The sequence below is a fragment of the Phragmites australis genome, chromosome 10 (assembly GCF_958298935.1).
Source record: "Phragmites australis chromosome 10, lpPhrAust1.1, whole genome shotgun sequence".
NCBI classification, from domain to species: domain Eukaryota; kingdom Viridiplantae; phylum Streptophyta; class Magnoliopsida; order Poales; family Poaceae; genus Phragmites; species Phragmites australis.
Window position 1 is genome coordinate 21,496,040 of NC_084930.1, and position 72,089 is coordinate 21,568,128.

The 72,089-nt window shown below is 44.2% G+C and overlaps 1 protein-coding gene across 1 annotated transcript; it reads left to right on the plus strand.

Annotated features, from left to right (window-relative positions):
• The first annotated feature begins 12,249 nt into the window (after positions 1 to 12,249).
• Positions 12,250 to 13,676, plus strand: LOC133931370 (uncharacterized). The gene is made up of 2 exons (XM_062378236.1): positions 12,250 to 13,088; positions 13,173 to 13,676. The coding sequence occupies exons 1-2, from the start codon at positions 12,302 to 12,304 to the stop codon at positions 13,493 to 13,495; spliced, it is 1,110 nt and encodes a 369-aa protein (XP_062234220.1). The 5' UTR covers positions 12,250 to 12,301; the 3' UTR covers positions 13,496 to 13,676.
• Positions 13,677 to 72,089: the final 58,413 nt, after the last annotated feature.

Consider the following 72,089-nt stretch of genomic DNA (forward strand, 5'->3'; position numbering starts at 1 on the left):
GCTCGTGAGCCTAAATGAGGCGAGCTCGAGACTGGCTCAAAGCTTGCGAGCCTCTTATCTTATTTAATAATTTAACAATTTATACATTTGATTAGGAATAGAAAAGAAAATTTATTAACAATTTATACACTTGATTAGAAGTAGAGAAGAAAATTTATAAATTTTATCTATTAGAGAGCCTACTCGAGTCGAGCTCAACCTGAGCTGAGCTTTAGTCGAGCCGAGCTTACCTCTATGCTCAGTCGGTAACTCAGGCTTGCTCGAGCTCGGCTCGTGTTTATATCGAGCTCAAGTTTTCCATGTCAGGCTCGTTCGAGCTCGACTCATTGACAGCCCTAGAAATTTATTACTTTTTCATACGGAGCCAGATGTAAATAAACTTTATATAAAAATTATAACTTTTGATAAGATCTACAAATAGGACTGAAAATAAAGTTCGAGGCTTGTGAGCCAGCTCGGGCTCAAAAAAGCTCGGCTCAACTCGGTTTGGCTAGGTGGCCAAATGAGCCGAGCCCTAGCCGCTTGCCTAGCTCAATGGCAGACGAGCCTAGCCCAAGCTCGTTGCCTCGGTTGCTAGCCCAGCCCACAAAGCCCAACGTACTTTTATGTGCAAGACTCTACCCACCACCCGTTGCTACTGTCCGACCCCTGCCTCTCTGGCTTCCATTGAGGCATTGCTGGCCTACTGCCCTCACCTCTCCACCTCCGGCTACGGCACTGCCACCCACCCCGCCTCTCTGCGAATCCACTAGCTGTGGCCATGCCTCATTGGGAATCAGGATCCCACATGAGCTGGACCATGTCGCTTGAGGCTTGCTGCGGCGGTTCATAGATGAGATCGACAAAGTCCTCCAAGGCAAGCAGGGCGGCTGGGTCAGAGAGCATAGGGATAGCAGTAGAGAGGTTGGGGAGGAGGGCACAGTTGAGGGAGAGGCATTGGAGCGGGACGGGAATAGTGAGGCTGGATTCAATGAGGCGCTTCAAGTGAGTAGGTCGGCAACGGTGCGGAGGCCAGGTTCGACACCGTGATGGGTTCGTGTCGTCGCAGTTGTGGTGTCGCTGCTTCACGCTTGGCTTGGGCAGTGGATTTTGGCAACTTGCGTTAGGCATGAGGACCAGCATTAGACCCTGGCTCGTGAGCCAGCCAAGCTGGCTCAATCCTCCGCCCAGTCGAGCCGAGCCTGATTTTCAGCTCAAGAAGTTGACTGAGTCAAAGCCTAGCTCATCTCGCTCACAGCTGTGCTCATTCAAACAAACCCTATGCTCAACTCATTTTCACTCATATCTATAACTTTATAGTTGACAATATATTTATTTGAAGGCATCTATATATCCAAATAAACATCCAAAGGTTTGAGCAGGAAAGTCAAAAGAATAAATTACCCCATAGCTGTCAACTAAAACTATGAAGTGAGATAATAAGGAAGCTTCGTGCGAGGGCGTGAGGTTGGGAGTTCAAATCTCACCAACTGTGCGTGCATATAATTTTCTATATTCACGGGTTCGACTTTCTCAAAAACCGTGGGTGTTTGTCGAGAGAAAAAAATTGATTTTTTTGGATCAAAAACATCAAATTTGATACCAACTATCACTATCAATTTGTAATACAAACCAGCAATAATATCAGTTCTAAAAATAACAGTGATACTATCGAGTATCATTACCAATTTTAAAACTGACACTAATACTTAGTTTAAAATCAGAAGTGATAATCTTTTCAATAGTCGAGCCCATTATTACCCAAGCAGGAGGTACTCAGCAACTACAGCTCAAGCTCAGAGATGTCATCGCGTCATTCCAGAGATAGGCATGACAGGCCCTACCACCACCGCAGGTCAATCAAACCTGTAGCTGATTTGTACCATACCAATTGCTGAAGAATCCTATACCCAACCGACGACTTCGAGCTGACATCGCAGTCGTGCTACAGTTCAGAAGATTCGAAATTTCCTTTGATTTCCTGTATTTTGTAGCCCGGCTCCCGAATGCATAGAAGGCACTGGCCTTCGACTGACAGTGGAGAAATTGCAGGATGCGTGTCTTAAATCTGACAGTATTGTATCTCTAATTTATTGCACATATTTCAATCTGACAGTGGAGAAATTGCAGGATGCGTGTCTTAAATCTTTTTGGGTGTAGAAAAAAGTGGATCCATGCATGTCTGCCAGAACAGTAGTGACACTCTAGCTTCACTCTTCCATGAACAACCGGTAAAGAATAAAGAGCAGAGGCTAGAGAGACTCAGGGGATGATAGCTACTGCTCGCTACATTTCTTTAGCTTTGCCTCAGACTGTAAGCTTTAGGTGCCAAGAATTTTTTGCCTTTTGTGGCTGTTTGTGTTTGCTTTCCTTGGATCTGGCCGGCATATTTATTCATGCCTTGCATGTAGGTTAGCAATTGTACTGCTAGCTGCTGCACGGGTATCTCTGTTTTTTTTTTTACCTCTGCTCTGCTCTTTCTTGGCTTCTTTTGCAGCCTAAGGATGAGTGTTATGATGATGGCAGCTGGACAGACCGTAAAAACCTACGACCAGAGTTTGCCTTTTGATGCGTGATTGTGTTATCTCGAGTGGTACCCTTGTCAAGAAAGCTGATGTTGTTGCTGTCTCCTAGCTGGTTTTGAATCATCATTTGATTGGTATTTGTGTCAAAAAAAACTGTCCATGTGGACCATTTTTTTCTGAAGCTAACGCATAGGATCAGATTTCTGTAGTACTTGGCATCGTAGGCAAGAAGATTTAGCCTTGCTTAATCTTACCAAACCGTGGCTTTGTCCCCAAACCGCACGTTAGGACCACGTTCTTGTGCTTTTACGTACAGCCTGGTCTCAACTCTGAAAGATACTTGGATTGATGTTACGATTGGAATCAATCCACAAAGGGAAAAGCTAAGTTTCCTTTGTTCTAAGATTGTCTATGTGATTTGACCAAGTAATATGAAGTGTAGTAACCGTTATAATATAGGCCCATGTATTAGCTATATATGTGGATACTTAACCTAAACAGACCCTTGCGGCACAATGCTCATCAGGCAAATTAGTGGTAGAAGTTTAGTCTCATATTGCTCATCCATTGTAATAGGGGTTTCTCAAAACAACAATGTGTTCTGGGATATGCTTTTTTCCCAGTAACAACGATTTGTTCTTGTTTGTATCTAAGTGGAATCGCCCACACTCTGCATATGATAGTTTTACTCCATTCCTCATCTTTTAGCAAGTTAAATTGGTGTAATACAAGCTTACTTTGCTACGATATCTTGACTAGGAAAGATCCACGTTTCAATCCTTCGCTATGTCATCTGTCCTCTTCTCAACCTCCAACTCTAAAACCATAAATCTGAAACACAGCCCTCAATTCCTGAAACTGGTGCGTGAAAAACCAACTTGAAATGTGCTTAGATTTTTTTTATGAGTGATTGATATTGGTATTTATTTAGTTTGACGATCTTCGGTTTTATATGAGTGTGCAGTGACTAGGAGATGAGCGAAAGTATCTTTGTAGAAGGTAACATTCCAGCTTTCGGGGATGACGAAGATGATCCACTACTTCCTATTATCACACTTGCTCCCGAGCTGGTTCCTTCCTCTTCTACATCAGCAGAGGATTCTACAACCTCTATTTCCACTTCAACTGCTTTTGAGCCTGCATCAGCAGTGTTTGAGGAGGAGATCATCTCACAGCTCGAAGCTCCTCAACACATTCAGCGGTGACACCCTGCACAGATGATGATCGGTGACATCAATGAAAGGGTAATGAGGTCTAAATCTGCTCATTATGTTTATTTCATTGATTCTGCATTTGTTGCTTCCTTTGAGCCCCATGATGTCAGACATGCTTTATCTGATTTGAGTTGAGACAATGCCATACATGAAGAGCTAGAAACTTTGAGAGAAACAAAGTTTGGGTCCTTGTAGAGCCACCCCAAATGTTCACACCATAGGCAACAAATGGGTTTTCAAAAATAAACATAGGGAGGATGGGTCTGTAATAAGAAATAAGGCTAGATTGGTAGCTCAGGGTTTCACTTAGGTAGAGGGGATAGACTTTGGAGAGACCTTTGCACCAGTAGCTAGGCTAGAAGCCATTAGGATCCTCCTTGCATTTACAACATCCCGAGGTTTCAAGTTGTATCAAATGGATTTCAAGAGTGCTTTCTAAATGGTTTCATTGAGGAAAAGATCTATGTCAAGCAACCCTCAGGCTTTGAGCATCCTGAATACCCTCATATAGTATAAAATCTTTAGAAAGCTTTGTATGGGCTTAAGCAGACACTTAGGGCTTGACATGATAGGCTTAGGTCTTTCTTGCTAGGGCATAGGTATGTGATGGGTAAGCTAATAAAACTTTGTTCACTCTCAGGCATGGTAATAATTTATTACTTGTTCAGATTTACGTGGATGATATCATTTTTAGTGGCTCTTCTCATGCACTTATGGCCAAGTTTGCAGAAACAATGAGCAGGACGTTCGAGATGTCAATTATGGGTGAGCTCAACTTCTTCCTTGGACTTCAAATCAAGCAGTGCAAGCAAGCCACCTTTGTCCACCAGGCGAAGTACACCAAGGATCTACTGAAGAAGTTTGACATGAGCGATGCAAAGCCATTGACGACACCGATGGCTACCTCGATTGTGCTTGATCCAAATGAAGATGGCAAGAAGGTGGACCAGCGGGAGTACAGGAGCATGATCGGCTCCCTCCTGTACCTGACGGCGATAAGACCCAACATCCACTTCGTCATATGATTATGTGCTCACTTCCAGGCTTCACCTAGGATGTCTCACCACTAAGCGATGAAACACATTCTGAGGTATCTCAAGCACACTCTTGAGTATGGCCTTTAGTTTTCTGCATCCTCTTTGCTTTCTCTTCGTGGCTTTTCGGATGCGGATTTTGCTGGTTGTAGAATTGACAAGAAGAGTACCTTTGGTACTTGTCATTTCTTTGGTACTTCTCTTGTTTTTTGGTTTTCTCGCAAGTAGTCTAGTGTTGCATAGTCTACTGCTGAAGCTGAATATGCAGCTGCTACTAGCTGTTACGGTTCTACTTCCTGAGAGACCACAATGAGATATGAGACATTGAATTAAGCTACATAGATACCTAACACCAAGTATCCAATATTTTTACCAAACCTTTAGATGCAACAAGGTTTGCTTTTTAGAGAGGGGAGCTTGGTGTGTGCCATCTCTATGGCATTGTGTGAAGGGGAGTTATCTTTGTACATAGTATATCTTACTTTTATTGCATTTGCATTAGCATTTTGTAAGATAATCATGTTAACAAGCTTCACTTATATGTTCTTTGCACTTTCTTGTACTAGTTGTGAATTTGTACTAAGTGTAGTGGATGTATAACAATTTGTACAAGCTTCGGCTCTTATTAAAACATGGCATAAAATCTGTTGACCAAGCTTGTCTTTTCTAAGAATGAACTTGAAATGTGAACATAATCTATTGTCACCCTTGAGTATTTGCTTTAGCTTAATTAGTGCTTAAATTAGGGCTAGTTTTGTAAAAAGCTTGTGCTAGACCGTTTTGTTCAGTTAAGTGAGTTGGGGATCTTTCACCTTTGTCTATGTAAATATTTAGCCCATGATTAACCCTTGGGAGAGCATGTGCTCTTTTATGTTGTAAAGGCACAACTTGTTTTGGCTCTGTGAAAAATTGTATATCTTGAATCCTATGTTGAGTTAATAAAATGAATGATCAAGTTTTGAGCTAAAATTGAATCCAATACGGGGCTTAAGGCTTCATATGGTTTGCTAAAGAAGTGAACCCATGGTTGCTTAAAGGTCACTTGAGGATAGTTAAATGAGAAAGTTAACTTGTGCTTTTTAATCTGCTACGAATGTTCTTTTTTCTTGTTGTCAAACTAAGTCTAGGATTGATATGTGGGTGTTTGCATAGCCTGTCAGGTTAAACTTGGTTGCTTAGTTTGAACTTGATATAGCACTAGTTTCTCTAATCTTTGCACTAATCATGAAACTGTGGATGCTTTTGTGGTAACATATTTTGGATAATAGTACAACATGATCAAAACTTGCTTCACTCCCGATGCTTGTGACATGAACTCACTTCGAGATTTTGTGCGCCTTTGAGTTATAGTGCTTTGACATTTCTTGTCCTTGCAAGTGCTTTTTGTGATCTACATGTGAAGCTCTGTAGGCTTACATTTTATTTGCATATCTTCGGCATTGTCTTATATCCTTGATGTTTGTATTTCCAAAGGGGGAGAAAACATGCCCAAAGATTATTATACACAAATATTCAACAAAGAGGGAGAAAATTGCATTTATCAAGAAATGAAAGGGGAAAATAGAAAATGTGCAATCATCATGTGTTTTTGGGTTTTTGAGTTTTTCTTGCTCTGTTGAGGTTTTTGGCTCATCTTTGCTTCTCTTAGGGTTTTTGCAATCTTTATTATTCCAAGTGATATATTTTTCTCTTTCTCGAGTTTTTGTTCACTTGGATGAGCTTATCTTATTTTAATTTCTTCAAACCAAAATCTTTGTGCTTTGAGGGTTGTCAATGCACTCATCAAGGGGGAGATTGAGAAACCAACTTGAAATGTGTCTTGGTTTACTTGTGATGAGTGATTGACATGGGTATTTACTTGGTTTGATGATTTATGATTTTGCATGAGCGTTGATGTGATTTGAATTGATTTGGGATTTCATTAAGCGTATTGATTATGGACTAACTGGAATTGGAGTTGGATATATGTGCTTGCTTATGTTATGGTGTTCAGGTGATGGATGCAACTTGGCAATCGACGATAGTATGATCGGGGCCAAGTGGAGTGTTATGTGCCGGATGATCAAGGAGGTCGGGCGGAGTCAAGGGTGAGCTTAGCTAAACACGTGGAGGTCAAGCAAAGCATGGAAGGTAGATAGAGATAGTGTGTTGACAAAGTCAAGCGAAGAGGATGCTAGTGCAAGTGACAAGGCAGCCCAAGGGATCGGGAGCATGAGAGACTTGCCGGTGGTCGGAATCGCAAGATGGAGTACACTTGTCGATATCAAAGCGCTTGCTTAAGGTGTAAGCAAATGAGAAGTCACACCTTGAGAAACAAACTAGGGTTTCATGGTTTGGTCTTAAAACAGTGGAAGGGCTGGAGGAGTACGTGGCACCATCACGAAGCTTGCGTCGAGGTGAAGCTAAGTCGTAAAGATGCCATGGTCATCCGATGAATCGAGAAGAAAATATACTAAAATACCCTCAGTAGTAGGTAGGAGTATACTACAAGATAGGGGTATTTTGGGAAAAAGCTAGGAAATGTAGGAGTCAAGTTTCCTAGGCTTATAAATAGAGGGGTAGGGCTATGGGACAAGTTGAACCAGCCATTTTGAGTCTATTGTGCCATCCATATAAGAGTCTTGTGCTAGAATTTTAGATGAGAGGAAGATAAGTGCTTAGCTTATGTATTAGGTGAGAGCTTTATGAGAAAAAATCTTTATAATCTATCTAAAATAGGGCTGACCTCTGTTGTAATAAAGCTTATTTTTCTTCATATTATTGTGCTCACCTCCTTGTAGTTTCCCTCTATTGGTTCCCTTGCAAGTTTGAAGTTTTTCAGTTTTTCAGTTTCCAAACTTGATTTTCCTTTTGATTTTTGGGCTGAAATTTCAGCACCTTGTAAGGTCATTCTTCTTGTTGGTAGAAGTATAAAATTCACATACACACGCTAATATGATAGAGTCTAAATTCTCTTACCTCTAGACAATCAACTTAGAGAGTTTCGTTGCTCGGTGTTCATCTTTTCTTGTTTTTTTTTCAAGTTGTGATCTTTTGAGTCCTAAGACACATGTATTGATCTTAAATGAAACCTATGGTTCATATATCATCTGTGAAGTCACATTGTCTCGATTTTCTCTTGTTAAAACTTCTCTCTATTTTTGTTTCTACTTAAGTTTTAAGATACGTTGGGTGATCCAAATAGTAGAAGACCATCGATTTCACAAGAAATTTGTTGACACTACTGGAAAAATCATTTTTACAGACGGTTTGAAAACCCTGTACGGGATAGTTTTTCGAACCGTCTATGAAAAAGAGTCTATACAAATCAGATTTGTACAGACGAGTTTTGAATCGTCTGTACAAAACTTTTGTATAGACGGCTCGGAGTCATGAGTCGTCTATGATATAGTAATAGTACAGATGGCTCTAAACAAGAGCTATCTATACTATGTAATATCACAGATGGCTCGAAGTTTTGAGCTGTCTGTGATATAGTAATAGTACAGATAGCTCGTAATTGGAGCCGTATGCACTGTGGGACAGTACAGATGATTCCAATTTTGAGCCGTTTGTACAATATAACGGAGGCCATTATAAAAGGCATTTGTACAGACGGTTGTATTCCTAAAACCATCTATACTATCATATATATAGTATAGAATCCATATATTACTCAATGGAACTGACATATCAACAACAAAATATACATATCAGTATGTCATACACACAGTAGATCATTTGCATTCAAACTCCATACACTTTGTAAATCGAACATCTTCGTTCAATATCACAAAGTCAATATTACAAAGCCTCCCAATATTACAAAGTCACAAAGTTTTCAAGATCATAAAATTCACCAGTCTCCTTTATGATCTCCGCAAGTATGAAATGATGAGCCGTTTTTGAATATACATTAGATTGTCCTTCACGATATTACCTATAGAAAATTTATACGTCTGTAGAAGAAAATTTAAGTAGTCAGGCACAATGATGAAAAATACATTTTAATATACTATAATTACAATAATAGGCGGATCCATCTGCTGTGGCTGCATCTTGCTGCCTCATAGCCCGTACTCACTCCTCGACCCATTGTTCCATCCTTCTAAAAGCATATCCATCTGTTCTTTCATCCTTGCTTCGACCTCGACAACAATCTCCATTCTCATCCATTCACGCTCGGCTGCTTCGTGCTCAACTTTGTTTCTCCTTCGGCTCCTATATGAATAGCGTGGTTAGGGAATCTCAACTTCCATGGAACGGAAACACCTATACCACGTGTGTGACCCGAGTGCTCTTTATTCCCCAGAGCCAAGGTTATTATGTCTTTTTCTTTAGATAGCTGGATTGATTCTTGAGTGGATTCTTTCGAACGTTGCAGGATCCTTTGAGCCACTTGCTCAGTTACTTGCTTCCTGAAGGTGATGGAACCATTAGCTGAGCGTACAGCCCTTCCTCAAAACCAAATTCGAACCCACCTCTCTGGGATCTGTGAAAATGGTGTGGCGGTTCTCCCGAGCTGCCTGCTCATCCTTGTTGTCCCAGTCTAACTCCTTGCATGCGTACCCACCAATGCCAAGTCTGTGGAGGTGCGTGTTGCGTGATTGACATGCCTTGTTAACCTGAGTCTGCTGTTGAAATTCCTTAGACTGGCACCTCATCACAAACTCTTCCTATTGATCCGCCAAGTACCCATAAGCAATATTATTGGGTACGAGATCCTGCTTCACATATGTGTTATACAGCTCGCTCTTGAAGGTCTTCCATGCCTTGCCCTCTTGGCTATTGTTTGTCTTTCCACATCCTCCAAGGAGCATCCTTCAGGGAAGTCAAATTGGGCTTTAATTGTTTCCCACTAGAAGTTTTTCTCGCTCTGCGGCACAACCTTCCAGTTTGGGTAGGTTATCCTGACCCTTGTCCATCCAAGTGAGGTGCATGCTCTACGGAATGCCGCCTGAGCTTATTGAGGTTGTGTTGGCACACCTACCTCATTGACATGAGTTATGGTGTAGTGACCTGTGGGCATTTGGTTTTTGCCTCAGCCACCTTGCTTTCACTTTTGCACCTGAGTTTCTTCTGTTTGCTCTTGAGAAGTGGCCTCCGCATCTTGTTGAGCAGTAACCCCCTCTTGTTGTTGAGGAGAAGAGACCGGAAGTAGTTCAAGTTCATCTCCAGATAGCATCTTCAAAACAGGAAAAGTCACATGCTTATTAGGAACTTGTTATAATAGTAGAAGATTCACAAAAATAGAGGAAAGAAAATGAATCAAGATATGTGTTTTAACTAGGTCCATATCTTTTGTAATGTTCCACTTGCAACATATCAGGCTTAACTAGGTCACTTCTAGCAGTTGTATCATGGATAGGTCTAACTGAGGCTAAGTCACATCTCTCTCTCTCTCTAGTCTTCAAAAGCTGTATCATGAAAAGAGGGATTCTAACAGTTGTATCATGAAAAGAGGGATTATGGATTTTTCCATTATAATTAAGATGGCCTATATTCTATAGATGCATTCAATCTTCATTCATTTAGATCTTAAAAAAAAGGAAGCTAAGGTATATTTCTTATCTATCATTCTAAATCTTTGTGCTGATTAACAATTTAACATTACAATAATGATTCCAATTCACATTTATTGTTTGAGACTTTGAGCCTATGAGGCTACCATGCAACATTAGTTGACTTGATCATATATCTCCGGAATTCTATACACATGATATGGAAATACATAACTGTAAAACAATAGTGACAACAATAGACATCATGTGTACCTCAAGGAGCTGATAGTAAGCATAAACATGTATGAAATTTCTCTAAGATTATGTATAAGAATTGGCCCCAAGACATTAGGTATCCTGCCTGCTAATTGTTCTGTTGAACTCATCATCAATTGGGCTATTATTTAAGTTCTCAACTAGCAAATAGAGCTGGACATAGATCAAAAGATTAATGGACAGTGATGCTGTGATCAACAAAGGGCACAAACATGAAGAAACTTAGATAACTCAAACTGGGAGTAGCTAAAGGAACTGAATCCGTATCAACATCATACGAAAAAGAAATTAACAAGTCTTCTCTGAACCACAGTAGCTCTGCACCATAATCAAACAACAGGTAGTGCTTCGGTACTCTAACTACAGATGTGCATCAGTGAGCATGAACATATCAGATTATATCACCAACACAAAAGTACAAGGCTACCGAACATAGGCTTAAATGCTATCGTACTTAGATAAAAGGCCCAACAGGAACCGTCTGTACTAAAAACATCCCACCACTTTTGGAGGGGTCTTGTTATTACCACAGATGGTTCTTGTTTAGAGCCGTCTGTGATAATCTTTGCACAGACGGCTCTACAGAACCATCTGTATAGGGGCGTCCTACTAAATCATTTCTGTAGTAGTGTAAGACGCTTATTCACTCATTCTAGTCACCAATCTCGTTCATACCGTGCGTAAAGCAAAGATGCAAACTTTTAAAGATAGGATATGTAAATGTCTTCTGTATTCATAATGGTCCAATAATTGATCCATATACACGGTGCCTAAATATAAGATCCCCAGGGGCGACTAATCATAATTATCACTATTTAATTACTTTCTGTTTCGATCTTCGATCATATCGCGCATGCATGTTGAGCTTTCTGCTGGTTGATTTCTTAATGTTTTGAGCATATCTCAATGATGGGATCCTCCACTGTCAACATATAGGCTAAATTCAACCGCGTCACGGACACGGCATTGACGAAATCTTCTTCATCTAGCGCCATTTTTTATGACGGTCGATAATGATTGTACTATATGATTCATATAATCGCTTTCCGCGTCATTGTTGGACGCACATATTAATCTTACTTAGATATACAGATAAAACCAATTGCCAGCTTCAGCAAGATGGCGATGTGTGATTATATTTATGTCATTCTCGATCGATCGCGTCATACAATGCTTGCACTTCCAAGTTCCAACAGAGTACGGTGTTGTCAACTTATATATATGCCGCAGTTTTAGTTTCAACGGGCGATGGGTCAATGAATTACAAGTGAATTATTTGCTCTCTGGAAAACATTTCAAAAAAACAAGAAATTATATTGATTATTCATTTTAAACTTTGAATCTATTTAACTTCCACGGGAGGACACCAAGCTCTCTAACCTTTTTGGCATGAGCTGTGCGTGCATGCATGAGTTGAAGCCATGGATGGGTAGGAGATATCCAAAGTTCCAAGCACGCGAAGGAAACTGCAAATCGTGGCTGACCATCGCAGGCGCTGCTGCCTCCAACGCATTGATCACGTACGCCATTTCGAAGGAACGCTAGTAGTACAAGCAGTAGATGTCAGACGTCACCCTCTCTCCTTCCTCCTCGTCGCCATTGAAAGCGAAAGCGGAACAATTAAATTCCACAGCCTTCTTTGCATGCGCATCCCTTTGTTACCGTTTGGTGGGCGTAGGTCTGTCTGCTCTGCCAACTCTCTCTCTCTCTCTCTCTCTCTCTCTCTCTCTCTCTCTCTCTCTCTCTCTCTCTCTCTCTCTCTCTCTCTCTCTCATGTGGTCCGGCAAGTATTTATGCAGGTTTCCGCAGCGGTAGCTGCACCGCAGCCTGTCGTTCTGCTGCGTGCCTGCATTGCTGCTCGTCCAAAGCTAACGAATTTTTCTGTCACTGCGTACGAAAGCTGCCACTCTCTCTGCGCCCCTCCCTTCCATTCTCTCTCTACTGTGACACGACCTTTGTTTCTTGATATATTGCGACTAGTCTGCTGTGTTGCTGGCACATACACACGCACATGTACAAGAGCTGATCAAGCCGTCATGGCAAGAGCCTTCCATGCAGCGTCACCGGCAGCCGCGGCCTCGCCGCTCCAGTCCAAGGACACCGCCACTGGCAGGACCAGCGGCCTCGCCAACCTTCAATGGCTGCTCAGGAAGCGCGCCAACAAGGTGCAACAAGGCCGGCCGCTCGGGCAAGAGCCCGAGGACGACGACGATGACGAGGGTGCCTCCATGTTTGCCGGCGCCACGCCCTACGTCGCAGCCGCGGGTGGCGCTGCAGACGCGGGCCCGACGCGCAGGAAGCGCGGCGAGGTGCTCTCGCGGCTCCGGTCCGCGATCCTGGCCGTGCTGGCGCGCGCGCGGCGGGGGCGCCAGCCGCTGGGGTCGTGCGCCACCGTCACGGGCACCATCTTCGGCCGTCGCCGCGGGCAAGTGCTCGTGGCGCTGCAGACCGACCCGCGCACCCCGCCGGCGCTGATGGTGGAGCTCGCCGCGTACTCCACCGGCGCGCTCGTCCGGGAGATGGCCTCGGGCCTCGTCCGCCTCGCGCTCGAGTGCGAGAAGGCACCGCTGCTGCAAACAGGTGATCAGTCGATCAACGCTTGCTTACGATGCCTTTGTTCTGTCCTCACTCACAAACCTTTCACCATTGACGAACGATCTGCAGGTGATCATAGGCGGCCGCGGGCGGCGCTGGTGGAGGAGGCGACGTGGCGCGCGTACTGCAACGGGCGCAAGTGCGGTTACGCGGTGCGGCGGGAGTGCGGCGCGGAGGAGTGGCGCGTGCTGCGCGCCGTGGAGCCCGTCTCCGTCGGTGCGGGCGTGCTCCCAGACAGCACGGCCGTTGCGGGCGCCGGCGAGGGCGACCTAATGTACATGAGGGCCAAGTTCGAGAGGGTGGTGGGGTCCAGGGACTCGGAGGCATTCTACATGGTGAACCCCGACGGGAACGGCGGGCCCGAGCTCAGCATCTACCTCCTCAGGGTCTAGGAGAGGAAACAGTCACAGTCTACCTAGCAAGTGATCGTTGCTGCTATGTTTGCATGCATGCAAGCTGGTGCTTCTTGTTATGATGAATATGGGTTGGGTGCATGTATGTGTATTGTTGGTTGTTTTAGCTAAGTTGTTATGTGCAATTTGTGGTTAATTTTAACATGTCCCAGTTCTCTCACATTACTCATCTATCAGTTATGTTAGTTTTGTGTCGGCGTGGCTTGTAATGAATCATCAAGATGTATGTGATTTATATACTAAATCTAGTATATACCGTACGCATTTTGCTATAGTGTCTTGTTGGAAATTCTTTTGTCGGTAATTTATTATTGTTTATTTGTTTTCGTATGTCCGAATCATACTAAAACTGCCCTCGACCATAACAAAAACTTTTAAAGAAGAACAATTACCGTCAGCCACCCGCTAATGACTCTCGAGAAAGATGAGGAGTTTTGTAGGGTGTATTTGGTTATCTGTAAGGGTTCTTTTAAGTTGCAGCGTATATCTTGGATGAGTAAAATCAGGTTGAATGAATACAGTGACTCTGAAAAGAAGAATATTTGCTTGTTTGCATGGGTGGATACAATGACTCTGTACTTATGGATACTATGATCATGTGAAAGTGTATGATTGCCTACATGAGTGGATGTAATGACACCGCACTTGAGACTAACGGGTGGACTCATTGTAGCACTATAGCAAATTCAATGCATCCACCGGTCAGGCTTTAGAGAAAAGCTTGATTTAGGTGTATCCATCGGACCATGCTCTAACGGTATAATTGCATCCACGGATACAACAAGGAACTGTGCATAGAGACAACCAAATGACCTTCTCTGCAGGAATATACACCCGTAGTGTATCTTTTCTTTTTTATTTAGCCCAAATGGTGTCCTTAATATGACCCCCCTTTATTTTTCTAATTTTAATATAAATTTTTCTTTTTTAATTACCTTCTGAAACAATTGTTATTCGGGTTCTAGAGCATATTGAAGCTTGCCCACCTCGCTAAAATAAGTTACTTTCTGATGGGGAAAAGAGTCACGCACTCATGATGTGTAAACTGTCATTATGGTTTGCTTGCCAATCATATTTATCACAAGGAAAACTTCTCCAATCATTTATTAGAGTGTGGTGACTACATAAATTCCATTTACAATATTACCACTTCCATTTTTCTCTATTGCAGGTGGTCTTAACTGTATTTCATCAATTTTTTCTTAACTAGTTGTCTTGCCAATATATTTGGTAATTGCCACCCTAAACGGCTAACGTGGCAAGTATAGTATATAGATATAACTGTTGCACGTATTGAAAAAATTGATGGGCAAGCGAAAAAGAGTTCAAAGAATTATGCAACTCAGGACCTTCTCCTTTTGCTTTCTTACCCATTTATTCACTTTATTTGATAAAAGCTAATCATTACTCGGTTCTGTTTAGTAGTGCTACTGAATTGCCATAATAAAGCTACTTGGATAGGCATATCGATGTGTTGCACGCCCTCTTTTCTATAAATCTATAGCACACTAAGGATGGTGTTCATCCACCAGACTCCTCCTGGACTGAAATAATATTTCATCATGGAACGTACCACTACTCGTTAACTTTAATTATTTGTTTTCCATTATTAATTGTACTTTTTATCTAAATATTAGACACTAATTTATGACACCAATCTTTTGCAACAAAGGGCAGAACGATTGGTTTTAAAAGTCACACCATAAAATATACAATACAAATGTACACTGCAACTACTACAGAAAACATCATCATTACTTATTCAAAAATTATATTACTGCCGGTTTTTGAGCCAGTAATGATTAATCGCCGGTGATAATCATGAATTATCACTATTGGTTACAGAACCGATAGTTATTAAGAGGCGATGATAATCCATGATTATCACTGCTGGATACAAAACCAGCAGTGATTGTAATGAACCAGCAGTGACACAAACTAACATTGCAGGTTCTTGAGCTTATTATGGCGATTTATAGTGGGAACTGGCAGTCATATTCAATTCAAGGTGAAAAAATTAAAATTTAAACAGGTAGAAAATAATTTAATCGATCTTTATATTACTAATCTATAATTAAGTCACTAAATCTATCTTTGTAAAAAAAAAAGACATGTATGTGGCGCATAAGAAAACACTAAACCCCTAAAAACCCTAAACATGTATGTCGCGTCTACCGATTGGCCATGACGACAAAGAAGTAGTAGTCATTATCCTCATCGTTGTCGTTATTGCCATCGTTGTCCTCATCCTCACCGTCGTCGCCCACCTCCTCCTTCTCCTCTTCTTACTCCTCCTCATCCAAGCTCGACCAGGGCCTCTTCGCCTTCGGTTCGTCGATGAAGTAGTCCCACACGGCATCATCCTCGGAGGGGGACCCCAACGATTCACCGAAGTCTGAGGTCTGCGACTCATTCGAGCTCTCCGGTGGGGCCTCCGTCTCATTGTCGGATGATGGTGGGGGCATGGGTAGCCTGGTCGAAGAAGGTGGTGGCAGAGGCGGAGGTGGAGTGGATGGAGCGGGAGAACAATTGCACGGATCCATTGCGGTGGCGGTGGAGGGGACAGGGTGAGAGCGTGAGCCAAAACGATCGAGTGAGAGTGAGAACGATCGAGGGGAGTGTGAAATATTTAAGGGCGCTGGAGAGAAGCCGAGCAGACGGGCGCAGGAATTCGTACGGTTTTTGGGATATCATTACCGATTATTAAAGACACGTCTTTTGATGAGCTAATATCACTATCGGTTTGTGTTAGTGATAATCACTATCACTGAATCAACAGTGAAAGAAGTGGAGGGATGAACCTTTATGTATCAGTGCTACCTCAAAATGGGTTATTATAGATGAATTAAAAACCTTATCACAGATGGTTATAGATTCTGTCTCTATAAATGTGTATGTGATATCGACTTTTTTACAGATAGTTAGAACTGTCTTTAATAGAGATACTCATAGATGGATTTTTTTTGGAAAAATGTCTATGTGCAGAAAGGATCACAAATAGGTTTTTGTTGAAACCCGTTTGTATAAAGTGTCATAGACGGAGTTTTTTTTTAAAAAAAATGTCTGTGTGACCCTTTCACCTTATAAGCAATTTTGCTTTTTGGTTGTCCTTATGGTATGGCATACACACTTCATGATTTACAAATTAAACAATATCACATACATTATTTAGACTTCATGATTCACAAATTAAACAACATCAAAAACATTATTTATATATCACACATTAACACATTGTTCAGAATATTGATCACATATTGTTTAGAAACATTAATCACACATTATTTAGAACTTCAGTACAGACATCTACATATAAAAATGTTAAGAACGTTATACAGATGCACATCACATATGGTTCAGAACACATAAACCTAGCTAGCTATACACAATCCTTAGCTTTATATCATTGGTGATGATGTCTTCCAAAAAGATAAAATGATAGGCATCATTGGCAATGTCGTCTTCTAAAAGGATGATATACTTGATATCATTGGCGATGCTATCTTCCAGAAGGACAAAATGATCAACATTATTTGTTGACGCCTTCTTCGAAAAAGTTGAAATGATTGACATCATCTACACCTCTCGTGTTTCAGCACAATGCCAACCCAAGCATCATTTTTAATGAGCATCTCGTTGTCATCCAGATCAGGCTCCATCCTGACTAACTTAGTCATATGCCAGAACCAGACTACATTGCTGCAAAACTGCTAGCCATGGGTAAATAAGAAATGCGCATTCAAACCATCCTTGCAGTTCATAAAAATATCTTTATTGTGATGAACAATAATAGAGAAATTTTCATCTGCAACAACAAAATGAAGAACACGATTCACAGCGAAAACATAGTTCATGGGTGGGCCCTTCACAGTAGCGAAGAACATGAAGTCTACCTGACCGAAATTGATGCCAAGCATATACATTGTGGAAGCAAACATAGGGACAACCCTATCCTGCCACCACCTGATAGAAGTGAACGGAGCCATTACAGATTTGCAAGGGAAACAAGGCATTACCCTCTGTTATATAGATCGAAGCAAACCCCAAAAAACTATAGCAAAACTGCAATGAGAACCCCACGATACTCACCTCAGTATAGCGAAGGGCATTCGATGCCCGGATCTCGCTCCTTCGACGTAGAAATATCCATAGTTGTGCGTGTGTGGAAGATGAACACTTAGATGGCAATGAGTAGAGTGAGAAAGATGAAAGCTCCTCGTTGCTTTATATTAAGGAGAGATGAGTGGATTTTGTGTGTGAGACATCAAAGAGTCAGGGGAGACAAGCGGGTTGTATGTATAGGAAGCCAAAAAAGCCATGGGAAATGTGCAGTTAAATTTAAAATATTTTCTAAGTCATAAAATTCATCTGTGTCTATCATACAGACACAAACGGATCTTAAAAAAATCGTCTGTGACAATTTCTGCACGTCATCTGTGTCTATATGATAGTAACAGACGGATTTATAAAAACCTTCTGTGAGTTCTGGCACACCCAGATAGTGATTTTGTTATAAACACGTCTGTCTTAGCAATCGTCTAAGGGTATTTTGTCAGGTCTAAAAAATCATATATAACATTTCGTCTGCTTTTACTGATTCTATGATAGTGATAGATCATGAAATGGACAGCAAACAATTCATAGTAGGACAATCAAAAGTTTGATTTTACTGTTGCATGTGAATATAAGAGTCCAACTTAAAACGCATAAATTTCAACTTGCACTATTTTTAATATTATGTATGGTTGTGGTCAATTTGGTCCATTATATATCAATTTTTTGTTCAAATCTCACTAACTTACTTGCAACTTGTGTTTATTTATAAATTTTTCCTTCCCAATAATAGTGCAAACCAACTAATAGCTTTCTTTAAAAAGCAACTAATTTCTTTTGAAAGAATTGAGGAATATGAAAGTATTTTCTGCACAATAATCCATACCTATAACAATTATTCCGACATTTATAAATGCCCAATGATATGCATGAATTAGTTTCTTATAAAAAAAGAAAAATTCAGACACATCAAAATGGTGATTTTAACGTATCCTGATCCTACTTGTTTTTTTTTTTGTTCCCCGTCATTAGGGTTTAAGAGAATCACAGCGGTCTAGCTTTTCCCCTTTTTGTCCATTATATTTTCTTTTCTCTTTTGTGCTTTTTTGGATCTTTATTCTCTCTTGTTAGTTGGGTCAAGGCAAGAACTGAACAACAACGGGCAAGTGGACCAATTCCAAGTCCTGGGGGTGGGTGGGAGCAATGCATGGCCCATGCACGATGGCTTTTCTTGCAACAAATTTCCATCCAGGTTGTTGGGCCACAGTGTGTTTGTAATTAAGTCACGCAAACCATCTCTCTCTCTCTCTCTCTCTCTCTCTCTCTCTCTCTCTCTCTCTCTCTCTCTCTCTCTCGGTTAATAAGTTTTAAAGCACATTGGAAAAGAGATGTAGCAGACGACTAGCGTTATCCCATGGCCAGCCTTTTGGCACTCATGTGATGCCCGGGGTCATCGATCACTAAGTGCTTGAAATTTGCAACAAATCAGTAACTTTTGAATATCTAAGATCACTTTAAAATTAATTGGAAAATCGAATAAACTTCTTGACTTCACCGCTCAGTCCCACCAAACTCAACGCGCGCCGCCCTTGCATCGCAACCTTGGCATCGAGTCCCCAAGCTTGGTGCACGGCCTGGTTTGACCCATCGACGACGACCCCTCATTGTTGGCTATGTTTATACTGAACTGCTATATTCACCAACGAACTAGAGCGTAAATAGTCATTATAGAATTTAAGGCAACTAGCAGGGAGTCCCACACAATTACGCAGCTAGTATCAATAATTCAATTATATATGTACCGTTTTTATCATCATAGCTTTGTCATCAATTTGTGCTTTTATCTTCTTTCTGTCACTACTATGCATGTTCGTTGCTAGACATAATTCCAACATGGACCTATATCATAACAATGTTTTTATCTGGCCGAGCACTATTGTCATCTTTGTTCACTATTTTATGTAGATTATCCTCTGATATATAAACACTTATCCTCCGATATGTAGACACTTATTCTCATTCTCTTCTTTGTTTCCACTCGAATAACTTTTATTTAGGCTAGGATTTCACGTTCCATCATCCGTACGGTCTATGGACTGTGTCTTTTCTTGTCGCCTTCCTAACACCTTGACCTACACGGTCAAGGCTCAGTGTAGCAGAGTCCATATCCTCATATATTGTCACTCCTGTGTCCTACTATTTAGATCTAACAATGGCTTTGTTAGTGTTCCTCATCGTTGCTAGATGTTGTGGTTCCATCATCAGCAATCTATAAGCTACATCTTGCCATCATGATCATCATCACCAACTCCTATCTGCCCAAGGCTTAAGGTTCCATGTTGCTATATCAAGTTCATCATCAAGTTTGCCATCATTAATTGTTACATGTGATCATTAGTCAAGTATAAGACACTTCCCGATATTCCCAACAGTATGGCTAAGCATTTCTACCCATAAAAGACATATAACCATAAACCACTTTGGCTTCAAGGAATGACAAGAGAATATCTAGGTAAACCCTAACATAGGTGACTACCTATCAAGTTGACACTTGATGCAATTCTCTATCTCTACTAATATAAAGCAACAGTTTCGTCCTACCACCTCCCATCTAATCTAATAAAAAACCAGATAAAAATCAGAAAAACCGTGAAATAGAAAACCGTTGTAAAACCATCGCCCCACCTCCCCAAACTGAACTGCCCACCACGACGCTGTCTCCTCCGCCTCCGCGCTGCGCTGCTCCGCCATCCCCTCATCGCCGGCCAGCAGCAGGAGCAGCATCCGCCGCCGCGCTGCTCAGACGTCCCTTCTCTCCTCGCCTCCTAGCACCTCCTTGGCATCTCCTCCATGGCTCCGCCTCCGCGTCGGCCCGTCGCTCGCTCTGTCGTCCCCTTGCCGCCGGTCAGCAGCAGGAGCAGCCGCCGCTGGGTCCCTGCTCCGCCTCTACACCTCTACGACCACCAAGCTGACCCATGACTCACCGCCCAGCGGCTCGCTCCGCCTCCACCAGCGGCAGCGGCGCCGGCGGGGACGCGTGTTGGAGAAAGACAATAATGTCGATTGGGACGTCGGCACATACGCTGGTGAGATCAAAACAACCGAGTTCATCTATGCAGGTTGCTTTCTCTCTCACATTGAATTGAGTTTGTTTAGAGGGAGTGGTTCCTGCCTGCACGATTTGACTTGTCAGTTAATTTAAGTACGTAATGATTACTCAATACAAAGTGGTAAACTTTTGAAAATCCATGTACAATCCAAGGTTGACAGGCTCGTCGTCGGGCCATCGTGTGTGCCGTCGAGGATGATGTGCTTGCTGCCGTGGCCGCCGTATCTGCCACCAGCACTAACGCCAACGACAAGGACTCGCACACCGGCGAGGTCACCTAAATAGTCTGTAAAAATTATGATTGGTTCTGTGAAAACTCTGGATTTCATCATGGTAATTTGAGGGCCAAACATGCTGGAGAAATTATGTTATCTCGGCCTCGTAGTTTAACTGAGCCGTTTGCTGCTGACAGGCTTCGGGATTTATGTGTAGCCTCTTTGATCACTCTAATAATCTGAAAATAGAATTTTACAGTGCACTCTCAAGGAACTCATGTGGTTTCCATAAATATTTGAAGCTAAACACCTTCTAGCTAATACGGCATAAATATTTTAAGTCAGCTCTACCAGTCTGTTTTTACGCACCTTGTACTGACGAGCGATACTAATTTTCTGAGGGCCTTCCTGTAGCTTGTTTTGCATAATTCTACAGGACACATCTGGTGATGTCTTTTGCATCTCACAAAATCTGCAATGCTTAACACTTTCTAGGCCACACGCGATGATTTTCTGAAGCCGGCCGGGTTTGTTTTGCATTGTTCTGAACTCAGAAACAGCTACACGAAGTATTTGAAGTGTCTCCATGGCATTCTTCTTCTGAAATTTTTATGTAGCACTGCTGGACTAATCTAATATGCCTCTAAAGCATCTGCACTTCACGGGATGGTCTCCTGTTTGTTCACCTGCTGAATATGGGCATGTTAGCCTTGTTGCTTGCCTCCAACCTAAGCTACCTGCTGCCTGTTCTTCTTCTCTGTTGTTGCACGTCAGTTCTTTTTCTTTGCTGGGTAAAACAGAAGCCCATCTTCTTCATTTGTTGCTGCACATCAGTGCACATCAGGCCTACACTACACTATTGCAGACCTCCTTCTGTCTTTGCTTGGAATTTGTCGTTGTTTGGTTTGGATGTTAATTGTATTTTTCCATAAGAATTTCATAGCTGGAGTTATGTTTTGTACACCTGATTGCAGATTCATCAAGGAAAGTACTGGCAGTAAATTCATGTTGAACATCATTTGCAGACAAACATATTATCTGATTAAGTAGGACGCCTTTCATCAACCCCATGTGTTCATAATAAGAACACCAAAAGTTCTAATGCTCGAGTCTTTTTTAAAGTCAAATATCCTCTTCTTTTTTTAGGTTGGCTTTTCTTTTTCTTTTCTTTTTTTGCAGACTGGGCTCTTAAACTTTCTTTCTTTAGGTTTCAGTTGAATTTGGAGATTGAACATTGCTGCTGCAGAGTTCTTATCCTTAATATTTGGGCACTCTATGCCACATCTTTTGCATGCAGACAACAATGAGGTAACATATGCGAGCGACATATTATATTAGATGCTTCAATATCTGTCCCGTGCTTCTATTTCTAATTTTATATTTTTTCCCCATATTTTGTATGATTTAAAGTTCCTTAATGCCATAGCAGTTCTTCTCCTACCTGTCAATGTGGACAGGAGCTTATTTGCAATGTTTCAGCTGCATTGCTACTAACTAGGCCTCATGTCCAGGGTTGCCATAAGCCAGGAATTAGTAGGTAAAATAGCCAAGAAATTAGGATGTAAATGAAATGCTGTTCATTGGCCAGCATCTAATGTTGTAGCTTCACCGACTACCTCTGGTTCTCTTTTAGTAATTCTTTCACTGTGCAGCGCATGCCTTTGATTTTATAGATAAAATATTTGCATCAATAACTGCATGGAGAACATGGTTTTTGTTTAAGTTTTTTTAGATGAATAGATGAATGCATTTTTCAACAATTGGTTCAACGCATAGATGTTTCTAGCACCTGTCCTGAATCTTTTTCAACAATTGCGTGCAACTACTGATGCCAATTGGGCCTTCAGATAGGTGCTCAACTACAGGCTTCTCTATTTTTTGGACTCTCCACTGTCTTGGATGAGATAAAAGCAAATTTGTTTTTTCTTTAAGTTCCTTTTGTGCCTTGCTCTATCCAACCTTACGAGTTGTGTGTGCTGGCTCAGCCTAGCCACAATTAATTGAGAGAATAGATCAAGTTACATTGAAATTCTAATTTGTGTATGTTTGATTGAATCGAACTTTATAAGCCAATTTTACTTTGGTTGTTTATACTTAGAACAAATTATTGAAATTAGTTCGTTCTCATGCATGAATCTTAATCGGTTTTTTTACTAAAATATACTAATTAATATGAATGTTTAAGACCCAATATCTAGCTGCACAATTGCATGGACCACCTTGCTGTAATATAAAAAGCACGAGTTAAGCAGATCAAATCCGAAGGATCTCAACCATTCATCACCTTAAATTAAATGGCTTATGTCGATAGTTAAACCAAATCGCTAACATATACATACACTGTTACTTGTCAATATGCTAAAGGAATGAATCTGGCACATTAAAGTTTGATCTACTGTGAGAAATAAAATAAATAATATTAGATATATTTTGGAACCGTTGCAACGCACGGACACCTTACTAGTTTGTAAAATAAAACAGTTTAAATTATAGGAGCAATATGATCAATGAGTACATTTGTCTTTTACCCAATGTTACTCAGTGTTATCAAAATCTTGATCTTGAAATTCCTTGAATGATTCCAAAGCGTTATTAACTAATCACGAATTCTACCGACAAACAAAAGCAACATCGAATAAACACTTGATGAACTCCAAATTGCAAACATAAAAGAAAGAGAACGATGGACTGAGATTTTTGTTGAGCTAGTCAAGGACAATGAAATTGACTAGTCTTCTTATGAGGAAAGATAAAGCGATAGGATATAGGGTGTCGGTGTAAAGAATAGTGGGGTCTCTCGCAGGAAGACCCACGCCGGTAAGATATCAGCAGGTACCGCATGTCATATTTTGTCCAGATCTGTGGTTTTCGCGCATGACCAATCAGCAACCACGCAGCCAGCTAGCGACCACGCAACCCGAAACTTCGACCGGGCTCCGCGACCAGTCCCCAGGTCGCAGGAGCAAACCCCGCGACCAGTCTCCTCTAGTCGCGAGGCAGGTAAGTTTCCAAACAGTCTAATCACAATAAATGCTTTTTCACTTGAGTAGTTCCCTTCCCTAGGTTCCCTTTCCGGTCGTCCACGGTGTTGTCGGCGTAGAACGGCCGTGACCCGTCCCGTAGCATTAATCACTATGGGATGGCCTGACAGGCGTGGCAGAAGTTCTTTTGCAGGTGCACAGGCGGCACGTGGGGGCGGGACAGGACAGTCCTGGAGACTGGGATGATGCAGGCGGTGGAGCGATGGGACGAGCTCTATGGCACCGTAGAGCAAACGGGATGCGTCCACTCTTAGTAATGATAGGCCTAGGTGAGAAGCTCCAGCTAGGCCTGAGTCTATGTCTTGACTCACGTGTAAGTCTTCTCTCCCTCTAATATATAAAGGGAGGAGTACCAAGCTTGTAGAGGACGGTTTTTTGGGCTGAACAAGTAGAAGGCTGGGCAAGAAGATCATCAGTAACTGGCTTAGACCACACAAAGAAGAATACACAGGATATAGGGCTATTACCCTAAGGGGGCCCTGAACCTAGATAAACCCCGGTGCCTTGAGTTGCATATACACATCCGGATCCAACATACGCATTCCAAACAAAGATCATGCACCCACTGTCCAACATACCTCGGAATCACTGTCAGGGATTACCCTTGACATTTGGCGTGCCAAGTAGGGGAGGCGCGTTTCCGAGTTTGAGATTGAAGTTGCTGTAAGGTGTTCTTCATTAGGCACGACCCAGATGGAGCCGATATGTCCCAAACTCAGGACATTAGATCAAGATCCGAAGGCTTCGGGAGGCTACTAAGGCATCCATGCTCCCGGCGCCAAGGAGAGCTCACAAACCGCAAGCTCTAGGGGAACAGGTTTCTTCAGTGGCAGCCCCACCCGGAGGATAACTCACCGCGCAAGGACTACCACCCCAGCCCCGTGACGTGAACCAAAACCATCGGGAAGGTATGATTCAATCCGACAAAAAAATATCGGGGAACTAATCACGTGTGTCGTTTCTCCGAGCATGCTCAACCACAGGACGAACAGAAGGGTCTACACCTCAAACTTTGGGCATGAGTAATGACCACTCCCTACACGAAGGGGGGGTCATTGGTCTACCTTGCAAGATTCAAAAGGGTCACGGATGTGGTACTGGTCGCTAAGCGAGGCATGCTTCCTCCCGACCAGGAAGGAGAAGGCACATGACCATGCATCGTTAGGTACATGGTTCAATTCCATTTTTTCCAGTTGTTAAATGCGAAGCGAAGTATGAGGGCCTCTTAACTGAAACACGAGCATCGCCCACGTGGGGACAAACACTTACTAGCGATGAGGGACTCGCTACTAGGTGAAACCTCGTTGCCAAGGGGTCTTCAGTGCTCAGACCGGACGATGGCGACATACCTCTCCGAAGTGAGAAAGCTAGGGCAACGCTCCATCGGCTGTGAAGTTACACATGTCCATAACAAGGATTTCTTCCCTGGTCGATGGGCTGGCCTGCCTAGCCTCTTCTTGCGAACCTATCATGGTGGGAGTCTTTGAGAAAAAGACTCACACAGCCACCCGCTGCAGTCTCGGGCCGAAGCGGAAGGGATGCTCCACTTAGAAATGGAACACCAAAGGCAACACCTTTGGAGGCAATGACTCTCGGTGCCGTCGACCTCGGGTGGACACTAGGTGGACACCCTGCTCGATTCGGGTATTACCTGGACGGATCAAATCTTAGACTACCTTCAGAATCAAGCAACCCCTGACAACGATGTGTCAGCAGAAAAGGTCACGTGGGCTAACCGCAAGAATCCTCCTTGGTAGACAGACGCCGCTAACACCAAGGGAGCAACGACCCTTTACTGAAGTACATCGCTCAGGATGGGGGGAGCACAGCGCTCCGTAACACCCACGGAAGCAGACGTGGAGGTCGGACCTCCCACCGCCCTCCAGGGTGCTCACAAGCAGGTGAAAAGTGCGAGTCATGCCAGCACCACGACCGGAATACCTACCTACCAGCCCGGGCACTGCAAACCATACCACTCTCTTTGCTTGTCACTGTCTAGGGGCTGAACGTCATGGAACTGTAGACAGCCATAAATTCCTAACCTCAGGCACGGCCGTGACCAGTTCATGCGGAACTAGTCGCAGGTCACTAACGACCTCCAGTTTCCCAGCCTCGTGCAGTCGGGTTGACCGGGGTGGTTGGCTGCCGATCATACAGCTCACGGAACGCCAGCTCTACGTATGAGGCTACTCAGAGGCAAGCCTATTTGACTATTTTGCAGGACCTTCCGGACGAGCGTGAACATGACTTGTAAGGTTTTTCAAATTAAAGTAATCAAACCCTTAATGTTGCAGGACTCAACGGACAAACGCGGTTTCCCACCACATACCAAGATTTGTTAGCTTGCTCGCTCGTACGATGATAGGGTAAAGGCGCCCGAGGGTTAACGACCACATTGCCACAAGTCCTAAATCGGGTCAAGCGCTGGTCGCCGCTAAAAGGCTCATCATGCTGAGGGTCTCCCTCAGCGTCAGGAATGTTGCTCGTGAGTGGCTTAATGCCATCCTCCCTAAGCAATACAGGCACTCCAAATACTATTCATCATCCAAACATGGAGAAAAACCACATAAGGGCCAAATGCCCATCATTACAAAGCCTAGGGGCTGGTTCCAGATAAGCCTACGACATTCCTCCTAGGACCCAAAAATACCCCTGCGGGGATCGAACCGGACGGTCCACAGACAGGAACGAACGGCATACAAAAATGAATCAGCCCAGGTGCCAAGTTCCTCCGCGGTCATCCGAGTTCCTTCAAAACTAGTGCTGACTGCTGGCAAGAGGTCCAGGTAGGGGAAGTGGTCGCTTACGCAAGCAAGGGCCAGACAGGCGCCAGAGACTCTGACCTCGAAAAGATGGTCTCCGACGGTCTCATGAATCCTCTACTCAAGGCCACCTGCCTCCTCGGATGTCGCCAGGAACCACACGACATGACGGGACATGGTGTTCCCAGGGGTCGGACGGACCTGTACACCGACAGACCGAAGCAACAAGTCAAAAGGGGTGAAGGCTCGGCTAAGTTGGTTGTAGAATGCTACTCACCGCTCATCGCTCTCCTCGGTTAACCGCTCGAGTTCCTTTCGCACCACATAGAAATCTTTCCAACAGCGGCGAAGGCGGTCATAGAACTCCTCACTCTGCTGGGTGCTTTCCATGGTCGCCCGTTCCAGATCCCTCTTCACTCCGAGCAACTCCTCCCGGCAAGCTAGTAAAAAAACAGAGCGCAAGCCACACCGATGTCAGTCGGACGAACCCTACTAGTGTAACCTAGGACCATCATGCGGTGTGAGTGGTCAGTGCAACACACCTTGAAGGTCTCTTGAAGTACTCGCCCGCTTAGCCACAGACCCCCGCACACGTCTGGCTGCCACCTCCAAGGATTGTCTGTCGGAAGGGTGGTCAACGTATATGGTCAGGGATTCGATGAGGGCTGGGGGACCAATCGGCATGGGCGGTGGATCGATTTGGGTGGGAGGCTCGGACACTCCGGGAACTCTACGACCACAATGACATAATCTTGTCAGGAAACAAAGGTGTGGAGCTTCATTCAAAAAATATTACATAACAAAGGTTACAATCGAGTTTTTTACTCCTCGGTGGCCTCCACCTAGAAGATGGATGTCACGTAGTCCACCGCCCCCTAGCACTCCCGCTGAACTCTCTCCTCGGCTTCTGGACCAACAACCGCGGTCCCTTCCGGGACCAAGTCCAGGTTGAAGTTAGGGTCATGGCTGCGGTAGCACTGGAAGATGTACTCTGTGGTTGCCCTCACTGCCTGTGAAAGGTCCTCCGCCCCCTCAATGCTAGGGTGGCAGGGAGCTCAAAGAAGTGCTCCGCAAGGACCCGGAGGGCGTAGGCCCAGGCTTGGGTGGTACAGCCCCTTCGGCTCGATCACCCCCAGCCCGAGGCTACCCAGCGGATCCGCCAGCGCTCCGAAGGCTTTCCAGAGGATGATGAGGGTAGTGCGGTCTTCATCCTTGAGTTGGGAGTGCTCGGCGGTCAGCACAGCTTTCCCTTGGGAGAGCTCGCCGCACCTCCTCCGCATCTCGGCCAGCTGCTTATCTAGCTCGGCGCATCTGCTAGTCGCCGTCTCCTTCTCTTCGACCATCTTACGAACGGTGACCAGGAAACGATCGACCAACGAGAGCAAGTCAAGAGTCGAAACAAACTCCTCGACCAATCCCATGGGGCTTGGAGCCACTGTCGACATGCCAAGGGGCAAAGCCAACGCTGGCAGGGGCGTCGGGGCATCATGCTGGGGCACCGTTAGGGGGGTGGTCGCGGTGGTCACCGAAGGCCTACGACAAACTAGCAAAGTTGTTGAATCAAGAAGAAAAGAGCTGATTAAAGTATCAGCAACTGCTCAGAAAGGCCTACCTCTGTGACAGAGAACGAAGCACTAGCTTGGACCTCACAAACCCGCCAGATCGGCCGGTCGAAGAGGACCATCCCACGAGTGTGTTGCCGGTGCTTGGGGTCTTGCAGGGATGTTTTGACGCCCCCGCATCCAACGATCCTTCTGCCACCCTCTTCCCATGCCATGCGGACTCTAGGTCCTCAGCGCCAGGGTTGGACCGTGCTTGGCCGGGACGGATCTAGTTGCAGGGCACTAGGTCGGTCCTGGACTTGTCACCGAGTGTTGAGTCGGTTCTGGACGGGTCGCCGAGCGCCGGGTCGGTTCTGGACTGATCGCGGGGTGCCGGTTCGGACCCGAACTAGCCACAAGGCGCTGGGTCGGTCCTGGACTGGACGTAGGGCACTGGGTCGGTCCCAGTCGGGCCACAGGATGCTGGGTTAGTCCTGGACCAGTCACGGGGCGCCTGGTCAGCCTCCTACTAACCGTCACCACCCATGGTGCCACCACCCTCGACCACCAACAGACCCTGTGGAGGTTGGCCTTCCCCCGGCCTAGTTGGGTGCGAAGCAAAACCAGGACAAGGGACGTCCAGGGCAGGGACAGACGCTTCCCGGTCGATCTCCCGAAGGGCCTCATCGACCTCATCAATTATTGGCCTCAGGGCATCGATCTCGGGAAGATGCTAAAGATAGCGTGAAAAATAAAAGTCTGGCCAAGAAAAAAACTTGGAATAGGGAATTCGGGGAAAATTTCAGACATACCAGCCTAACCCGCGCCCTATTCAGCGGAGGGAGCTCACATAGAGGGATGCACGGAGGGCCTCCTTTCCTGGCGGCCGTCGCCATCAGTGATCTGACCCGCAAATCGATGACCTCATCGGAAAGATCTGAAAACCATAATGGTAAAACACCACTCGATCGAGCCTCTCGAGGCAAGGAGATGGTTATAACATTACCTGTGGAACTCTCTCGGGTATCTCATCACTCCCGGTATAAAGGTAGGCCAGGTGCGGCGTTCGTTTTAAGGGGCAAAGCTAGCACTTGATGAAGTCACGCACGACATCTGACCCCGATAGATCGGCTTTCGCTAGCCCCCTAACCCGGTCGGCGAGGGATAGTAGCTCGGCGGTCGGCGTGGGAGAACTCGCCCAACTCTCTGCAAGATGTGCCGGCGCTTCAGGCACGCGAAGGTTGTCGAGGGAGTTGTTGGTCATAAGGTAGAACCACTCCTCCCTCTAGCCTGACCACGATGATTTTAGGTTCATCTCCATGTAGGAGCTGGTGACATCGTCTCAGAGACGAAAACCGCAACTCCTGGTGGCCGGCTCTGGCTGGAGCTAGGCCACATAGAAAAATCTGAAGAGATCAAGACATGACTCAACCCCTATGAGGTTCTTGCACATATGAGCAAAGATCCTCAGCATGATGATGGAGTTGGGGTTTAGATGAAGATGGCATATATGCGCGGCGCCATGAGGATGCAGTGGTGGTTGTTTGAAAGACTCTGGTGAGGGCTGGAGGCAAAGGTCTCTAGCACAAGAGCTCGGGTGGCGGAGAGATTTCTGGTGTTTTCTGTCCTCCCGTTTATAGGGTCGGCTCGATTCCACTACCCCGGCTCCCAAGAATCCGTCTTGGGTACCAAAATTCCCTCATAATCCAGCGCCCATTATGGTTTCTCTTTCCCACTATCCTTTTTCTTGGGACGGTTAACCTCCTCTTGGGATGTGGCTTTTTGGGGTGACCACGAGAATAGACCGTATCGATGACCATCCCCGGTGAACTCATGTTCACCTAGGGCCCAAGTGTTTTGACCAAGTCCAGCAACGGTCATTTGACAAACTACTCAGTTGACCACATCCGCGAAGGAGCTTGGGGGCTACTGTTAGTGTAAAGAATAGTGGGATCCCTCGCGGGCGGACCCATGCCATAAGATATCAGCAGGTACTGCATGTCACGTTTTGTTCAGAACCGTGGTTTTCCCACATGACCAGTCAGCAACCGCACAATCAGCCAGCGACCACGCAACCCAACTCTTCGACCAGGCTCCGGGACCAGTCCCCAGGTCACAGGAGCAAACCCAGCGACCAGTCTCCTCTGGTCGTGGGGTAGGTATATATCCAAACAATCTAATCACAATAAATGTTTTTTCAGTAGTTCCCTTCCCCAGGTCCCCTTTCCGGTCGTCCACGGCGTGGTCGGCGCAGAGCGATCGTGACCCGTCCCGTAGCATTAATCACTACGGTTTGGCCTGACAGGCGTGACAAGAGTTCTTTTGCAGGTGCGCAAGTGGTGCATGGGGACTGGACAGGACAGTACAGGTGACCGGGATGACGCAAGCGATGGAGCGTGGGACGGGCTCTATGGCACCGTAGAGCAAATGGGATGCGTCCGCTCTTAGTAATGATAGGCCTAGGTGAGAAGCTCTAGCTAGGCCTGAGTCTATATCTTGACTCATGTGTAAGTCCTCTCTCCTTCTGATATATAAAGGGAGGAGTACCAGGCTTGTAGAGGAGGGTTTTTTTGGGCCCAACAAGTAGAAGGCTGGGCAAGAACATCATTGGTAACTAGCTTCGACCACAGGAAGAAGAATACATAGGTTGTAGGGCTATTACCCTGAGGGGGACTAAACCTGGATAAACCCTGGTGTCTTGAGTTGCACATACACAGTCAGATCCAACATACGCATTCCAAGCAAAGATCACACACCCACTGTCCAACATACCCCAGAATCACTCTCAGGAATTACCCTCAACATAGGGTTTCACATGAAATGATAGAAAAGATTGGCTGAAGTTTTAACATGTGTGACCTACAAATTAATATACTATTTTAATATCATAAACTCATGTTTGTGATACACTGACATGTAGATATAGCCGACACCTAAATGCAATGTAATAAACATAAATTTACTAATCAAAATAATATCCTCATGTTGTAGGAATCTAGATGTTAATAAATGATAACTACTATATCTATGATAATTGATACCTAAAATGAACATGGTTGGGTAGATCATGTTTTTAGAAAAATTTGAGCGCAAGAATCACTCAAATCGGAACTGAAATGAAGAAGATATGAGAATTTGAAGTTCTAGGGACCTAACTGCAAAATAGCCAGAGCTAAAATCTAATTTACTAAAGTCCAGGGAGTTTTATGTAAAAAGGTAAGACCTAAATCTATTTTTTTGAACTAGCCAGAGACCTATTTGTAGATCTAAGGCGGACTAAGCTCGGTTGGCTTGCGTGGCGCACATGTGGCTGACACGTATACAGTGGTGCTGACATGGAACGGACATGGCAGGTGAGGTGGCAGGCCGACTTAGCTTTGGTGCTGACTAGGCAAAGGGTTGAGTTAGATCCAATTTGGATCGTTGGATTAAGATTGAATGGCTAGGACTGGTGGACCGGTCTGTAGACTTGTGGATCGGTGGGCGTGGATGGGGTCCATGGAGGAGCTCGTGAACCAATGGCGGTGGCACAGAACAGAGGCGGTGGAAGGAGCTCAGGCATGGCGATGCATCACTAGAGCTCTATGGATCTCAGGCTCTGGTGGGTCCCGATCAATGATGAGTGGCAGAAAATGTAGAGGAGAGCTAGGGGGATCCGTTTAGTAGCTTACCTCGAGTGGTGCGGTATAGGTCGGCAATGGTGGAGGCGGCGGCGGTTTATGGAAGCACGTCAGAGAGGTCGCTCTGATGGCCAAAAGGCGAGGGTGAGGGCACAGGAGTGCTCAATAGATGACAACGAAGCTCAAGGATGGGGCGACGATGGCAAAACACGGCATATTCAACATGTTGTCGAGCTCGACCAAGGGGCGGCAATGGCGACGACGGCAGCTAGGGTTTGCACAACTCGGCGAAATCAAGAACAGGGAGATTGCGGTGTTTACAATGAAATGAGGTAGGGGCACTCTTATATAGGTGGCAGGCTCTAAGATTTCGTTGCACGCATGCCAAGAAGGGAAGGTGACGGTGCGGTTAGGTCCGAGCCGGACTCGGCCGGAGTCTAGGTAGGGGACGACGAGGATGCGGTGCTGGCGACTACTGGGCTGAGGTGCGCATGAGCAGCCTAGAGGGAGAGGAGGGCGGTAGGTTGGCTGATAGGATGGCCATGGCGCAACCCAAGTGCGGGTGGGAGAGAGGAGAGGGAGGGATGGGCTGAGAGGGAGCGGACCCGGGCTGTCGAGCTTGGGCGGGGAGAGGGGAGGAGAGGGAGTGGGGATGGGCTGGGCTAGGGGAAGTGAGAGTAGGCCGGCTGGAGAGAAAGAGAGACAGGAAGATGTGCCATACGGTTGGGCTGCATTTAGTATTAGTGTTTTTCTTTGCTTTGGAATTTCAGAAAAGGAAGATAGTAAATTAAATCCAAATAAAAAATAAAATGAAGCCTATAAATGCTAGGAAAAATTCACAAAAGATTTTGAAATCATTTAAAAGCCAAATGAAAAAATATTTTGAACTAATGAAAACATTTTGGTAATTTGGAAATAAAATTTAACTCAAATGAATTCAAATAAACTTCAAATTAGCTCAAACAAAATCCAGGAAAAACCAGAGAAACTCAACAACTCAAAATAAAACTCTAGATGCCTATTATTCAGCATGAATGCATTCAAACAACTATAACCTAAATCAAATTTGAATTTGAATTTAGAAAATAGGCTTTTTCCTATTCTAATTATTCAACCTACAATCTAATCTTGGAAAAAAAAATTAGAAATTTGTGAAAATTGAAAATCAGGGTATGACATTTTATTTGCCTCTTAGTTGAATATTGGACTCAGGGAGAGAAAATATTTTAGCAGAATTTTTTTGTTCTCACCAAAAACTATCACTGAAACTTTCGTTGGTTTCACCGGAAGGTTCGTTGCTCATGACCAAAGCTTCCAGTGCTCATTGCTCTTGTTTGGTTTTGAGTTGGGAACCCTGCATTCAACAGAAGCATCAATGCTCTCACCAGAACATCCGGTAATTGAAACTCAATCGATGCTCGGATGAGAACAACGGAACTATTTTTCCTGATTTGATCTCAACCGTTCGATCTCATTCTTTATTTATCTTGGTCGTCCGTTCTATCTTGACCTACTCACGTGTTGTTGACCTCAGTCAATTTTCCCTTTCACTCACCCTCATCCGAGCTCGACTTTCAGCACCGTCGCCACCATCACTCACGTCACTCTCGCTTCCAGCCATCTCCCTACTATCAAATTGTTGTTGCCCGGCATCAAATTGACGTCGCTGGTGTTCCTCCACCTCTAGCGATCATATTTGTTCACACACACACATTCTCATCACTCAAACCCTAACCCTAGGGTTTCCCTGCCGATGGTGAGCCTTCACTGTCGATGACATGTTCTTCTTGAGGTAGCCTAAGCTTTAGTTGATTAATTTGTGTGACCATTTACTTCAATTTCCAATCTCCTCGTGATGACATTTATATGGGGGTGTCGAACTTCCTTTAGAGTCCTCCCTATTCTTGGAGATAAACCTTCCTATTTATAGGATGCCTTAGGTACTAAAGTGCCCTGGGTAATCCCCAGTGCTTAAAACTTTATTTTTACCAGTCCCTGGATCAGTCACAGGTAAAAAAAAGTCGTACAACAAGCGACATCACAGTCATACAGCAAAGGGAGTGGTGAAATAACTCTACCAAGCTAATAATACCAAACAAAAAGGAAAAGAAAGAGAAAACAGACTGAGATATACCATTAGACCTGTAATATTATTCGTGATAAAGGGTTATGCTAAGGCCTACGAGAAACATAGTCCATGACGCCAGAGAGCACAGCAGGGCCAACATGGTGAACACGCCACTCCACAAGCAACTCGAATGCGAACAAGACCAAGTCTATTCATCAGCCTCACCATCGGTGTCGGTGAAGTCCGGATCTTCCTCCAAAATCATAGGCAAGGGTGAGCACAAATGTACTCAGCAAGTCCCAACCCTTGCCCTACATCAAGGGGAATAAATACATGCACATAATATTGGCAAGGGTAAGGCAATACGTTTAACTTTTGTGGAAAAGCCAAGTTCACATATGCAATGGTTCATTTTCATAAGGCGGGTTTTGTAAAAATACCATATCATTAATGTTAAATGAAGGGGGTTCGATCGTGGTGGAAGGTCACCAGGGTCTAAGTTTTAATGCTACTGGACACTCCATCCACAGCAATCCATGACAAACAGCTACCCACTCATACTTCAAGAAAAAGCACACAACTCGTGCTTGTTTTGTGATCAAACCATAGTTTATGACTGTGGGCACGGCTATTTGAATAGTTCTACCTCTCCAGAGTGGTACACTTTACCCATATGTTGAGCTTGGTGATAAACCACCATCATGGTAGTGAGACTCAACAAAGCCATTACCCACTACAGCATTATCCCACTAGCCGCCTACAGGAGCTAACCAGGGGTTCCCGACCAATACTAGGCCTCCAATCCTGTCAACTAGCCTGCACCTACTTGCACCTGCTCCATGGTCTCTAGTTGCACTCCTGCCTCCGGATGACCAGTAGACTAGCTAGTGGTGTTTAGACTAAGCCTTGCCACATGCAGGGTTGAGTGGATGTACTGTAAAGACTAGGTAGGATGTCACACCAAATCGGTCCTTAATCAAGCTAATGCAAACATCTCCACAAAAATCCTGCCACACAGGCAACACTAAAACTCCCAAGGTATTCCCAGCTGGAACACTAATTTTCCCAGCTATAACTATCTATTTGTTATCATTATCTAGTAATACTTCCGATCTCGATACTCACACAACACCAAAGCATCGAGTTTCATCCATTTCGCAAAAGTAATAGTAAAAATTACAATACTGAGCATACTAGTAACAAGGTGTTTGACTTAGCATAATTAAAGTTGCTGAGATGACTGTCCTAGGGTTACTAAGGTTATATTAAAGTCAAAATCAATAAGGCTAGCTATTCTAAACAGGATATAACTAGCTTAACATTTCAAATTATGCCGATAAATAATATTCCATGTAACTATATGGTGGGAAAATAGCTGCTACGGGTTGTGGTGATAAAATATGAGTTCAAAATGATCAATGAAGGAAACGGATTGAGACTTTCCTTCCTTAAAATCCTTGAGGGGGTCCTGCTTGAATTCTTGCGTTCCTGACTCCTCCTTGAACTCTTTGTTTTCTAAAATGCGGGCACACAAACAATACAAACACCCAACTAAATACAAAAAAAATACAAATAAATTTGAAATAAATATGAAATTTATGGTAGAAGATAGGATTTGAATTTAGATGAATATCGTTGTAGGAATCGTCAAAATCGAAGTTGAAACGAAGGAGATATGGGCTTCGGAAGTTGGCTGGAAAAATAAATTTGGGAAAAAGAAAAATGGGAGAATATTCTCTAGAATATTCTATGGAAAAAGGATTTTCGGAAAAGAAAAGTATTGTGCTGTAGACTAGGTCTGTGGACCTTGTGGACCAGAGGAGCTCTAATCTATGGTTCACAGTGGACCGGGGCCATGGACTATGCTAACGTGGTAGCTGACTAGGTAAAAGGGGTGTGGCTGGTGGTGAGATGACGGCGTCAGGGAGTCCATGGTGGGGGCTCACTGGAATGCTCGCCGTCAGTGGCTCTCGGCCTTGGATTAGATCGGGAGCTGGTCTAGGAGGACCATCATAGTGTGGCAGAGTCAGTGGGGGACATCTCGATGGTGAATAGTGGTTGGAACAATGCCAACAGCACGCCGAAGTTGAGTACGACAGAGGTCGATGGGGAAAACATGTGGGAAGGCGGTTTGGTCCTGGGTTTGGGGCGTCGGGAGTATGTATGGGGTGTGGGGAAATGACTTCCATGCTCGGCTTGGCCGATGGGACACCAATGATAGCTGACGATGGAGATGGAGGCCAGCGGCCATGGCGGCTCAGTGTTAGCTCGGGATAGAGAGGGAGGGGCTAGGCAGAGGGGTGAGGGAGGGTGGTCGAGTGGAGCTCTCCGCAGGCCCGATTGGCTAGCGGTGGCTTCTAGAGGTGGATCGACGGCGAGCATCGTCGGCAGAGGGGAAAAGAACAATGAGAGAGAGAGAGAGAGAGAGAGAGAGAGAAGAAGAAGAAGAAGAAGAAGAAGAAGAAGAAGAAGAGAAGCACCTCCAACTCGAATTGGCTGAGGTGGAGAGCAGAGGGAGCTCAAGTGGGTCCTTTTATAGGCAGAGGGGGGAAGATGGCCACGGCATTTGGCCGGCAAATGTTGAAAAAGGTGAGTTGTGGAGTGTGGTTGTCCGAGCGACACGGCCGACGTCGACTAGTGCTAGTTCCCCAGCGTGCGCATGCAAACACACATAGAGAAAAAGGGAGGTACGATAGCAGTAGGTGGTGACCTGCTGTCGGTCGTAATGGGATCAATCCGCATTGAATTTGTACGCTCGTTGCTGGTTCCTGTATGCGATAATGTCGTAGAGAGGAGAGTGGAGACAAGGTGGTAGAGGCGGCACGGTGGTAGCAGAGGGTGGGCATGAGGTGTTGTTGGTGGTGATTTAGCGCGGGGTCCAGCTATGGTGAGCTCGAGCGCGAGCACGGCGGGAGGAGGAAGAAGGGGTGATAGGCTGGGCTAGGCTGCGCAAGCAGCCACAGAAGGAAAAGAGAGTAGGCCGTGTGAAGGAAAAAGGAGAGAGAGGGGGGGGAGAGGGAGAGAGAGAGACAGACAGAGAGAGAGAGAGAGAGAGAGCAGGCCGACTAGATTAAGCCCACGAGAGGGAAGAAGAGAGATATGGTTTTGAAATTGATTTGAAATAGATTTCTTTTGAGAGAATTTTGGATTTCAAATTTTTTGAAATTTCGGATGTTAGAAGCCTAATCCGCTTAAAAAGAATCTCACCCTCGAGAGTCAGGGTCTTCATCAAACAGACAAGGAAACTCTTTTCTCAGGGCATCCTCTCACTCCCAAGTGGCTTCTGCTTCAGTGTGCCTATTCCACTATATGGGACACAGGCATACTATTGATCCTCTCGTTCGTCAGGTGACTACATCCAAGATCTTCTCTGGAACTTCCTGATACCTAAGGTCATCCTAAAGATCTAGTGTTTCCATGGGGACATGCTCTTTTGGTATTCTCATACACTTCTTCAGCTAGGAGACGTCAAAGACATTGTGTACATTGGCCATTTCTTGTGATAGTTGTATCTGGTAGGCCACTGCACCAACTTTTCTTGGTCCGATATACCGAGGAGCCAACTTTCTTCGAACCAGAACCTCCGTGTTCATCGTATTTGTGAGACCTTAAGGTATACATACTCTCCAATCTTGTAGTCCAGGTCCCTTCTTCTTTTGTTTACATAGCTTTTTTGATGGGATTGAGCTGCCTTCAGCTTTTCTCTTACTTCTGCGACTCGGCCTTTTGCCTCTTTAATTAGGGAAGGTCCAAGTAAGGTACACTCTCCAACTTCAGACCACATTAAAGGTGTTCGACACTTACGGCCCTAAAGAACCACAAAAGGAGACATCTTTAAGCTAGCTTCGTAGCTGTTATTGTACAAGAACTCTGCATAGGCCAAACTTTTCTCCCAATCATTACCATAGATTAGGGCACAGGCTCTCAACATGTCTTCTAGGATCTGATTGACTCTTTCATTTTGACCATTAGTTTGTTGGTGTTAGGTAGTACTAAAGTCTAGCTTGGTACCCATGGCTATATGTAGACTCTTCTAGAACTTGGAGGTAAACTGAGTACCTCTGTCTGAGATAATTATATTGGGGACTCCATGCAACTTTACAATTTTATCAATGTACAATTAGGCAAGCTTATCGCCACCATAGTTGGTTCGTACGGGTATAAAGTGAGCAACCTTAGTGAGACGGTCCACTATTACCCATACTGAGGTCTTTCCCTTCTTCGTCTTGGGGAGTCTGACTATGAAATATATGCCTACTTCATCTCATTTCCACATAGGAATTGGTAAGGGTTGAAGTAATCTGGTGGGTTTCTGGTGTTCTGCCTTAACTCTCTGGCAGGTATCACACTGGGCAACAAATTTGACTATGTCTACCTTCATCCCATTCCACCAGTATTTTTCTTTTAGGTCCATATACATCTTTGTGACACTAGGGTCGATGGAGTATACCGAGTTGTGGCCTTCGTCCAAAATTACTTCCCGGGATTTCCCTTCCTAAGGTACACAAAGCCTATCCTTGTACCATAAGACTCCTTTTCCATCTACTCTGAAATTTGGAGCCTTGTCCTCTCTGGTGTGTTTACGGATCTTCATCAATTCTCTCTGGATATACCTCACCGGATAGTCTGGTGACTTGAAATGAATTCTCACTGGAGTTTTTCTTTCAGTTCAGATCATAAGAGAACTTAGTGCACAGGATGATCCGGTGTCTAACTAGTGAAATCATCGGAAGCTTTTTTCGGTGACACATGTTCAAAACTTTTCGAAATGTTTCACTGGATCATACAGTGTTAGAGTGGTGAGTGAATCAGACTTTTTTTCAGTAGTAGCAAAATTTCCAAGGAAAAATGAATTTGAGCTCACCAGATTATCCGGTGATGGAAAGAGGGGATCACCGAACTATTTCTTGCAGAGAAAAATTACAAATGCAAAAATACTGAAGCTCTACTCACCAGATAGTCCTGTGTTTATGTTGTGCTCACCAGACAAATGCACCGGAGCAATGTCATAGAGAGGTTCAAAAGAGGCTTCACTCACCGGATGGTCCGGTGTAGGCAAAGATGACATCACCAGACTAATTCTTGTAGAGAGGTTTGCAATGACTGTTTTGGCCTCGTTCTTCTGACCGGATTGTCTGGTGTTACTTCAATGGTCACGGATGAGTACGTCGGAGGATCAACAGCTAACGATAGTTGGCATAATTATCTATGAAGTTTCTACACACCATATTGTCCGGTGTGTTTGAGATGGTTCTTACCAGATCATCTGGTGCTAAAAAAAAACTGGGTGGTTAGGCAACAGCTAATTTTTGGATCTCTAGCCTATAAATACTCCCACACTTGGTTTTATTTGTCTTGCTGGCAACCTAGAGGAATTCATACATTGTGTGTGTCATCAAGAAGCAAGGGAGAGCTCTTGAGTTGATTTCCAAGTTCCTAATTGAAGGTTATGGACTTCAGTAGTGCTTCAAGAGTAGCAAGTGTGCATCTAGCTGTAGTCTAGGCTTGATCTTGGTCAAGTAAAGCTATTGGCGTGTTACTCGGTGGTTGGCAATACCTAGTCGATCTTTGGTGATTAGAGGTGTGTTGGTGAGCTCTTGGAGTTCTTATGGGAGCCCCGGGAAGAGCTATGTGCTTTGTTTGTTACCCACCAATCCAGAAATGGAAAAGTGGCAATCATTAGTGATGGTGATTAGAGGTGTGTTGGTGAGCTCTTAGAGTTCTTGTGGGAGCCCCAGGAAGAGCTATGTGCTTGGTTTGTTACCCACCAATCCTGAAATGGAGAAGTAGCAATCATTAGTGATAACTTGAGACTTCGTGACTCAAGGGGGAACGATATCCTTTGTGGATGCTCCAACGAGGACTAGGGGGAGTGCCAACTCCTCGATACCTCAGGAAAAAAATTGGTGTTCTCTTGTCCATCTTCTTACTTTCTCACATTTACATTTGAGCGTTTTACTTCTTGCAAGCTTTTCTTTTCGCATTTACTTTGTGTTCTAGCTTGCTTGTTTCTTCGTGCTTCTATCTAATTTGATCATGTAGTCGTATTTCATTTCATACAGGCTAAGGTTGCTACTTGCTCTAGATTTCAGTAGGAGTAATTTTTCTTTATTTAGCCCAATTTACCCCCCTCCCCTCTTGGGCCATTTGATCCTTTCAACAACCACTAGGGCAGTTGTCAGCTAATACTTTAATTCCTGAAAACTCTTTTCACATGACATGTCCATTCAAAATTTCTTTTCTTTCCTGAGTAATTCGGTCATAGGTCTAGTTATCTCGGAGAACCCTTCAATGAATCGACGGTAATACCCCGCTAATCTAAGAAAGCTTCTACCTTCTCAGAGTCTACAACAACTGCTTTCGCTGTTAGGATATGGCCAAGGAAGGCAACCTTCTCTAGCCAAAATTCACACTTATCGAACTTGGCATACAACTTATGGATTCTGAGTTTCTCCAGAATTAGTCTCAAATGCTGCTCATCCTCTTGGGCAGCTTCAGAATAGATCAACATGTCGTCAATAAAGACTACGAAAAACTGGTCTAATTTCTCCATAAACACCTTATTCATGAGATTCATGAAGTTTGCAGGTGCATTGGTTAAGCTGATGGACATTACTGTGAACTCATATCGTCCATTTATGGTCACAAAAGCTATTTTTGGGACATTTGTCTCTCTTATTTTCAGCTAGTAGTAACATGATCTTAAGTCGATCTTAGAGAAATACTTGGCTCCTTTCAGCTGGTCAAAGAGATCATCTATTCTAGACAAAGGGTACTTGTTCTTGATGGTTACTTCATTTAGGGATCGGTAGTCCACACACATCCTTATGCTTCCATCTTTCTTCTTCATGAAGAGAATTGGTGATCCCCAAGGTGATGATTTGGGTCTGATGTATCACTTCTGCTGGAGTTCCCTCAACTGTTCTTTCAGCTCATCTAGCTCTCCAGCTGCCATGCGATAAGGCCTCTTGGCTGTGGGGGATGAGACCAATGATGAACTTAATATCCCAGTTTGGTGGTATTCCAGGTAGTTCCTTTGGAAAGACATCCAAATGCTCATTCACTACTAGTACTTCTTCTAGGGCCTTAGCCTCTAGATTATACACCATGGGGTCTGGCTTACCCCCAAGGGTCTGACAGGTTATTCGTATCCCTTCATGATTGGTCAGAGTCATTGTCCTAGCTGCACAGGCTATGGTGGCATCATGCTTGGTTAACCAATCAATTCCAAGGATTATATTTATCCCTTTGGATTTAAGAACCACAAGGTCTATTAGGAATACTACCCCACTTGGAGTGATCTTTACCCGTGAGCATCCCAATTGACAGTTAATGTCAGCTCCGGGTGATCAGGTTATCAGGGGGGTTTAAGTAACACTATAGGTATAGCATGTTGTGACACAAAACTTGATGATAAGAAAGAGTGTGATGCTCCAGAATCAAACAATACTGTTGCAAGTATTGATTCAACTGAAAACTCACCAAGCACAACTCTAGGTGCATCCTGAGCTTCCTGAGCATGGCTGTGGTTGACATGAGCTCGCCCGAAGGACTGCTGGGGTTGTGTGAGGTTCCACGGCTGGCCCCAGACATCACGGGCCGAGGTCCATTCACAAAGTTGGAATGGATAGATGCTGCATGCCTGGCCTTGTGGGGGCAGTTGGCGATGAAGTGTTTAGTCTCACCATAGTTGAAGCAGGCCTTGTTTGGGTTGGTCACATGGCCATTGCTATTTTGCTGTGTCTTGACATTGCTCTGGCTATGCTATGAAGGGTTGGGCTGGTGTGAAGTAGAGGCTAGAGTGTTGAAGTTTGGGTAGATGTGAGGGGTCAACTGAGCCTTCAAGTTGCTTTTCTAGCCCTTTCTTGAACCTATTCTATTTTTTTATCAGTTAAGACTTCTTCTGGTGCATAGCAGGCTAGTTCAATGGACTTACAAATGTATTCATTCACACTCATATTGCCTTGCTTTAGCCTTCAGAACTCATCTGCTTTAAGCTCCATGGTTCCCTCAGGAATGTGATACCGGTGGAACTCTTCCTAGATGATTGTTGTGGCATTGTCTATAGATTCACAATAGTTATCCCACCAAGCTAAAGCTATCCTAGAGAGCTGATGGGATGCAAGGAGAACTCTATCTCTTCCCATACAACTGCTAGCATCTAGCTTCCTCTTAATGTTCCTTAACCAATCATCAGCATCCATGGGGTTTTCTAATCCTTCAAAGGTGGGTGGTTTGATTCTGACAAACTCAGTCATCTTGTTGGGAACTCCCTGTCAGGGTTAGTTGATGCCTCGTGCCAAGGCGACCAACAGACAGGTCTGTTGCACCATGACTACAACCAAGTCATTAGCAGGAAGGTCAGGCAATTCTTGATCATTCCCATTTCCTCCTTGATTTTCTGCTTCACTTTCTCCTTGAATCTCTACATATGCTTTACGATTTACTACTTGATGCTGGTTATGTAGCCGAATCCTAATGGAGCGCTTGGGTGTCATCTATTTTAAGATGGGAGAGGAGAAGCATAAGCTGAGAGCAAGGCTAGCGGGTTTTAGGTTGTTATTATTTTTATGAAAAGATCAAAAGGATCCAAGCCTTTCTAGCACACAAGGGAAAACTCACTCAAAGCAAAACACACAACCAACTAGCACAACAAGCTCGGTTCAACGGAGGGGAGGGTACACCACCGACGATTACTATATGTGACAACACTATGATTCATTGGGGGTACATAAGCCTAATTGGTACTAGGGTTGGACCAAGATGCTTCATTCCACTTCTTTAGGGCTCTAGGCCTCCACAATGCCAGTGTGGTCTTAATTCTTCTTGGTGAGGGGATCTTCTGGTGGGGTGAGGGGAGTGTACTCCTCATCTTTTTCCATGCCAGGGGATCGTTGGGTCAGAGGGAGAGGTTCTTCTTCATCGGCAGTCTCATGAGGCGTAAGCAGTGGTGGAGCAGGAACAGCCTCCGTGAACTTCATTTTGATTCTCCCCATGGGGCAGATAGGGATTCCTTCAAGCAACGGGCATCCTCCTACTCTTGGGATGTGGAGGGTCCTACTGTTAGCACGGCCAGTGAGATAAGCCTCATTGATCAGCTTGTTGTGGTGTTCTTCTGCTACCTTTGGTTCTTCTTCATCTACCACTATGTGTCTTTCAGCTTCTGTAACTTGGGTCGAGCATCGGTGAACTGGATATGCAAGGTCCACTCACATGTTTCTACTTCTTTGGCTTAGCGGATGTATCCTCTTAACTTTTCTGCTACTGGTCATACAGCTCATCCAAGACCAACATGTATCGTGTCATGGCTACCATGGTTGGGTTGTTTTCTCGCATCCCTAGGCCCTCCAAAGTCTTCATCTGTGCCATCCAAGTGGGGTGATTTCTCTCCACATGGGGAAAGAGTCCCATTGATGTGCGGCCGATGGGCTTCTCGTAGATCTGGCAAAGGTGTCACAGGGCCTTGCGGGCGGCAGCTTGGTAGGTGTCGACAAACCTAAACCTTGTGGTAGTCAAACTCCATGGTTTCTTATTAGGGTAGTCCTAAATGGCTCCAATGTGGATGGTGACTTCATAGTGCTCAGTCTCATACTCATCAAACTCCCTGCCAATGTACTCTAGGTGCTCCATAATACCCAACCTGGTCATGGCAGTGTACGAGACCTTCGGGAAGCTGAGGATGTCCAAGCAGTACTCAATTACCCATCCATGTTCCTCCATCTGTGGAAAGGAGATCAACGCTCGTGAAAGGGGTTTTCAATAGAAGAAGGAAATTTTCATGTCCAGGTCTATGGTCTCGTCCTACAGCCAAGTATGGCTCCAAAACCACCTGAAGCGTCCCGGGTCATCCACGATGCTTACTTTATTTTTACCAGTTCCTGAATCAGTCGCTGGTAAAGACAAGTCTTACAACAAGTGACATCACAATAATAAAACAAAGGGAGTGGTGAAATAACTCCACCAAGCTAATAATACATAAAGGATTATGCTAAGACCTATGAGAAACATAGTTCGTGACGCTAGAGAGCACAATAGGGATAGCATGGTGAACACACCACTCCATAGGCAACTCGGGTGCGAACATGACCAAGACTATTCGTTAGCCTCACCGTCGGCGCCAGCAGTGAAGTTCGGATCTTACTCTGAAATCATAATCAAGGGTTAGTACAAATGTACTCAGCATATCCCAACCCTTGCCCTACATCAAGTGGTATAAATATATTCATATAGTATTGGCAGGGGTAATGCAATACGTTTAACTTTTGCACAAAAGCCAAGTTCACAAATGCAAGGGTTCATTTTCATAAGATGGATTTTGTAAAAACACTATATCATTAATATTAAATGAAGGGGGGTTCGGTCGTGGTGGAAGGTCACCAGGGCCCAAGTTTTAAAGTTGTCGGATAGTCCATCCACATAAATCCACGGAAACAGCCGTACCTATTTGCAAAAATGGGCACACCCTACCCACTCACACTCCAAGGAAACACGCATAATCCGTGCTAGTGGTTGTGACCGAACCATAGTTTGTTCGTACCCGTGAACACGGCTATTCAAATAGTTCTACCTCTGCATAGTGGTATACTTTACCCACAAGTTGGGCTTGGCACACAAACAATACAAACACCCAATTAAATACAAATGAAATATAAATAAATTTTAAATAAATATGAAATTGATGGTAAAAGATAGGATTTGAATTTAGATGAATATCGGTAAAGGAATCATCGAAATTGGAGTTGAAACGGAGGAGATATGGGCTTCGAAAGTTGGCCAGAAAAATTAATTCAGGAAAAAGAAAAAGGGAAGAATATTCCCTAAAATATTCTTTGAAAAAATGATTTTTGGAAAAAAAAAAGGTTACTGTGCTGTAAACTAGGTTCGTGGACCTTGAGGGCCGGAGGAGTTCTAGTCTATAGTTCACGATGGTCCGGTGTCATGGACTATGCTGACGTAGTAGTTGACTGGGTTAAACGGGTGGGGCTAGTGCTAATGTGGCGCTGAGGTGGTCGGACACATGTTAGCACAAGGGATTTGGTCTCTGGGGTGGCGCCGAGATAGCGACGCTGGGGAGTCTGAGGCAGGGGCTTGCCGGAAAGCTCACTGTCAGCGGCTCCCAGCCTTAGATTGGACCAGCACAGTGCCACGGAGTCGATGATGGGCATATTGATGGTAAACAGTGGCCAAAACAGTGCCATCAACACACCAGAGTTGAAGGCGGTGGTGGTCAATGGGGAAAACATGTTGGGAGGATGTTTGGTCCTTGCTTTGGGGCATCAGGAGTATGTATGGGGTGCGGGTAAATGACTTTCGTGCTCAGAACTACCGATGGGACACCAACGGCAGCTGGCAATGGAGACAGAGGTCAGCAGCCATGGTGGCTCAGTGTCAGCTCGGGATAGAGAGGGAGAGGCTATGGAGAGGGGTGAGGGAGGTAGAGGGTGGTCGAGTGGAGCTCTCCGCATGCCTAATTGGCCAGCAGTGGCTTCTAGAGGTGGATCGACGGTGAGCACCATTAGCGAAGGTGAAAAGAACAACGAGAGAGAGAGAGAGAGAGAGAGAGAGCGAGAGAGGGGAGGGAGAGAGATAGAGAGAATAGAAGCACCTCCAGCTTGAATTGGCCCCGGTGGAGAGCGATGGGAGCGCAGGCAAATCCTTTTATAGGCGGTGTTGGGGAACGGGTTGGCTACGCTAGCTTAAAAACAAAAATTTTCTATCACATTCACTCAGGAAACCATGTAAGTAGGAGATCATAGATTGTTACCACTTGACATGCAGTGCAGTGGAAGAATAGTTGGAGTAGACCAATCCAACTTCATGCATCTGAAACTCCTCGAGCAGCTTCTCGATCAGATCTGTGACTAATCCCGCGCAGGTGGTCACGCTCCTCGTCCAGCTCCGAGCAGGTGGTCGTGCTTCTCGACCAGTTCCTCGAGCAGGTCTGTCGCGTCCTCAACCAACTCTGAGTAGTCACGTTGTGCTCGATGACCAGGCAAGCAGGAATGTCGACCAGCCGAGTATGTCCTCGACTAGTCGAATAGAAGCACTGCAATCTTCACACTGAGAAGATCAGCGCCGCAATAGCAACAACACCTCTACTATATCCTAGGGTTTGGAGTGGCTCACCTCTCCATGCCCCACCCCATGCCTCTCCTTATATAGAGCTCGCTAATGGGCTCCCACATTGAAAGCTAGTCCTAAAACCTCATGGATCATAATCCAATCAAACCCTTACACGAATCCAATTTGTATGTTTTGTTCCAACCCATTAAGTGTCTGATCCGTTAGGTTCATGTACAAACCCTTTCCAAACTAAAATCAATAGCGGTCCCTAGTAGGACTTGTTGACTCCCAAGCATACACAAAGATCATATTGGCTGAACCTTTATATACACATGCACCGATCCCTTCGCCTCACGATTCCAATCAAGCTCAAGGCAAGATACGTGCCACCCTTGTGATAGCTTGACCATTCACTCAATCAAGTAGCGGATTCATCATGATTAACTCTTTAATCATATTGGCATCGCCATACACTTTCTTAATCCAACTACCTCGAGAGGTCCAGAGTTATCTCCCCGTTATCATGGAGAGGAAAATTCCATCTTGATCGCTCACACCCCATGACATGTTTCATGACAAACCCGAAAACTACCGTTATGACTACCCAGTTACAGAGTAGAATTTGGCAGCCTCAAAGTATCTCACTACACATTCTGGGAATCAATGACGATCTCAGGTCTAAGGATCCTGCATGTACACCATCTGAGATAACAACTGATAGCACATCATAAATAACAATCCCAGTAGTATCTCAAGGTAGGTATATCCAACATCATGTTCACCAACATAAATGTCCATATTATTGACCTAGTTTCTCTATACATGTGATCCATGGAACGTGATCATCAATCAATACATGTGTTAGCATATCACCTTCAATCTCCCACTTGCACTAGAGTCAATCATGTAAGTATCTAATACCCATGGCTCTCATGTGTGCATCTTGCTTGTGCCGTGAGAGTGGCTTCATCAACGGATTAGAAATACTCAAATCCATGTGCACCTTGCATATCTTCACATCACCCAGATCTAAAATCTCTCGAATAAGGTGCTAGCGCCACAATATATATTTGGACTTTTGGTGCGACCTAGGTTCCTTGGCTTACGCAATGGCTCCACTATTATCACAATAGAGATCCATTGGACTAGAAGCACTAGGCACCACACCAAGCTCAGAAACAAACTTTCTCATATTAATAGCCTCCTTTGCATCTTCAGAAGGCTTCAGTAGCTGCGATATACTCAGCCTTGATCGTGGAATCGGCCACTATTTCTTGCTTGGAACTCTTCGAACTCACTGGTCCTCCTTTGAGGCAAAATACAAAACCATATTGTGATCTCAAAATGTCCTTGTCGGTTTTGAAACTAGCATCGGTGTAAACATTTACAATGACTTCCTCCTCACCTCCATAGACTAGGAACATATCTATAGTTCTCTTCAAGTACTTTAGGATATTCTTTACTGTTACCCAGTGAACTTCACCCGAGTTTGATTGGTATCTACTCGTAACACTTAGAGCATAGAAAACATCTGGGCATGTACAAAGCATAGCATACATTATGGACCCGATAGCAGAAGCATACGGGGTCACACTCATCCTCTCAAGCTCATCAGGTGTCGTAGGACACTGACTCTTGCTGAGAGTGATGCCATGTGACATTGGCAAGAAACATCCTGCATAATGAACCGTTTCAATACCTTGTCAATGTATGTACTCTGACTTAATCTGATTATCCTTCTCGACCTATCCCTATAGATCTTTATGCCCAATATGTATGTTGCATCTCCAAGATCTTTCACTGAGAAACTCTTTCGCAACGAATTGATAGCATCAAGCATTGGAATATCATTCCCGATCAACAATATGTCATCTACATATAAGGCCAGAAATACAAGTGCGCTCCCACTAGCCTTTTTGTAAACACAAGGCTTTCTTCATTCTTGATGAAACCAAACCCTTTGACCACTTCATCAAAATGAAGATTACAACTCTGAGAAGCTTGCTTTAGTCCATAGATGGACTTTTGCAGCTTGCATATCTTCCTAGCATTTCTCGAATCGACAAAACCTTCAGGTTGTATCATATACACATCCTCATTTATGTTTCCATTGAGGAAAGTCATTTTGACATCCATTTGCTATATCTCATAGTCATGATATGCAACAATTTCTAAGATGATCCGGATAGATTTTAGCATTGCGACGGGCGAAAACGTTTTGTCATAATCAACTACTTGAATTTGCTGAAACCTTTCGCCACCAGTCGTGCCTTATAGATGTGAACATTTCCATCAATGTCTATCTCTTTCTTAAAAACTCATTTGCACTCAACTGCTTTAACACCATCAGGTGGATCAACCAAGTTCCAAACTTGATTATCGTTCCAAGCCATCACTTCCGAGTAGGTCTTGGGTTCATCAATGTCCAACAATAGTATGTCATGATGCTCCGTAATTAGTAACATAAACCTCTCATGTGCACGACTAACTCTTTCCAACCATCGTGGGGCTAGTTTCTCCACAACATGTTCTGCAACATCGAGTTGTGGTTCAGTAGGGGTTGAAACACTTTCTGATGGTTCCTAAATCTCTTCGAGTTGCGCCATGCTCCCACTAACTTTCTTTGAGAGAAACTCTTTCTCCAAAAAAATACCATTTCGGATGACAAACACTTTGCCTTCTTCTAGGTTATAGAAGTAATATCCTTTGGTTTCCTTGGGATACCCCACAAAGAAGCATTTATCTTATTTGGAAGTAAGCTTATTAGACGTCTAATGTTTTACATAGGCCTCATAGCCTTGGATCTTAAGGAAAGACAACCTGAGACACTTCCTATTACATATTTCATGTGATGTCTTCTCTGCAGCTTTAGATGGAACCCTATTTAAAGTGAACATAACAGTTTCTAGAGCTTATCCCCAGAAGGATAATGGAAGATCATATTGGCTCATCATGGACTAGACCATGTCTAGCAAAGTTCGGTTCCTCCGTTCGGACAGCCCATTCCATTGAGGCGTACCCGGTAGAGTCAACTATGGAACAATTATACATTACTTTAGATGATCATCAAACTCTAGGCTCAAATATTCACCTCCACGATCAGATCGCAGAAATTTAATTGTCTTGCCAAGTTGATTCATTCTAAAACTCCTTGAATTTTTTGAAGGACTCAAACTTGTGCCTCATTAAGAAGATGTAACTATCGAAGATTAGTTCCCGACAAAATGTTCGTAAATTGACTAGGTACCTTCGAGTGTAGGGATTAATCACAAGATGAGACACGCGATGTATACAGGTTCAGGCCCCCGATAGGAGTAATACCCTACGTCCTGTGGGGGTGTTGCTGTTGTATATTGATGATCTCAAGTACAAGCGATATGGCTAAGACTATTACAAAGAGTAGATCGGATCTAATCTAACCTAGAGCTAAAGTTGTTGAGTATCTCCTCTGCTGGGGTCTTGATGCTTGCCTCTCTCTCCCTCCCCTCAGTCTTTTCGCCTTATATAGGGATGAGATATCGACTCCTATCCAGCCATAGTCGATAGGGAGTTGTCTTCCTTGACGTCCAAGTAGATAAATCTATTTTGGATACTGATCATTCCGAGTTGGGTAACCAATATAGACCTTCCTAGTATGTACTTCCTTGATTCCGGGTGTATCAGGTACCGCTGATTCGGTTTCGTGAAGACGCATGATTACCACACATTCCTCTATGGATATCGAGCAATATTTTAGTGCCCTCTTCCTAAGTGATGCACTTCATCAAGATTCTGTTACTCCCCTTTTGGTATAGCTTGCTGTTTACCAAAACATAGAGCTTGGATTTACGAGCAATTTTATTTGCAAACGCATCATCATCAGAGATGTCTCGACCCTCGCAATAGGCTTCATACAAAGTCATCCAAGTTGGGTTGCATTCGAGTAGTGCAACATCCATGTCTACGGGTTCTGCCTCGCTGACCTAACCAGACTGCTGGTCGGGTTGGGCAGCATTCGTTCGCCGAACTATCGGGATAGATGGTTTAAGGAGTTTCTCAATGAAGATCCCTATGGGTACTGATGCTCGAGAAGAAGCGAGTCAAGCAAGTTCATCCGCACTAGAGTTATCACTCCTTCTGATGTGCATTACTTCTAGCCCTTTGAACTTCTGCTTGAGCTTCCGTACCTCGAGTAAGTAAGCCGCCATGTTGTCGTTGAAGCACTGGTACTCCTTTTGAACTTGATTCATGACAAGCTGTGAGTCCCCTTTCACAAGAAGTCATTTAATTCCAAGCGATGCAGCTATGCAGAGTTTGTTTATCAGTCCTTCATATTCTGCAACATTGTTGGAAGCTTTAAAGTCTAATTGAACAAAGTACCTAAGTTCGTCACCCGTTGGAGATTTAAGTACAATGCCAGCCCCTGAGCCCTGGAGTGTGATGGATCCATCAAAGAAGAGTGTCCAGTGATCTTCGACCAAGTTTGGCCTTGTTTATTCAACGCTTGTCTGGATTTCATGCTTGTGTGTGGTGTGTAGCTTACGTCGAACTCATTTAGCTCTACCGCCCATTGCGCGATTCATCCAGTAGCTTCCCGATTACGTATTACATACTTCAGCGGGTATGTCTTCATGATGGTGATCCTATGCGCTTGGAAGTAGTGCCATAATTTCTGGGAAGACATCAAGATTGCATATATCAGCTTTTGTACTTGCGAGTATCGTAGCTTAGCATCGTGTAGAATCTCGCTCACATAATAAACAGGTTTCTGGACCTTGGCCTTTTTCTCGGGACATTCCTGTTCGACCACCAGAATCGTTCTTAAAACTTGTGGGGTAGCTGCAATATACAAAAAGATCTCCTCTTTTTCGTTAGGCAGTGTAAGGATTAATGGAGATGATAAGTACCTTTTTAAGTCCTGGAAGGCGCGTTTCGCTTCTTATGTCCACTCGGACCAGTCTTATTTCTTCAACAGCTTGAAGAAAGGCATCCCTTGCTCGCCCATCCTAGAAAAGAATCGACTAAGGGAAGCAATGCAACCTATTAGTTTCTGGATGTCCTTTAGTGTTCGAGGTGACTGCATCTGGTCGAGAGCCTCAATTTTGCGTGGGTTGGCCTCAATGCCATGACTTGACACCAAGAAGCCGAGAAGCTTGCTGAACGGCACACCAAACGTGCATTTTTTGGGGTTGAGCATCATGCGATACTTCTTGAGATTGTCAAACATTTCCCTAAGATCGTCAACCAATGCGTTTCCGGTTTTTGAGTTGACTACAACATCATCGATGTATGCTTCTACATTGGCCCGATTTGGGGTTGTAGATAGTTTTGATTGCACCTTTGATACGTAGAACTAGCGTTTTTAAAACTGAAAGGCATCTTTACGTAGAAAAATACACTGAAGGGAGTAGTAAAAATTATTTTCTCCTCATACTCTAATCCCATGCTAACTTGGTGATACCCTGAATAGGCATCTAAAAAATATAGCAACGCGCAACCTGTCATAGAGTCGATGATCTGGTCGATGCGTGGGAGAGGAAAAGGATCCTTGGGACAAGCCTTGTTGAGGTCGGTGAAGTCGACGCACATTCTCCATATGCCATTGGCTTTCTTGACGAGGACGGAATTTGCGAGCCATGTAGAATGACGCACTTCTCGAATGAAAACAACCTTTAGGATCTTATCGACCACCTCCTGGATGGCCTCCTTTCTATCTTTCGCAAATCTTCACTGCTTCTGCACCACAGGTTTGGTGCCAGGTTTAACAACTAGTTGATGCTCGTTCACCTTCCTGGGGACCCCAAGCATATCGGATGGTTGCCATGAGAACACGTCTTGGTTTTCCTGGTGGAAGGTGATGAACTCGAGTTCCTATTTGGGATCAAGATTAGCCCCAACCTTAACTATCTTGGATGGTTCAGATGGGTCAAGGGGCACTGCCTTGACACAACCATCAGTCTTTTTGTTGTTGGCGCCGTCGTTGGTCTTACCTTCGGTGTCGTCGGATTTAGAAGTGCCAGCAAGACTTAAAAGCCTAGAATCTTGGCCTCGATGACACATTGATGCCTTTGACGCTTAGCATTTGCGTCCCTAGGAGTGGTGGCCGCTTGACTGAAGTGTTCGACCATATCTAGGCTTTGCTTGTCGCATTTGACTACTGCACGCTGATCTCCTTTAACCATAATGGGTCCTGGGATCTTGAGTGTTTCGTAGGCATAGTGAACCACCGCCATGAACTTACCTAGCATTGGGTGGCCTAGGATCACATTGTACATCGTCTCGAAGTCCACAACATCGAAGGTTAGCTTTTCTGTACGGAAGTTGTTGGGTGTGCCAAATGTGACCGACAGCTATATCTGGCTGAGAAGCATGGTCGATGAGTTGAGATTCATGCCGTGGAAAGGCTCGACTCCTATCCTAAGCTCTGATCTCTGAATTCCCATCTTGTCCAAGGTTTTAGAGAAGAAGAGGTTGAGTGAATTACAGCTATTGACCAAAGTTCTAGAAACTTTGATGCTGAGTATGGTCGGCTGAACCACGACCAGGTATCGACCAGGATGTGGTACCACGGCCGAATGGTCGGTTTGATCAAAAATGTTTGGTTCTTCCGACCACTTGAGATACCGAGTGGGCCCAGTTAGGGCCAGGTTGACTTCTCGTTCGATCGCCTTGTACTGCCTTTTGGACTCATACGTGGCAGATCCTCCAAAGATGTGTGCCAAGCTGTGGTCAGCCTCGTGGAACTGGGGCTCATCACCCTCAACATTTGGGTTAGCCTGCTTATTGCCACGCTCAGCATTTGCCTTGATCTTTTTATCAAGTTTCTTCTTGAACACATAGCACTCATAGAAGTCGTGCTAGTTGCTCTGATGAATGGGACACCACTTTCTGCCACCTCGACTGAGGCCTTTGTTATCCCCAGTGTTGTGCAATTTTCTCCTATCGACCGTGGCTATATATGTATTGGGACCCTTGTGCTTGTCACCGGGTTTGTTCTTCTTTCCTCTGCTCTTTGAGGACTCGGGTTTGTCCTTGCCAGATTGAAGGTTTTTAGCGCGCACCTAAGATTTTGCTCGTTTTGCGCACTTATTGGCCAACTCGAAAAGTTCTTTGACCGTACGAATCTTTCGAGTAGCCATCTTTCCACGCAAATCCATGTCCTGAACACCTCGTTTGAAGGCGATGATTATCGACTCATCGGAGATGTCTGGGATTGTGTTACGCTTGTCATTGAACCGGTGGATGAAATCTTAAAGAGATTCGTTGTTGCCTTTGTGCAGTTGGTGGAGGTCGTTCTCCATTCCTGGGCTCTCGAATGTGCCTTGGAAATTGACTATGAACCGAGCCTTAAGTTCTGCCCATGAATGAGCAGTTAGGCAAGTTTAGCAACCAGGACCTTGCGGGTCCATCAAAGGCGGTTAATATGTAGTTGGCCATTACTCGGCTGTCACCACTGGCTGCTTGAATGACAGTGGTGTAGATCTGCAACCACTCATTGGGATTAATCTTCCCGTCGTACTTCTAGATCAGGCCTGCTTTGAACATCTCGGGCCACCGACTTGACCGAAGTTCGCGTATGAAAGCCTCGTAATCCCTGTCGAACTCTTTAGGAGGAGGTGGGGGATTGTAATGCATGTTTCTTCGAGCAGGGGAGTCATGTCGACCATCTAGTCATGTAGATCTACAGTCGTAGTAGCGGCGATCATCTTCACGGTGTTCCCCACGTTAGTTTTCGATCGTTGTACATAGATCATGACGGTTGTGAGGAATACGGTTCCTCATGTCTTTCCAATTTCGACGCCTATCGATAGTGCAGCTACAGTTTGGCCCATAGTGTCGTGTTCGGTCTCGATCACCTGAGCTTCCCGTCTGAGATTCCTCTACTCAAGAGCGTTCCCATCGTGGCTCCTCGAGCCAAGACAGTACCGACTGGGGGCCTAGAGTTGCGGGGATTGTTTGCTCGAGCAATTTGGATTTGAGCTGCATCGAGTAGGATCTTGACTTGATTGACCATAGAAGTTAGTGGATTCATCGGATCCAATTCTGGAAGGGCTCCTTGCACGTTAGCGTCTGGAGTACTAAATACATCACTACTGAGCCTCGGTTGCGGTCAAGCTGATGAAGCCTCATGATGACTGTTCGTAGGGAGCTTGTCCCTTGAGCCGTGGGCTGTCACGAGCGGAGGCACACCCACCGGAAGTTGTTGGGAAAGTCTAGGAGGCATCTGCCTTCCTACGGTCCGCTGGTGGAGGGTCATGTTGGGTACACGTAAGGCTCCAGCTGCGGATGTTTCAGGTGGTAACTCGGTGCTAGTACCCTCAGCAGCGACGACTGTTGCCGGATCTTCAAGAATTTCCACACCATTATCGACCACAGTGTTTGGATCCACCGCCATTGGGTCAGCTGGTGGGGGGTCGTCTCCTCTGGCAATAAATACCAATTGTTCTTTTCGACTGCTCTGGCTTCCACTCGAGATGTCCCACCTCATGGTACGCATCCAATGGTCTGAACTCAAGGGTATCAGTGTGGATTAGTCCACCTTGATCGTCCCAACAGAAAACCATAGTTCCGAATATGATCTTAGAGTCGACGAGAGGGGACTCGAAGATGTCTGCCGTCAACTTGAAGTGGTCGTAGAAGCCGGTGTTGGAGAATCCGACGCAAAAGTGAGCCCGAGGCACAATTAATCCTACAAAACAGAAGAAGACCCGTACCTGGCACGCCAACTGTCGAAGATTAGTTCCCGACAATATGTCCGTAAATTGACTAGGTACCTTCTAGTGCAGGGATTAATCACGAGATGAGACACACGATGTATACAGGTTTGGGCCTCTGATTGGAGTAATACCCTACGTCCTATGGGGATGTTGCTGCTGTATATTGATAATCTCCAGTACAAGCAATATGGCTAAGACTATTATAAAGACTAGATCGGATCTAATTTAACCTAGGGCTAAAGTTGTCGAGTATCTCCTCTGCTGGGGTCTTGATGCTTGCCTCTCTCTCCCTCCCTCAGTCTTTCTGCCTTATATAGGGGTGAGGTACCGACTTCTATCCAGCCGTAGTCGACAAGGAGTTGTCTTCCTTGACGTCCAAGTAGATAGATCTATTTTGGATACTGATTGTTCCGAGTTGGGTAACCAATATAGACCTTCCTAGTATGTACTTCCTTGATTCTGGGTGTATCGGTACCGCTGATTCGGTTCCGTGATATCTAGAGTTGCCTAATATGTGTTTTACATACCCTGTTGTATATGATATACTCCTTATGTGTATATACCCCATAGTTAGATATTCGACAGTAACCATATCTATTGAGGTTGTCGGTAAAAGTGATGAAGTAGTGAAAACCACTTCTAGCGATAGAGCTCATTGGTCTACGTGCATCCGTATGTACAAAGGCCAACAATTCACTCGACATCTCTCCTTGACAGGTAAAAGGTGACATATTCATATTGCTAAGTAAACAAGATTCGCATGTATTAAATGATTCAAAATCAAATGAATTAAGAAGACCATATTTATTGAGCCTCTACATGTGCTTCTCATTTATAAGACCTATGTGACAAAGCCAAATAAAAGTGGGATTCAAATCATTAAGCCAATGCTTCTTCGTATTAATGTTATAGACAGGTACTTCCTCAAGATCTAGAATATATAGTACATTCACCAATGGACAGATACCATAGAGCATACAATTCAAGTAAATCGAACAACACTTGTTCTTTATTACGAATTCATAACCATCTTCTTCTAAATATGAAGAAGAGATAATGTTTTGCCTAAGACAGGAATGCAATAACAATTATTTAATTCCAAAACTAATCCTGAAGGTAGCGATAAGCAATAAACACCAACGACCAACGTAGCAACTTTTCCACCATTGCTGACATGAGCATCCATATAGCCTCTTGCACATTTCCTAATGCTTTTCAGTCCCTGCAATGATTTGCAAGTATGAATCATCGATCCGGTGTCAAATACCCATGAATCATTAGGACAAGTAGCAAGATTAATTTCAATAACATTTATACCTGAAGTGGAAGTCTTACTTCCCTTCTTCTTCTTGAGTTCTTCCAAGTATAGCTTACAGTTCCTTGGCCAATGGCCAGGCTTATGGCAGTGGTGGCAAGCATCAGAAGCAGCAGGGCCAGCATTGGACTTCCCAATAGGGTTAGGCTTCGAGCACAAGATCTCATCTGACACTTTAACCTTGACCTTGCGCTTTCTCTTCTTGCGATCCTTCTGAACCATCATCACATGACTTGAGCTTTTCTATTCATTCTTCAGCAGTCTTAAGCATCTCATGCAATTCAGTCATGCTCTTCTCCGTGCTATTCATATGAAAATTCAAAATGAATGGATCGAAGCTCGTAGGGAGTGACTAGAGAATCACATCCATAGCCAACTCAGGGCTAAGGGGAAAACAAAGTTTTTCCAGGCTCTCAATGAAACCAATCATCTTTATCACATAAGGAATAATTAGACTGCCTTCTGTCAACCTGCACACAAACAAGGGCCTGGAGGTGTTGACCTCTCGGCACTAGCTTGGTTCTCAAACATGTCTCGGAGTTCCACAATTATATCATGGGCATTCGTGTTCTCATATTGCTTCTGAAGCTCAGAGGACATAGTGGCAAGCATGAGACAGTTAACATCGAGTGAATCATTGGTGTGCTTATCGTAAGCCCTCCAATCGGTAGCAGATGCATATTAGATAGTTCATCGGGATAGGGAACCTCTAGAATATACTCCTTTTTCTCTTGTTTGGGAACAATTCTTAGATTTCTAAACCAAGTAATAAAGTTTGTTCCCGAAAGCTTTTCTTTTTTAAGAATTGAATGCAAATTAGAACTGAAATTGACGTTAACAGTCGGTGCCATGATCTACAACAGACAATAAACATGCAAAGTTCAGCGCTATATTTATGTAAATCTTTCACTAAATAATTTAACAAAAGATAATCCCATTATATGATACCGTCTCCCTCTAACTACATAAAATGGGTCAAAATCCATATTCAACTAAGTTCTAATGAGCTTTGTCATCACTGGTAGAAACCTAGTGACATAGGTAAGCAACACTTCGCTAATCATATCATATATATAACTCTTGTTTGTTGGGTAGCATCCAATGCCCCTGACGTCCAACACCATGCCCTAAAGCCCAAAACCATTTTGATAGTTTTGTTAAGTAAATCAACACTATATGTGTAGATGTCCGACATCCACCCTAACTGGTTAAGATAAATGATGGCACCCTGCTATGACAGACCTACCAAACAATGATCAAAACCTATGTAGGTGCAGCAATTCTATTATGCAAACATATCCATCTCATAAAAAACATGAATAAAATAGCATGACAGGAAAATAGATAAACATCATAGGCAATCATATTAATTGTGACATAGTATGGCCCCTTCACATGGTGATCTCCATTGCTATAGTCCTATCCTCCAAGTCATCATGCTTCAAGTCTCCATGATCATGTACTAGACTACTATTCTTAATAGCTAGTAAAGAATTATGTGAGAAAATGAAGCATCACAAGTAGGCACGTAGGCCATTATACAATAATATAACAGTCTTGGTTGCAATTAACCATGACATGCAAGCCATGAAAATTACAAACATGCATCATATATATATATAAAGGTCATACTATTCATATCATTCCCTGCAAAAATAAGTTAAGCACAGAATTGAAATCTAACGACGTGATGTAAACATGTTATCCTTAAAAGCCCGAGGCTTGGACTGTTGGGGAACGGGTTGGCTACGCTAGCCTAAAAAACAAAATTTTCTACCACATTCACCCAAGAAACCATGCAACTAGGAGATCATAGATCGTTACCACTTGACACGCAGTGCAGCAGAAGTAGATTGATCCAACATCATGCGTGCCAAACTCCTCGAGCAGCTTCTCAATCAGATCCATGACCAGCTCCGCACAGGTGTTCACGTTCCTCGACTAGTTCCTCGCGTAGGTATGTTGCATCCTCGACCAGCTCCGAGTCATCACGTCATGCTTCATGACCAGGCGAGTAGGTATGTCGAGCAGCCGAGTAGGTCCTCGACTAGCTAGATAGAAGCATCACAATCTTTGTGCCGAGGAGATCAATGCCACAATAGCAATAGGGCCTCTACTATATCCATTGTACTAAGCAGGACCATCAAGCGCTGATGTGCTAGCACCGCACGTGCAGCTAGGGTTTTGAGAGATCGTGTGGAGGGTTGCAGCTAGGGTTTTGGAGTGGCTCACCTCTTCATGCCCTACCCCACGCCTCTTCTTATATAGAGCTCACTAATGGGCTCCTACATTGGAAGCCCTTTAGGACTCTAACACCTCATGATCACAATCCAATCAAACACATATATGAATCCAATTCGTATGTTTTGTTCCAACCCATTAAGTGTGTGACCCATTAGGTTTATGTACAAATGGCTACGACTCGAAAACCCTTTCCAAATTGAAATCAATAGCGGTCCCTAGCAGGACATGTTGACTCCTGAGTCTACACAAAGATCATATCAGCTGAACCTTGATATACACATGCACCGATCCCTTCGCCTCACGATACCAGTCAAGCTCAAGACGAGATACGTGCCACCCTTGTGATAGCTCGACCATTCACTCGATCAAGTAGTGGATTTATCATGATTAACTCTTTAATTATATTGGTATGGCCATGCACTTTCTCAATCCAACTACCTCGAGGAGCCCAGAGATATCTCTAATGTTATCAAGGAGGGGTAAATTCCATCTTGATTACTCACACCCCACGACATGTTTCATGACAAATCCAAAAACAACCTTTATAACTACCCAGTTACAGAATAGCATTTGGCAACCCCAAAGTATGTCACTACACATTCTAGGAATCAATGACGATCTAAGGTCTAAGGATCCTGTAGGTACACCATCTGAGATAACAACTAATGGCACATCATAAATAACAATCTCGACAGTATCTTAAGGTGGGTCTATCCAATATCTTGTTCTCCAACATAAATTGTCCACATTATTGACCTAGTATCTCTATACCTATGATCCATGAAATGTGATCATCAATCAATATATGTGCTGGTTTTATGAATCATCACAATCATATGTGACCAGGGATAAATTTAGAATAACATCATGATACAAACAAAGAGTTCCACGAACAAGTCACATACTTGTTGATCAATGTAAATGATAGTCATTCTTGTAATAACACATTATTTAAAAGTACATAAATATAGACATGATACAATCATCTCTATGATTGTCTCTAGGGTATATTACCTTCAGGTAGGAGCATGATCACCGGCGTGGATACACATTGCCCCTAGGGCATGTTGCCAGCGTGAGCATGAATGTGCAGACACAAAGAGAGACAAAGAAAGAGATGGAAAGGGAGGTAGGATAGCGGTCGGTAGTGACCTGCTGTCGGTTGTACATAGCTCGGTCCGCGTGGGAGCTATACACTCATCACCGACTCCTATATGCGGCAACCTCGTAGAGAGGAGAGAGGAGATAGGGTGGCGGAAATGGCACGATGGTGGCAGAGGGTGGGCAGGAGGTGTTGTAGGTGGTGATTAAGTGCGGGGTCTAGTTACGGTGAGATCAGGCGTGAAAACGCAAGGTGGGAAGAGGAAGAAGAGGTGACGGGCTGGGCTGGGATGGTGCAATTGGCCACAGGAGGAAAGAGACGAGGAAAAGAGAGTGGGCTTGGAGATGGAGCTGGGCCATGGGAAGGAAAAAGAAGAGAGAGAGAGAGAGAGAACAGGACAACCGGATTGAGCCCACGAGAGGGAGGAAGAGAGAAATGATTTTGAAATTGAAGTGAAATAGATTTCTTTTGAGAGATTTTTGGATTTCAAATTTTTCTAAAATTTTGGATGTTACAGGTACCTACGGGTAGTTTCCTTTAATCCATGGATCCCCCTCCTAGAGATACAGATATGCCCCTGGAATTGTTGGAAACCTTAGGGTCTCCGGATATGGTAACTATCATGTATTCGTCATCAAGCCTCACATCAGTACGTGAAATAAGGCTTCGATGGAGAAAGTCTATGGCTAGCACAGATAAGCTTTTTATCCAACCACGTCATCGAGTAGGACTCGGGTTCCCAATTAGGGTGACACATCAAACCGAGTTTTCTGATCTTCTACTCGGGATTCTGAACGCCTTCGAATTCCCCAAGAGAGTCTTGGAGAAGGTGTTCCATCAGAGTAGGTTTTTCTATTTGCTTCCCCTTTTTGGAAGAAAAAAATCTTTCACTAGATGATTTCAAAAGTTGGATAATCGCAGCGGAGATTTTAGGTAGTGGTGATAATCCTTTTCCCATCTGGCATCCACTTCCCCACATGCGTTGGGCATTAAATGTGATGTGATGATAAAGTAGGAGATCATGGCTTCGAGTCATGGTATAATGTCAGTAGAAGCCCCATTTCTGGTAGCCTTCGCTCTGCATAAAGGCAAAGGGAGATCCCACCTCAATGTTCATCCTTCCATCATTGATTGCTTTTCATCACACTCTTCATTCTCCTTACACCCCTGCCTCCAAAAACCCCCCAAAACCCTCCTCCCTTAATCTCTCCACCACCATGGGCAGGAAGAAGATCGAGAAAGAGAGCTCCTCTGTTGATGAGATGATAAGCGCGATCTTGGGGTAGCAAGAGTCTAACAATAAGGACGAGGCCATGGAGAAGGCAGATATTGATGAGGTGATTCTTCCCCGTGCTCTGATCCCCTGCATGCTGGCGGTAGTGTAGACAATTCCGAGCCTAGACACCCATAGCACTGTGATCTTCCATGATTTCTTTTGTTGCAGCTTTTGCTTCCCCTCTTCCAGTTTTCTTCTCGAGGTACTGGGCTTCTACGGCCCAAAACTCATCCATCTCAACCCCAACTTGATCATCATGCTGAGCGTCTTCGTGCACTTGTGCGAGGTCTTCCTTGGCCAAGAAATGGTACAGGTATGTGTAAGCATCGTAGACCTTTTCCTTATGTTAGTAGGAGTTTAGTACTCAAATTTTCTTATTTGCAGGCTTCACAGACTCTGGTCATGACTTCCTCCAAAGGGATGCAGGGAGACTTAGCAAGCCCCCAGCGTCGGTCGCCGATGGCAAAGAAGATGACCTTCTGACTCCCCAGGCTCCTCTTGCGAACTTGGTGCACAGCTATCCTAGAATCTGACCTGGAGAGAGATCGTTGAAGGTCTTCCTAGTTGTGATCCAGACAATGTCTTCTTGTCCTTTTATATGTCAAGAGTTTTCTTGCAAAACAACCATTTAGTTGATGAAATGATAGGTACTAACCTAAAATCTTGCAGGTGTATGCGGTATGGCTGAAGAGAATTCGAGACAAATCCCGAAAGGCAACTGCCCGAGTGGCCACCCTTGAAGAAGGTGCCACTGCGCTAAGCCAGCAACTTTCCCAGGCAACTGCCAAGAAGGAAAATGTCATTGATGATTTGGAAAGCCAAATCAAAGGTATGTCTCCTGGCATTCTTGATTTGCCATCTTTCCACCATGCCACTCTAACATGCTACACTATAGAAATCTATGTTATCTGAGAAGCCATGGCTCAGGAAGAGGCCAAGATGTTAGTCACCCATCAACAGCTCGCCATGGCCTTGAACGTCCTCCAGGAGGCGCTTGTCAGGGTCGGGATTCAAGCAGAGGCTGTCCGCGGTGATGACGCCACTAGTCTAGCCACCCGAGCACCCAGACTCGCCGAGGCATTCGGGTACTCCAAGGGAAGGTGGTTAAGCATGTCTCAAGTCAGTCCCTACAAAGCGCAGATCAAACAGTGGCTTTTGCCTTGGCTATCTTGAAGGCCTACTACCCAGAGATCAATGCTGACGTTCTCCAGGAAGACTTCAGGGAGGAGTCAGAGGAGCACTCAACATAGAGTGTGGAAGAGGTGATGGGCACTTCCAAAGCCTTCATGGATGAGACGGACTTCCTAGACGCACCTACGTCGTGATACGGAGCCTTTTCGCAACCCCGAGTTCGCAACAAAACGATCATTCTCTTCTTGTTAGAATCGGCTTTCCGAAGGTACAAAATATTTTTTTTTCGGTTTCCAGCGCCTAATACTTATTAAGCCACAGAAAGACGAGTAAGGTAGGAAAGGAATTCTATCAACCTATTAGGCAATATGGTCTTTATTATTGTGAGAATGGTACTCTTAGCACTTACACTTGGGACTTACATAGTTTATTGACGACCAACAAGCTATGTAGACCTATTATTTTAAACCTAAACAACACAGACTATGTTAAGACAATAATTAGTGACCCTTATTACTTTGGGGGTAGCGTGGATGTTGTTTCATGGGCTTCGGACTAGTCGTGAAGTCAATCGCCCAGGTTTCTAGATTTGCGTCTCGAGGCGCTATGATTGAGGTCACGACTAAGGCTTCTTATCCACTTCGATGCCTGAGCTCTTGGGTTCCTCGCTTTGTTGGTGTTGAAATGCAATGTCGAGACTCTGCTTGTCACAATGGAGACATGCCTTGGGATAACCACGGATGGTGCAGAGGAATTTGCACTCACCGGAGCAATTTTTTGTTCTGTGCAGAAGTAAATTGACATCACCAGATGGTCCAGTGATGGGAGCAAAAGCACACTGGAGTATTTAACATAAGGGTTAATTTTTGAAGGAAACTAAAGTTAGGTACACCGGATGATCTGGTGTTAGAAGAGTAAGAGCTCCGGAGCATTTAACAGAACAATGGATTTTTTAGAGGAGATAAAGTTCAAGGCACCGGATGGTCTGATGTTGAGGAGTTCAACACACTGGAGCATTATTCACTTGGTGTTAGTGAAGGAGATATGAACTCATCGGATGTTCCGGTGTAGTGATTTGAAGATCACCGAACTAATTGCACAGAGAAGAAGTGGTGCGGTCAGGCTCAGGTCAACACATCGGATAGTCTGGTAATGGACTGAAGGATACACCAAATAATTCGATGTTTAGAAGAAGTTTGAGTGGAGTTTCAACAGCTAGTATCCACTGATGTACACACCGGATGGTCCGGTGCTTATACTATTGTTGTTACTGGATCATCCGGTGTTCATAGTAAAATTGAGCCGTTGGAGCAACGGCTAGTCCACGCGGCTGAGGCTGTAATACTCCTCCACTCAATCATTTGAAGTGGCTAGAGTCCAAAGGAAGCTCATACATACTTGAGAAGACATCCAAGCCATCAAAGTGCTTAAAATATTCATCATTAAGAACACCATTAGAGAGTGGTTAGTATTTATAGGCCTAGAGAGAAGTGTTGTTAGGTGCTGCAACCTAGAAAGTGGATCAAAGAGTGATTCAATCGTGTACCGAGAGGTACGCTGGTGCCTTGGAGTCTTGGTGACTTACGGGTAACTTGTTGACCCTCTGACTTGGTGTGGAGTGATGCAAGAAGATTGTGCGAGGACGTGGAGGCTCTTATCTTTGTGATTAAAGCTCTGAAGTTAAGACAATGCACAAGTGACCAGAAGAGAGGTTGGTAGTAAGACCTCACCTTGGTGGTTTGGTGACTCATCGTGCTTGAGGCTTTATCTTGATGACTTGGTAGCACAAGAGCCATGACTGGAAGAGACTTGGTAACTGAGAGAGTATCCTTTGTGGAGCTCCAATATGGACTAAGGGTGGCTTTTGTGCCACCGATACTACGGGATAAAAATCCCTTGTACCGAGTTTGTCTCCCTACCTTATTTACGTTTTCGCATTTACATATTTGCAATTCACCTTGCTAGAGTAGGTTGCAATCCTCTTGAGCAGTAGAGTAGACACACTAAATAAACTTAGAGCACATTTAGATAGAAATATATCTTATGAAGTTTTTGGAGCCATTAGTTTCTAAGTGTCATAATTCACCCTCTCCCGCTCTTAGGACATCACTGATCCCTACAAGGGAGCGATATATGGCCAAATATCCGGTTATCATACCATGGAAGGTTTGATTAACTAGCTTGATAGCAGACCGAGAGATCTACATCCCTTCGAGTGCATTAGTGAAGAGGATGTTCATATAACTCCCTCCATTGATAAGAACTCGAGTAACCCTACAATTATTTATCATAGGCTCCACCACTATCAGGAAATGGCCTGACTGTATGAAGTTATCAGGGCAATCTTCTTGGCAGAAGGAGATTTCAATGTTTAACCACTTAACGGCCTGACGACCATTGGGGATGGCAGCTAAAACTTCTAGGGCCACCATCTTGTACTGCCTTTTGGACTCGTAGGATGTAGAGCAACCAAACATGGGGTCGATCGTCCACCCATCCGACTGAAAAGACATCGGATCTATGTCTTCCTCACTACTGCTTGAGCTGAAATCCCTACTCTGGGCCGCAACCTAGGTCTTCATTCCTTTGGCCACTTTCTTGACCTCCTCTTTGACCATCTTCTTCCAAAGGCAGCACTTGTGGAGGCCATGATTATCGGTCTGGTGGAGGTCACACCAAGGCTTACCGGTCGTTTCTTGGAGCCTGCTATAGAGCTCTTGCCCCGGGAGGAATTGAGACGCTTGTCAGGATGGGTGTTAGGTAGATCTGTAAAAACTTCCTCAGAATTATTTTTCTTGCTCTTACCTCTCTTGGCGTTCTTCTTGTGCTTGGCCTTTGCCTTGTTGCCCTCGAGCCCGGGTTGAGGGCGCTTGATGCCTTGAGCCTTTCTTCTTGATGAAGACAAGCACGTCTTCAGCCTTAGGGGACTCATCAATAATCTTCATGAGCTCTTTGACCATCTCAGATGCCTAAATGGTGATATCTTGAATGCAACTCTGGCTCCTGACCCCCTAGGTGAATGCTTGTATGACGTTGTAGTCGCTAGCCTTGAGGATGTTGTGCCAGATATTCCTAAAGCTACGTACAAACTCATGCAAGGTTTTGTTCTCCATTTTCTCGCAACAGTAGAGATCATTTTTCGTGCTGGGGCGAATATATGTACATTGAAAGTTGGCTCAGAATACATCGCATAGCTGTTCCCACGAGTAGATTGTTCTTGGCAATAGGTTGGTTAACCATATCCTGGCTGCCCCTTTGAGGATGGTAGGGAGGTAATTCACCATTACTCTCTTGTCCCCATTAGCCGCTTGAATGGCCACGGTATAGATTTGGAGAAACTGAATGGAGTTTGTACTTCCATTGTATTTCTCAATCGTCCTGGGGTAGAACCTTACTGGCTAGCTTACGTTCCACAAATCTGGAGAGAAGGCCAGGCATCCATTGATGGCTTCTTGCTTGATTCTAGTAGCCTCGTGAGTTTTTCCCACATAGATCAAAGATTGGTCTTGATTTGATCAATGTCAGGGCATTCCCTGATTAGATCGATGAGGGGTAGACGAAGCCCCTTCAGAAGCCCTCAGGCGCCCTCACCGGTCATCGATGACCTTGTGCAAGTCATTGATAAGATGATCTTTGACCTGTGAGGTTAGGCGGCCATTATTCTCCCGATTGTCATCCCGAGAAGCATTATTCCAGGGATTACGCCTCTCCGAGTCTGATACATCTCGTGATGAGGGATTGCATGGTATGCCCCAATTAGCACTATTTTCGACTATGGCCAAATGAGAGTTCTCGACCTGGATGATGACCTCCTCTGTTAAGTCGATTGTTGAGTTCATCAAATCCTTACTGGCTGGGGTAGCCAGATCTATGGTCGGAGGGTGCATAAGGGCCTCTTGTAGAAGAAGGATCCTCTTAATAGTTGCAGATTTAAAGCGATTAGCCCCATATTGATGGTGGAGATGGTAAGGATGGGGCTCCGTTATGGACCAGGGAGGTGTGCTTATCTGGAGCTAACAATTGCCTACACCCAGAGCCAAAAGACCTTGTCTGTTTGTAGGATCGTCGTCATGATTACCTAGATCATCAACCCCATCTTCGATGGAGAAAACTTCTCGAGTGAGAAACTAAGTTGAATGAGTCTTAGTTTATATGTGATGAGTGATTGACATACATGTTCATTTCGTTTGATGTTCTTGAGATTGCATAGTCATGTTTGTATATTGTAATGTTTATCTTGACTAACCAAAGTTGCAGAAGAATTGGAGTTGGCGTTTTTGTTTCTAAGTTTATGAAGATTGTACACGTCGGATGATCCGGCGCTGTGGAAAATGAATGCGCCGGATGGTCCGGTGTTAAGACCAAGTACACACTGGAGTTATGCAACTCAGAAGCAAAAACTCAAGTGCATGCTAGATGATCCGGTAATGGAGAGATATGAACGCTGGAATATTTCTTGCAGAGAGCCTACAAGTTGGCTTTGGTGAGCCAAGTGCTCACCGGATGGTCCGACGATGCTGGATATGAACGCCGAAGAGATCATCGGAGCATATCTTGTAGAGAGGGTGCAAAACTTGGGTCTGGCAAAGTTGTGCTCGTTGGATGTTCCGGCGATGGGTTGATGAGAACTCTGGAGTATTTTCTATAGAGAGGATTTCAGATTGGGTGGACTGAAGAGTTGCACACATCGGATTGTCTGGCTCTTAGGAGGTGTGCACGTCGGACCATCCAGTGTTCACAATTTTTCTGAGATGTGCTTTAACTGAGGAGTTTGATGTTTGCTTGTCTAATGTTGTGCAGATGATGGATGCAACTTATCGGTCAACGGCAGGATGATTAGTGCCAAGCAGGGAGTTTGGTGCCGGATGATCAAGGAGGCCGGACGGAGTCAATGGTGATCCTAACTATATACATGGAGGTCGAGAAAAGCATGGAAGGAAGGATGAAGACGATGTGGTGACAAAGTCAAGCGAAGAGGATGTCGGTGCAATTGACAAGGTGGCCTGAGGGATCGGGAGTGGGAGAGACTTACCGGCAGTAAAGATCGCAAGACAGAGTACATGTGTCGACATCAAGATGCTTGCTTGGGATCAAAGCAAGGAGCAGTGAGTCATGCTTTGAGAAGCGTGTGAGACAGTTTCGTGGTTTGGCCTCAAAACCATGGAGGGATGGAGTGCATATGGCATCATCGCGAAGCAAGCATCGAGGTAAAAGCTAAGTCAGGAAGGTGTCATGGTTGTTCGATGGACGGAGTGAAAAATGGACCAAAATGCCCTGGTGGTAGGTAGGACGCTATTGTAAGCGAGGGGTATTTTAGGAACAAGAAAACTTAAGGGCTAAGGCACCTCCCAAGACCTATAAATAGAGGAGTAGAACTGTAGGGGAGTTTTGAGCCAGTCACTTATGCTTGAGAGCTAGGATCTTAGAGGAGATGAGAGGATTAGTTTAGCCTTTGTAATATGTTAGAGCTTTTGTGAGAGAAACATACTTTGTAATCTACCTAAAATAGGGCTGACCTGTTGTTGAAATGAAGTGCAAGTTTCCTCCCGTGTTTGTGTTCATCTCCTTCTAGTTTTCTTCTTTTGGCTCCGTATTTTGTTGCAATTTTTTTCTTTTTAGTTGAGGTTTTCGTTTTTGGTTCTTGGGCTGAATTTTAGCACCTTGTAAAGTCATTCTCCTTATAGTTAGAAGCATTAAATTCACATGCAAATGCATACAAGTGGGTCTTGAATTTCCGTGCCTCAAAACCATTAACTTTGAGAGTTTCTTCACCGGTAACCATCTTCTTAAGTTTCTTTCAAGGTTGTGACCTTTTTGTGACTAGGATCATGAATTGATTTTAAATAGAACCTTGTGTTCATATCTCATCTATGGAGTCACAGGTTCTCAGTTCTTTCCTTTGGTTCTCTCTATTTTCTTCCGCTTGTGTTCTTTGAGGTGCGTTGGGTGACTCAATAGGAAAAGGCCATCAAGTTTTGAAAGAAATTTTGCGAGCCGTCTATTCACCCCCCACCCTTCTAGTTGTCATTCTCGATCCTACATCAGGGGGTAACCTCCTCTAGAGGAAGTGTCTAGATTCATCATAGATGTTTCATGGGATTGCTCTGGATTGGTGTCTTTATAATCCATGTTGTCAAAAACTACAGGGATTAATCTCTACTTGCTGTGAATTGGACATCAATTACCTTGGCAATCGAGTGGTTCAAACTTGATGTCATAATTTTTTGCGCATTGATCCATAAATTGACTTACCTCATTAGCTAAATCGTCGCCAGAAAGTTCGTTGTCAAAATTCACTCGATTGATCACTGGCTCACCCGGAAGAGGGGTAAAGTTGTCGTAGAACCCCTCATCTGAAAAACCGGTTCTCGATGAAAGTTTGGGTGATATTGACGCATATTATGTGTAGATTCTTCAACGGCTATTGTTATGATCCCCACGAATGGTGCCAGTTGTCAATGATTTGTGAACCGTCAATCTAACAAACTTGTTAAAGAAATAAGGGGATGCTTTGAGAAGAAGAATCGCAGGAGAACACATAAGGGTTTTTATATAGGTTCGGGCTTTCTTGAGGATAATAACCCTACATAATGTTTATCTTGTATTTATCTAGTCTATTGCAAGGGGGTATGTGGCAGCCTAGATGGATCTAAACTTAGCCGATGACTTCTTTGCTTGGCGTCGGGTGTCTTCTAGTTTGTCGAAAGGTTTAAGTAACTTCTTCGACTTCGTAGGGCCCCTAACTCTGTATATATATGGGGGTGTCGTATGTCCTCTGGAGTCTTCCTTTCTATTCTTGGAGATAAATCTTCCCGTTTATAATATACCTTAGGTACCTAAGGGTAGTTTTCTTTCATCTAGAGAGCCACTTTCTAGAGATAGAGATATGCTTCGAGAATTGTGGGAAACCCTAAGGTATCTAGATATGATAACTATCTTGTATATACTCTGAGAATTATGAGAAATCCTAAGGTATTCGGATATGCTAACTATCACGTATTCATAGTCAAGATAGGAGTCATAAGGCAGCAACCATATGCTTACTATTTGTGTCACATCTTCTCGAGGACCATTGACATAGTTGAGACTTTTGTAGAGTTGTCGAGGAGTCCCACCTTTTTTAGGCCTTACCACCCCACTGCACTCACAGATTGGAGGCGTGGACAGAGAGCTCTTGCACATATTCATATGGATCCTTAGGATGCAGCCAAGGCAACAACACAAGATGTAGAACTTGCCACTCTTGATATTTGGGGGTTTGGGGACGATGAGTATGACACAAACACAAATGATTTAGATTATGTCCCTTCATCACCTGACAGAGGCACTCATCAGGCAGCTCCATAGCCTTCAATTTAGACTATATCACCTCCACCTCTGATATTTAGACTTAGATCCTTTAGCAACTCCAGAGGCAGCAGACAGATTTTCAAAAGGCACAGGAGCAGCAGATGGCTATGTGGCTGAACATGCAGTAGCAGAACACTTTACTGGCATAGCAGCAGGACAGGGAGAACACATCTTAGATGTTCACATTCATAATGGGGTGCATGGGTAGCTTGTTTTAGGCTATTGGTATGCCATCCCTAGCTTTCCAAGGTGTTGCTTCCTCACCAGCTCCACCTTCAGTGTCGATACCCTTTTCGGTAGTTGGTGCCTACTTGATTACACCTTTCTTATTCGCTCCAGTAGTGTCAGGGCTTCCTTCAGGGGTTTTCCTAGTGCCAGCCCCAGGGGGGAACTACTTCTTTTATTGTACCTTCAGCCTCTAGGATCTTTATAGTGCCACCTGTTTCTATGATAGCTCCACCTTTTTCACTAGTAGTAGTCCCTTAGACCATCCTCAACCGATTCTCGTCAGGGCCCAGAATCCCTTCACGAAGGGATTTTTGTTCCCTTCAGCGCTCCAACTGTTTCTCTTTATGATTCCCGTCACAAAGGATTCTCAAGGTCATTCCCTTCATAAGAGAAAATAAAGGGAATAAGAATGGAGAGGGGAATTGAAAAGGGAATGAAATGAATGAAATATGGTTGGGATGGTCTTAGAGTTCTCCTCTTCCACTTTGTGTCTTATCCTTTGAGGGGACTTAGCATCAATAGTTGGGTGGCTTGTTGACAGGACCACCTTTTACACCAATTGTTGAGCAGGCAATTACCCCTCATCTCGAGAACACACTTCTTGATCAGATAGAGTAGGCATAGTAGCAGGGGAGGCACATGCAGAGCAGAGTTAGTCCGAGCATGAGGCACGAACTAAGACAATCCCCAACTATTTTCCCTTCATTTCATTCCCTTCTCGGTTCCCTTCCTTGTTCCTATTCCCTTTATTTCCATCCATCTCCAATAGCTTCCCTTCAAAGGGAATCATGAAGGAAAAGTAGAGATAATCCCGTCCTGAAGGGAACGACCTTGGGAATCCCTTCGTGACAGGAATCGTGAAGGGAAACCGTTGGAACGCTGAAGGGAATGAAAATCCCATCGTGAAAGGACCTCACTTTGGCAAGGTACACACATGAGGAGACAACTCATGTGCTTGAGTAGACACAGGGTCAGCCAGCTGCTTTTGAGTCACCATCAGCGGATCTTTCAATAGCGATTGATGTGGTCGATGCCAGTTCGAGCTCTATAGACTATGTTGACGTGTCACAGTTCATGCGTTGAGACCGTGCCTCTACTTCTCCCAACACCGCTGCACCTCCTCCGCCATCCGATGAGTAGTTTTTGGCGCTTGATGCCAGTGGGGAGAGTGAGAGACTTAGGTGGAGCTTTTGGGTAGCATAGCTTTTGTTTGATGGATCTGATATATTTTGGTGTGATGATAAGCCATTTGCTTCTTTATTTGCCTATTTAGCTTGTCACGACACTTATGTTTATATTCATGTAATATATGCTATGCCTGTGATGACATATACACTTATTGTTCTTATATATATCATGTCATGCTTTACTGTGTTATGCACTCTCTATTTCATATCTTTATCATGACATGTTTACATCATACTCTACTTTTAACTCTATATTTATATGTCATGATGTTAATTTAGTGTGTATGAGCTTCATTTATATCCTTTGCTAGATGCACATGTGTAGAATATGACCATATATGTTTTACCTTATGTCACATTCATGTGAAGTAAGTTGTATTAGTTTACATATGCTGTTAAATCTCATATATACACTTGGCTTTAGGTTGTGTTGTATTAGTTTTGGTAATTAATGGCAATACAATCATCGTGGCTAATGTATATTTTGTAGGATTATTGGAAGTTAGGTCACGATGATAATTCTCAAGTATTCTTGGCCCCTATATTAGCATTCATGTTAATGGTTCAAAAGATGTGTGTGAAGACTAAGGACTACCTAGTTCTAAGAGTCGTTTGGTGTTGGGAGACACTTAGAGTAGTATATGACTTTGTTTTTCCTTTAGCCGCATTATTAAGTGGCTTGAGGATAGTAATTTGACCTACTTTGAGTTAGAGAGATAGTTGTAATGTACGCTAGTCAAGTTTAGAACTAGGTAGCTCAAGAGAATCCTAAAAAGTGTTGAATAGTCAAAGCCGAGGCAAAGATTGTTTTAATTGGAGAAGTGTGCATCGGAAGCTCCTTACTGCAAGAACTCTTAGAGGGTGCAGATAGTTTATACAACACCGAAAGCTTGCACCAAAGAAGGTTTTTAGTAGGGTATTTTTCAGTGAAGATCTAGGCCCTCTACTCACCGAAAGCTCCGGGGAGCATTGGAAGCTTGCACCGGATAAGGTTTACAGGAAGGGTTAGTTTTGGTGAAGTTCAAGTTGTTCTACTCATAAGAGGTTCTTGTGATCGCAGGAAGCTTGGACTGGGGATTCCGATGAGTGCACCGAAGGCCTTTCACTAAAGGAAGGTGTCTATTTGATAATTGGTCATGGAAGTTTGGTCTTCTGCTCACTGGATGTTTCAGTGGGGAAAAGTTGGTCTCATCGGAACTTCTGGTGAGTACAACTTTTCTAGGTGGTTAGGCAACAACTACTTTTTACCCTTGGGTTATACATACTTCCCTACCTGTTCTATTTAGAGTATTTTGGATGTGGTTGAGCTCGTTAACATCCTTGGAGAGACACAAAGAAAAATAAGCAATTGAATGGTTTCCACATTCCTTAATTACAAGATTAAGAATATCCTTAGTGCTAAGAGAGTAGCTAGTCAGTATCTAATTATCTTTTTAGCTTAGATTAGGTCAAATGAGGTTCTTAACTTGCTATCCTTAGTGATTGTCGTCACCTAGATGACTTGGTGATGTTTGGTCTCGAGGAGCTTCATGGTGAAGTAGAATTATTGATTCTTGCAAATTCCTTTTCTAT

What these genes read in the sequence shown, in the direction of transcription:
- LOC133931370 (XM_062378236.1), top strand. Translation starts at nt 12,302, where the DNA reads ATGCAGGTTTCCGCAGCGGTAGCTGCACCGCAGCCTGTCGTTCTGCTG. An exon ending in GGCACCGCTGCTGCAAACAG is followed by an intron (nt 13,089 to 13,172) that starts GTGATCAGTCGA and finishes AACGATCTGCAG; the next exon opens with GTGATCATAGGCGGCCGCGG.